The sequence below is a fragment of the Cygnus olor genome, chromosome 4 (assembly GCF_009769625.2).
Source record: "Cygnus olor isolate bCygOlo1 chromosome 4, bCygOlo1.pri.v2, whole genome shotgun sequence".
In the NCBI taxonomy this organism is placed as follows: domain Eukaryota; kingdom Metazoa; phylum Chordata; class Aves; order Anseriformes; family Anatidae; genus Cygnus; species Cygnus olor.
The window spans coordinates 7,403,701-7,461,080 of record NC_049172.1 but is presented as its reverse complement, the minus strand read 5'-3'; the positions used below and the strand labels follow the sequence as shown (position 1 = coordinate 7,461,080).

The window sequence follows — 57,380 nt, the reverse complement described above, 5'->3', positions numbered from 1 at the left end:
GCATGGGGGGCTGTGCCACTTGCTGGGAAATGTGGCAGTAACAGGTTGGGGTTAACGGAGGACCACTGCCCTTTCCGAAATGTTGTTGCCACCATCTTGTTGCACAGGAACGCCAGGCATGGGATGAGGAGGGGGCTGGAGGCCAGGGCACACGAGGGGAGGCAGAGGGCAGTCACAGTGCCCAAGGGGCAGCCCGTCTCTCTGGCAAGCAAAATGGCCTGGGAGAGACACCCCCAGGAAAGGGGCCCCCAGCCCCCCTGACCATCCTCCTCCTTGCACACGAGGGCCTCTTTCAGGCCGCAGAAGCCCCCTCCCAACACGGCCATGTTGGGTCTGGGGCGTGGCGCGCCATCACGGCGGCCATCACAGAAGCCTCCTGATGTCACAGTGGCATCTGCGCCCCCCCACTTTGTTCTGAGGCCTATAAAAGCCCCTGCGCCTGGCCCACCACTCGCTGATCTCCCAAGATCTCTAGCGACTGCCAACGATGGTTGGACTTAAGAGGTCTTGGGGTGACAGCTGCCCACCTCTTTGTGGGTCCAAGTGGTTCATGGAACCAGAGAGGAAGTGCAGGCGGAGGAGCGCCAGCGGAGACGGAGCGGCCGTGGCGGTTGGTGTGGCGCCCATGGAGGCGGATCCACCCGTGGAGGAGGAAGAGCTGATGGAGGTGGATCCACCGCCAGCCCATCTGATGTGGCACAACACCATCGTGCCAGGGCTCCCACCAGCGAGACCATACCATCGTCATCGCAGAACCGCCCAGACCGCTCCGTACTCCCGGCCCTGCCTCTGCCTCCGCAAGTAGGGGGAAGAGGCCATCCCTTAACCATCACGCAGGATTGCCTGCACGATGGCCTCTTCTCCCACCCCCTGTTCCCCCTCTTCCCGTCCCCCCTCCCCACCTCTCCTGTAGAGGTGTCACCTCTTCTGCACGGAGTCCCAAGCGCTGGGCAAGAGCGCACTCGGCTTCCTCTGGGCTGCTGTACCAGGCGACAGGAGAAGCCCTCCGAAGGCCACGCCTGGCATGGGGTGTCTCGGTCTGAGGACAAGAAGGCTGCCAAGAGGTGCTTGAAGATGAACCCGCGCCCTGCATGGCGGTGCACAGAGAACAGCAGCAGATCCCTCGAAACAGGCATGCAGACAGCTGTTCCTCTGCAGAAGCAGAAGCCTTCAGGCCTGCCAGGAAGAAGCGTGGGAGTGCAGCGTAAAGACCCTTCAAGGCGCTTGGTTACCAGCTCTTCCCAGGAAGGGGGAACAAACTGATAAAATAATCATAATAAAAATAATAAATAAATACATTACAACAACAACCACAAAAACAATAATAAAAACCAGTAAATCCGCTTTTCTCTCTGATTTTTGGTGTCATTTTTGCGACTGTACTTGGACTCCGGGATCCCTTTCTGGTCTCCCCCACACAGGAAAGATACTGATGGGTGTGGAGTGGGCCCAGCCCAGGGCACATGAGGGAGTGAGGGGCCGGGGCACACGGCATACAAGGGCAGGCTGAGGGAACTCTTTTGGTCAGCACGAAGGAGAGAAGGCTCAGGGGTGGACCTGACAGCTGCCTGCAGCTGCCTGCTGGAAGGGAGTAGAGAAGATGAAGCCTGCGTCTTCTCTGAGGGGCTCTGTGGCAGAAACGTGAGCAGCACCAGGCCCACACTTGCAGGTGGAGACAGCCCAGGCAGCAAAAAGGAAACGATTGTCCCCACAGGGGTGCTCAGACAGCTCCGGTGTCCAGAAAGGCTGCAGAGTCTCTGTCCTGGTGGGTAGCTGACCTTGACTGCACAAGGCTTCCACTAGACCACAGTTCCCAAAGCCCCGTCCAAACTGGCCTTAAGCACTTCCAGGACGAGGCATCCTCTAGAGGATGGTGAAGATTTGTGCTCCTTCTCCAATCGCTTTGTCAATGCCCCCTTCCCTAGAGAGGGATCCCAGCTGCCTGGCTTCCCTGCCATCTAATACCGGGCTATTGGCTCCACTGTCCCAGCACCGGAGCAGCCAGGCGACAAGGTGCTCACCTGGACAATGACTGAAATCTTTCTGCATATCTTGTAGCTCATCCTGGGATAGGCATTGGGTAGCTATGAATGCTTTTATGATATCTTCCTCTTTGTCTTCCTGTTCCTCTGATGGCCCAGCCACTTTGTAGTAGCCTGCCTGGTTTTCTTCTTCCTCCCCAGTCTGAGTAGGAGTTCCTCCGCTTTCTGAAATACCTGACTTTTTCATCCATTGTTTCATCTTGGATACAAGGCAACTGACACTGGCACAGTTTGGTTCCCTGGCCCAGCTTTGGGGCCTGTCACAGGGACTGGAATGGCTGCAGGGTCCGTTGCAGGGGTTGGAACTGCTGCAGGGCCCGTTGCAGGGGTTGAACTGCTGTTTCTTAGCTTTGCAAAGGCAGAACCTGTCTATTTCATTGGATCCAGCAAGCGGAAGCGCACACTGAGGTGTGGGGCTTGGTCAACAGCAGGAGTTCAGATCAGAATGATTTCAGAGTTTATTGTTCCAGACCCCAACCAGTAAACCCGTAAAGATGCTACTAGCAGATGTTTACCATGTTTGGAAATAGGGAATAGAAATGGACTTTGCACGCTCTCAAACAGGACAGAGGCAAGGAGGTTTGTTGTACCGTATTCCCTAGCTCAGTTTTTGTTTTGCTTTTTTTTCATCTTCCACTCTGGATCCTGTTATTGTATTTTCTAAACTTCAAGAAATAGGGAATGCCGCAGATACACCATGTGTCTTGCACAGGGGGGATAATTTACCTCTCTGTACTTTCTAGCCCCACAAGCTAAGTATAAACAAACCTTCTTTGTCTTCTGTTTAGAGCATGAGTTAGATGTCTCTTAGCTGATACAGTAAATTAGTTTTGGCCCCACAGAAAATGTTTTCTGTGTTACCCTGAGAACTGAGACACTCTTGTTTCTACCGAATCCATGTTAGTCCAGATGAGATCAGTTAAAGTAGAACTAAAACCCCTCTCCCTCTTTTTCGAATGTTTCAGTGATCCAGTTCATGCTGCTGTTTCACACGTAGCCTGCCCTGGAAGAGATAATTCTTTAGCTGAACTGCACCTAAAAAGAATTATTTTATGGTCCACAAAAAAACCTTCAGACCTGACTGCACAGGTAACCACACAGAAACAAATGATTGGAATTTGGGTCTTAATTGCAATGTAAACTGAGTTTATGATACGCACACATATTTAAGCAGTTCTTTTTGTTAAGGTCTAATCTCTTGGCAAACCTGTCTTCAAATCATTAACCTTGCTGGGCTGCTCAAGGCCCCTTTTTGCTGACACAAACAGCTAAGTCATCATTAGCACACTGTCCTCTTCTATCACAGACTCTTTTACCCAGCTACCATGCAAGCTCCGATTAGTGCTGTAAGAGGCTATCATCTCTTTTAAAAGATAAGTCAATATTGACCATGTTTTCCAAGATAGAAATAGCTTCTGTTCATGTTTCCATATTACAGATGCAGAAAGCATTATGATTCTTTCTTTGATCTCTAGCACACTGCTACCTGTCTCCTGTTTCTTCTTCTGTCTTCACACTTAAAGGTCTGGCACCCTTCCCTCTGTTTAATGGAAACAAATAATAATTGATGCACATTCATATATTTATTCTCAGTTTTCCAATCATCAGACACACCTATGTAGATTGGCAACAGATCTAAAACAACTGAAAAGGTACACAATTTAAAAAACAAAATATAACACAACCATTCTTCATAAAATGCTTGGAAGTATTAATTTGGTAAAATATTCATCGGTGAGCGATTCTCTAGTACATCAGTTTATGATTTACTGAAATCGTTATTTCAAACACACGGTCACACATCACCCAGAAATCCTAATCTCTGCCGTATTTTCCTTGCTTATCAGGTAATGGAATAAGAGGATGCTAAAATCATTCAGGATGGATACTTAGTTCCAACCTAGAGTTTTACTGAGCAGTACTTTAATTTCCTGGTGGGTGAGCTGTTAAACTTGCAGCTTTATTAAGATCCAAAGAAACGGCTTGCTTTTTTTTTTTTCTTTTATTAAAAGATTGCCTGTTAAAAGCTGTTTAAATAAAGCCAAACCTTTCACAACACCTGTGACAGAAGCAAGTATGGTAGTATCATTGGCTATTAAAAGAAAATTGCTGCACAATACAGAGATTTTTCCTGATTCCTGCTTTGAAGTAGAAGGAAAGATTATTTTCTTTCTAAATGCTGTGCTTGAAGTCTGGATGTTGAGCTTGATCCTTTTATTCAAGGGTGGTGGTGGCAGATCATTCAGAAATGTCTTATTTCACAATTTGTATCCGTTGTATTGGAGGATAATGAAGTTTGTGCTGCTGCTAAGCCATCTGCTGTTTATCATTTGGGAATCCTAAAACGTCAGGACACTGCGAATACTGCAATATAAAATGACAAGTTAGTGACTGTAGAAAACCCCTGTGACAACATCAGCACAATACTGCTGTCTCCTCTGAAAATCTAGGTTATTACTGTTAACCAGGGTACTCCTCACCTCCCCTGCCTCAGCTTGTAGGAAAGTGATGGAGCAAGGTCCAGCAAGCTGAATATACTTGGTATCAAATGAGGAAAGAAAGGGGGTAGGTGAGCAGATCTGAAGGCTGCCAGGAGGGTAGTGGAAACTTCAGCATTGGAAAGATAAGCATTTTCTTTCCATTAGAAGGGGTTAATTTGATCTAAAACCCCCTCAAATTACAGGCTGTAAGTGGAGATACACCTGCTACAGTAAACCTAAAAAAATACCTCCAGGGTATAAGCATTCCCATTCACTTTTTGAGGCATCTTTCTTTCTTTCTTTCTTTCTTTTTCTTTCTTTCTTTCTTTCTTTCTTTCTTTCTTTCTTTCTTTCTTTCTTTCTTTCTTTCTTTCTTTCTTTTTCTGATCAGAAACAGCATGCAATAAAATAATTAACTGAGCTCTACTGTGGCTCCTTTCTCAAGCAGGATATGTTGATTTCTGGTATGGATGATGGATGAAAGGGGCCAGAAATTTCATTTTTTCAAAAGTAGGGCTTGGCTTTCATCCCCTCATCTGTTAGAGTGCAGCCGGCCTAAGGTATGGGGACAATGTGCATAGATCAGAGATAATCAGGAAAGGTGATTAATTCCCTTTCTTGCAAGTGTTTAAAAGGGCAATCTGAACTTTCTAATGGTCTTGGCTAAACAATCATAGGTACACCGCAGTGGGATTCTTACATGCTCTATGCAGAACACTGTGAACACTATTTCATTTAGTAAACACTAAAATGTTTGACTGAGTAAATGATCAGGGGCAACATGTCTCTGTCTTCAGGTTGACTGTCGGTATTTTAGCAAAACTGATGTTGTCTATGTCCTCGCCACTTCCCCTGTTTGCCACACTAAAATCCAAAACTGACATTTGCAGCACATCTAAAATAAGGACAGTCAAAAAACGGAGTAAGTGCTGCATAGTTAAAACCTGGGAACAAACCTAAAAGAAAGCATCAGGGGCAAAATTCTTCATCTGTTACATGATTTTTGTGTTTAGAGCAAGTAATGCCTAAAAAATTGCTAGCAACTGACAATGAAAAGAAAACATCAATATCATTCTCCAGACTGTGTAAGTTATAAAGAGCTAGAACCTTCAAAAAGGTAGCCCCCACATGTATTGAAATACTCAAAAGTATTTCCCACTTCTGCCAACAAGAATTTTCAATTATTGCCGTGGTGAATCCTTGTCAAACATCTCTGGCAAACAATATTTCTGATTTCAACATCCAGTGAAAACATAGTCTGAGTTGAACTCACAATATTTGAAGAATGGATGAGAGCCAGATTCTGAGTTTGCAAATACTAGTTGTGTATATACACAAAGTAGTTTCCCTTTTGAAAAGCTCTAAAGTTTAGGGCAAGCTACCCAGTGACTTTAGGACTAATTGCACTGGGACTCTGTTCCCTAACTCATAAGAAGAATGGTATTTTGCTTTTCCAGTAAATGTAGGTTATTTCTCTGTTCCTGTTCCTCATCCTAAAATGTTTCCTGGAATGTGAGGTAACTGACTTCTGGTGCTCTGCAGATTGACATTTTCAGTTTCCTTGGGTTGCTTGCTCTTTTCCAAAGCACGGTGGGCACTGATTTGCTGATCTGTGTGGGTTTTTCTCCCTCTGCCACTCAGACTCTTTGCTCAAACTAGACAGGAAACAGAATCCAAAAGTTCCTCTGGAAGGAAATAAAACATCCCTTACATTTCAAAAGCTAAGGTGTTGCTGCCTTTGTTACTACAGCTGCAGCTCATGGACACACAATATGCTGGGCAAGATTAAGGGGCACAGTGCATTGCTTTCACCATTCTCTGTCATGAAGTCAGTCATATTCTGTTACGGTACAGTTCTTATTTATACAGAATTTTTAATAAGCAGTGTTTACCTCTTCCCTGCCCTTAGCAGATCAAATCCTTCATTGATTTTACTGAAAGGAAGGGTGTGGGTTATTAATGGGTCCAGAACAAATTTTTTCTTCATGTAGTCAGCAACCAGCTTGGGGACTGAATCTTTACTCTTCCAGCCTGAAAGGAATCCACAGGCAATGTATAATGAACCATTAAATGCTTGTGAAAATGGGAAAAACAGGGACTTAAATTCTTAGATAAACTTTCTACAGCAGAATAGCATGATGAAATGTTGCAGTATATCTTTACCTTTGTAATACAGAGTGCCAGGAGGAAACATGGTGCTGTATATAAGTGCAGCTAATCCACAGTGGAGTGGAATGCATATGACAAACCCAGCAAGTGCTTTACTGATACAAGACTAAGTTTCTGAAGTTTGAATCCTGAAAGAATCCAAACTTTTTCCCACATGAAATACTGATTCAGGCTGTCTATTCATACTTCATGCCCTCAGTAACACATAATTAAAAAAAAGCCACAGTGATGACATCTATGTTGGTAGCTAGAAACTTGATTGCCTAGACAAAATAGGGCAGCAAGGTATTTATTTTTCTTAGAAGCAGTACTAAATAAAGCTCTCTCTAATAGCAGGATCCCCTTCCAGAAGAACTTAATTTGTCTTTCGTTATTTTATTCAGGTGTCTGCTGAATCTATCAGAGGAACTGGTTGCAAAAGGGAAAATCTCTTGTTGGAATTAAGCTTCCTCTGGCCTTCAGTTTTGTGTTCAGTGATCTAGGGCTTACTGAGTGTAGGAATCCTCTGGAAGAGCCCAGAAAAGAGAAGGAACTGGGAGTGATGGCAGCTTGCTGGGGCCTGACCTTCAAGGCAATCAGGTTGGTTTGACTGCCAGTGTCCTCCGGGATTCTTGACTCTCCATCTTGTTCCCCTGCTCTATCTTCTTTTTCTCTTCCTCTGTCTTTTTATCCCTCTTATTCTCCATTTGTCTTTTTCTTGGCCTTCTCTTCCTTTCTCAATACCCTCCCACACTCTTTTGCTTTTTCCTCTTTTTCACTTTTTTTTCTTCCTTTACCCCTTTCCTCTCTCTCCCCTCTTTCTGTTTTCCTCTCCCTTTCTCCATCCTTTATTCATTCCTTCTTTTTTTCTCTTTTAATACTTTTTCTCCCTTTGCCCTTTTCTCACATATCTTTCTCCTCCTCTCTCCTTTTTTCTTTACATTTTTTCCTGCCCCCTTTCTCTTTCTGTTCCCCCTTCCTTCTCTGCCCCCCTTCTCTGTCCTCCTGCCCCCTTCTCCCTGCCCCCTCTTTCCTTCTCTCTGCCTTTTTTCTCCTTTTCATTTTTCTCCTTTCTTCTCCCATTTTTTGTATTTTTTTTAATCTCTTCCCTTCTCTCTCTCTCTTCCTCTCTTCCCCTTCCTCTCTGTTTTTCTCTCTCCAGTAACCACTTCTGATAAGTGAGTCTCCTTAATGAATTCTCTTTGTGCTACTTTGTCAGCAAAATAGTTATCAGTAGTATGTCCAGCTATCGGTAGTATAATAAGACAAGCTAAGCAGTGAATTTAGATACATCTGCTTTGATTCAAGATGATTTACAAGTTCCCAAGCCAGTTAAATTGCATCTTTCCAAGTTCTTACCTCCAAAGACAGACCCTTTCCAGGTGCGACCACTGAAGAGGAGCATGGGGTCAAAAGTGATATTCTGTGCTGCAGGGGGCACTCCCACAATCACACTGACTCCATAGTTGTAGTGGCATGAGGCCAAGGCTGCAACCTGCATTTAAAACAGAGAGGGACGTGCCAGGGTCACGCAAGACCTGCCACTTGGAGCACAAACATTTGGTTCCTTCTCCTCTCAGGACTCAGCTTGCACTTCATGTTTTGTTATTGCAGTCACATCAAACAATTTCTCAAGCTCACGTCTTTTGTCTGCTGTCATGTTTTATCTTGTTCTGTTTCCTTACTTTGTCTTATTCATTAATGATACGACACAGTTGGAAAGAAGATACAGAGTTATGTGAAATTTAGCCACCCTCCTTAGGCTCCCTTTCTATCAGAATATAGAGGGACTACATTTAAGCTCCCTTTCCGAAGTTTGTGAGTGTCCTTCTGTCCTTACATCTTAGTGGCAGATAGCCAGATTTCACATGTTTAAAGTTAGCTTCACAATTTGTCAGTGGCTCTCAGCCCCTCACCCTCGGTGCTTAGCTGGTTAGAGAAGAGAGAGCTAACAAGCTAATGCCTCTTTTGACATTTTTGGTTACATACCATGGTTTCGATACGGCCAATGACCTCGAAGGAGTAGTCCACGCCATAGCCAGTCATTCCAATCAGCACTTTGTGAATGGGCTCCTTGTAATCTTTAGGGTTAATGCAGTCGGTGGCTCCCAGCTCCTTGGCCTTGGCAAACTTGTCACTATTGATATCAATGGCAATGATGCGAGAAGCTCCAGCCGCCTTGCAGCCCATGATAACAGAGAGGCCAACTCCTCCAAGGCCGAAGACAGCACAGGTAGAGCCTGCTTCCACCTATGGTAACCATATTAACACAGTATCCTGTTATCCTGTTACAGCCCAGGTAAAGTGCAATGCATGTTCTTACTGTCAACATACTCACCTAAGCCAATTCTTGTAACTTAGATATCACACGTTAAAAAGAAATTTGCATATGCATACCCTACAAGTGTAGTAGCCAACTATGCTATTATAATCCTACTTGTGACTAAGGTAATTTGTTGCTAAAATACATGTCTGAGACTAGGTCTTCATTACAGCACTCAGCTTCAGGTTTATAACCAGATTTTTTTTATGACGCTCTATATTCCAGTGGTGTTAAGATCTGTAGTGTCACTCTACTGGGGGTAGTGCCAGCTATAAAAAGTCACATACATGTACTGCTACAAATCATGAATTTTCCATGTATAGGCTCCCTGTATTCCTAGACTTAAGTTACAATAAAATAAATCATCTCATAACATTTTTCTAGGGGTAATACAGCTAGAGTTCTGAGAGAAAACCTAACAAATGGTAATAAGTTTTTTTAAATTGGATTTTGAATTGAAGATTCCTAAGTACCTTAGAGAAACGTAGGCAGGCAAAGAACTAGTATCTTCTTTCCAGCCTGACCTCTGCGAAAGGAGCCTATACATCCTGGCTGCCATGCTGAAGACCTGTTTGCAGGCCACACAATCCTGAATGGCCCAGAAACGCCCATGGTACTTACCTTTGCAGTCTGCAGAGCAGCCCCATAACCAGTTGAGAATCCACAGCCGATCAGACAAATTTTTTGTGGAGGAGCAGCAGAATCGATTTTGACTGCAGCAGTTTCATGCACTACTGTGTATTCAGTGAAGGTGCTTGTACCAATAAAATGGTGAACTGGTTTTCCCTTACAGGTAAACCTAGTGGTGCCATCAGCCATTAAGCCAGCAGCTGAACCAATGCTGTTTGAAAGATAACCAGAAATAATGGCAAATGAGATCTGTTGGATGCGGTCAGTTCTGTGTAAATTAAAATCAAATAAGGGCCACAGGTAACCCAGGAAACTCACTCATTTTTAATGCACATATTACCCTTGGAGCTTAAGCAAGCGCTGCATTCCCCACACTGTGGAATGAAGAGTGGAATGACCTTGTCTCCTAGAAAGAAAACAATGATGACAGGGGTGTTAAAGAAAGAAAAAAAGACAAAAGGCATGCAGGAAGCATGCAGGTAAAAACATAAAACAAGCATATTTTATCCATAGAAAAATGTGCACTAGTAGTGCAGTGCTGAACTTATTTCCTTCATCTGCCCTCATGCTGTTGGAAGATAAACCATCTCTCTGATGTAAACAACATAATTAATGCGCTTATGACAACTACTTTCAACATGCAATATCCCTGGTGTCTTTCATAAAACTGAGTCTTAGCTCTGATATAAAATCTTGCTAGCTGCTGCCATTCACCAAGTACTCATTCAGCAGTTTTTTGCATCTTCTACTTAAAAATAATGCTACGCAGGTGAGGAAATGGAGATAAAACTGACATCCATTAGGACAGGAGGCTGACATGCTAAGATAACAGAGCTGTAAACTGCATGTAGAAAGAATGGGAAATTATTAATTTCCCAGCCCTCTTGTGTCCCTTTCTTATTTGCAGTCCTATTACTGTTGCTTTGGAGTAAAGGCAGGTAAAATATTTTTCAGAGAAGCCCTGATACACACAAGGTAAGACATCTGTAATTCTCTAGCACAATGTGAATAGCAAAGTAGCAGCTACATCCTCAGTGCAATTTTTTACTGCTGTACATTTTCCACAACAATAAAGTATGGTAAATCCAGAACAATCCCTAGACTGATAATTCCTAATGCAGATCAATTTGTGATGTGGCAGTTTTGAAATGTGGCTAGTATTTGATGTCTTCGAAGTCAAAGGAAATCTTTGATTTTCACTAAAAAGTGGAAAATGACCTACAGAACATAAAATGTATGCACATGCATGCACACACACCACAACCCCCACTTTATTTAGAACTTTTTGTTGTAAGCTTAGTAATCATTCTGGTAAAACAGCTTTGCATGTCTTTTTTAGAAATCAGAGTTGTAAATTAAGCAACATCAGAGAAACATGATTGTGTGCGTGTTCAGACCTGCTGTTTCAGCTCACCTGGAAACACATGGCAGCTAGCATTAAACAACAGAGTGATTTATAAAGTTTTTGAACCAAAACTTAAGAGAAAAAGCAGCCAGGGCTATAATTGAATTTTGAAATACACATATTTCTTTGGAGTTAAAACAAATCAGAGATCTCAAATAAAATTTGTTCTCATCACACATACCAACCTGCTTTGGACAGACTTCATAGCTGCAGCCAGTACAAACAAAGACAGTAGAAGTACAGAGGTGTTAAAAGTGAACGACTTAGGTAGTTTAACAAACTGCCTGGATAAAATTCAGCATTTCTACACAGATTTAGCTCACTGCATATTTCTTCTTAGCCCTTGTTAGAATTTGTTAAATCCTGGAAAATTGTAGTGAAATGCTGTCAAATCTTGCAGCAGGTTAGAGGAAAATCAACACCTTTTGCTGACTTCTGTATCTACTGTCTGTGGTTCACAGAGGATGCAGTGTGAGGATTATCCTGTGGGGATGTGTGCTTAGAGCCATCCAGCGCAAGGAGAGGGCCCTTGGTGAACAGTGCTGCTGGCACTGTCTTCATTGCTCACTTCAGCACTGACGCTGAACCGAAGCAAACCTGCAGCAGAGAGGGCATCCCAGTTGTGTCCTGATACTCTTAAAATGAAATAATGAAACACGAAGACCTAAGTTCTGATCTACTAAAGTTAATAGATTATTTAGATGTTAGGAGAATGAAGGTGCTTTAACATGTTGTCTAATGCTTTTTCCCAAGGTACGACAAACTATACTTTTATTATTCTTGAGAGAGATTAGTTTTATAAACTGTGATTACAAAACCTTCAGCCAATACCTGTTTTCCTCTGACCAAGAGCAGAGAACCTACAGGAAAAGCACGATACCGGTGGAAAGCAAGGTGCAGATGTTTTTGTCAAAAGCAAATGAAATGGAATGCAAAAAATCTGAAAATAAATCGAGACTGGGAACACAGAAAGATGTGAACAAACAGTACATACTGGTTTTTAAGATATCCTTGAAAAGACTCAGAGTTGGAACACACTCAGCAATACAAGTATTCATGCACATAACAATCTTGACATAAACAGGAGTCTGAAAACTCAGCACAAGGTTTGTGTTCAGTATTATGCTGTTTCATACCTGGCTTTAACGAAGTTACTCCCTCCCCAACACTCTCCACAACACCAGCCGCCTCATGCCCAAGAATTATTGGAAAAGGCATAACCAGTCCTCCAGTTACCACGTGGTCATCGGAGCGACAGATCCCTGTGGCCAAGATCTGATTTAGAGGAATGACAAGAATGCTTCAGCATTTATCTATGTCATGTCACATACAGAAGTCAACATATGTCATATATTTGGAGCAGCCACTTGCTTCTCTCCAAAATCACATATGCACACAATAAAACTAATCTAAATTTATGCCTTTGATTATGTGACTCATGATTTTCCTCATTTGTATTGTTTCAGCCAAAAAATTTCAGCCATACGTAGTATTCTACATTGCATTTTGCCTTTTCTTACATTCAGCACAGCCGTATTTCTTTTAAAACTTTCAAGTATGCCTTTACAACTTTTATTTTGACAAGTGCAGCCATTGACACCATGTGAGGAAACCTCTCTTGAACAACGCTTGAAACTGCTCTAAAATGAAAACATCTGACTGTATCAGATGCTCAATACCCAGATAAAAAAGGAGGCACCCAGCCATGCTGAGCGATTTCCTAGCACATATTCTAAGAAAGTAAAGGAGAAATTCTTGCTTCCTGGGGATTCAGATTTTTGCCTTCTTGCATGTTGTTAAAAAACAAACAAATAAAAACCTGACCCGTGATCACAGTTAGGACTTGAAGTATGTTTCATAGTATCTCCTGAATAGTAACTACTCACCTAGTGAATATTTTCCAAGACTGGATCCTAATAATCTATAGAAATAATTGTGACTAACAGCAAGATTGAATGCAATTCATAGCACTTATTTTTAAGTACCTTAATGCGAACTTCATGTGCTTTTGGTGGGGCAACTTCCACTTCTTCGATAGAAAATGGCTTATTGGCTTCCCACAGTACTGCTGCCTTGCATTTAATAACCTGCAAAAAGAGCAAAGGAAAAGGGAATGGCACTTGCACTGGGAAGGTCACCACACCAAGACAGATTCTTACATTTCTACATGCAAAATTCCTGCTCGTTTCTTGGGTACAGGGAAAACTAGAGAGAAAAAAACAAGTGAACAAAAACCACAACCAATACCAAAGTGACTGTATATAAGCCCATGTTTTTTTTCCACCAAGATCACGCCTGACTTTGTTCATATCTCTGCTCCCACATTCAGTCCTGCTCTTTCTTTGCGGTGTCTGCTCCTCCCACAGCTTTAAAGGACTCCAGGCCATGGAATAAGGTTTTCCATGTCTCCCTTATGGGGAACAGTGACTCCATTAAATTCTACTGGCTGCAAGTGTTCAGGTGGAATCGTCTTGACAATGCAAGAAGTTCAGTGCATGCCTAAGCATCCTGCATGAGCAGGGGGGACTCTCGTGCAGTCTAGCACCACTGTGCTGAACAATTCTGGTGAAGAACAATAGCAACCTTCTCATATCAAAGCTTTTGAAGTAAAAACAGATGTCTAATTAGCAAGAACTTGTCAACCGGTAATGAAGAAGCACTAGGAAATAATAGACATATGAAATAAAATAGCACACTCTGAGCAGGCAGACACAAAGTGGGAATGAGCACAGTGTTTTGAAAAAGACACTCGAGAGACATCCGCACTAAATTTAATGCTTCACATGCCAAGTGCAAGTGTGATCAGTAAAAAATTTACAAGTAAAGCCAAAGATCAAAGGGCAACATTTAGAGGGCGAAGGAAATTTCTTTGGAAAAAAAGGGCTTTATGTTTATACTCTCTTGCACACCACACGATAATGATTACACAACTTGCAAATGCAAAGCTTAAAGAACAAAAAGTAGCCAATAACCGTGGACTGCTGAGAACAAATATCTCTCTCATTACAATTAGACATTGGTTAACTCTGCTCTGTTCTGATGGCTGATTCCCTGTGAAATTTTGTCAGCCATAACAGGATCCCACAGATGCACCAACTTGCACATTCTCACCCAACTGATCTATTACAGCAAGAACTGTCTGGAGTCACAGCATTTTCATTTTTTTTTTCTATTCCTGTTTTCCACCAGCCTGACAAGTCAGTGCAGCACAGGGAGAGTAAGTTGCAGAAACACACCCTTTTACAAAGGATAAAGATCATGCTGCATGACCAAGTAATCTGCACGGTAACTCATGTATTAACTCCAAGACAAACACGGTGAAAACAAAGTGGTTTAGGTCCTCCTCAATACTTTATTTATCTTGCTCAGTCAAAGGCTGAATGGAGGGCCAAACTTGCTGATTTTACCTCCACATGAATTAAAATTAATTTTGTACTTGCTGTATCTCAGAGTTAAAGAAAGCCTTATTTTTTTTCCTCTCTCTTGTTTTGTTCACTTTTGGAGTAGTAAAGACAACTGGCGGCACACAGTCCTGGTACTTTCTTAAGGCACATTCCAGCAAGGTTCATTCCTTCAGTCATTTTCCATGTATGGCTTCCTGTCCATTGACCATTCTGCCACATTTCAGTGTATTTTAGCATCTCTCAGGTAGCCTGAGAAGCTTGATACACTGACATCAGCAGCGGTAACAACCTCACTGTCTCTCATCACTTTCTATCAAAGATGTAAATACTCATTTCAGTCCCAGCTCAGTACTGCATTGCATGTGATACGTACTTCAGTCTTCATTAGCTTAACCCTTAAACTCATTATATACGTATTCAAACTTAATGACTGTCTTAACATAAACAAACCCTGAAATATAACACAATGTTTTCTGAAGACAAACCATTAATAAACTGATAGAAAATGTCAAGAAGCTAACAATAGTTTGAACCAGCCTTGGATCTCAGAATGGAAATCAACACAGCTGGTAAATACATTTATTTATCTGAACACTCACTACATTATATTCTATATTAGCCCATCCAATCAGAGATTAAAATTAGCTTGCTCACCCTGGGGTGACTTAATTCTCATTCTAGCACCATTAGCTTATGTTGCCTCAGTATTTAAAATAAATACATAAATAAATATTGCCTTGAAGAGTGTAATAACCATTTCCTAGGAGCGTACAGTGTTCTGCAAGGAAAGGCAGCTCTACCATACAAGCTTTCTCCGAAACTGCCATTTATGCCATACTACCAGTATTTGTGGTGTCCCTGTAAAAACTGCATTTAAAATACATTACACTTTTCTAAAAACATTTCTGCTTACTTTGCCTGCTGTGCTCATGTTGACTGGCGCGTCTGTTTCAGATCTTGCTACCACTGATTTCTTGTGCCAAAGATTGGGTCAGCTGTGAAGTGCTCAGGTTGCTGATTCCGCAGGTGCTGTCCAATACACTAGAAGCTTGTCTAGCAAAGTGCTCCTGCAAGTGCATTGCTCCGACCTTTTAGCCAAGCTGCCAAGCTCAGAGTCCCACCCCCTAAACATCCAAAGCACTAGAAAAAAAATAAGCCACCCGTCTGCTGAAATCTTGGTTTTCCCAATTCCTTCGTCAGGCTCATCCCCACCCTTTTCACATCCCATCGGTGGCTGGCCACAGCTGGAAGCTGTCCCCTCCTTCCACCTTGCCAGGAGGCTGCCCTCCGAGCCTGCTGCTCTCAGTGCAACTGTGGGAGCAAGGAGAAAGGGGGAGCGCTGCTCTTGATCTCACAGAGGCAGGGTCATGGGAACACGAAGGCTTTGTTGAATTATATTGTTGACACTCTTAAGAGCTCAGCTGATGAATTAGAACATGTTATTGTGCAAGATGCTTAAGAAATATACACTGTCAATCTGCAGCCCTAATTGCTCCTCCAATTCTTTAGTTTTACAGTCTGGCTACTTATTAATCTGTTGGACTGGCTTTCAGTGATCACTGACCAAGGCCAACGAGCTGATCATGCTGATGGGAAAACAAAAATCAGTAAGCTGGCCAGAAGCTGAGGATGCGTGTTTCTTACGACGTGCAACACTGCTGATTTCACAAGAGACCGCCTGACCTGTTGGATCTGCCAGCTCCAGCAAGCTCAGGTCCCTCTGCTCCTCAGGCACCCACGCACTTACCCTCTCCTGACACAACATCTAGGGGTTGTGCTGCCCACGGATCACGAGTGGAAAACAGAGGTGCAGGTGCATTTAAGGGCTCCGTGCTCCTTTGAATCAGGTTAAGGCTCCCATACCAATAGGCAAGGGCAGGACATCTCCTGAAAGCAGGGTTCACCATGGGCAGGCTGGGGAGCTCCTCGAGGCTTGTTTCTATTTTAATATATATAAATATATTTTTTTCCAAATACTAGATTTTTTTAAAATTATTTTATTTTATTTATTTATTTATTTTAAGATTTCTATCTTTACAACACAATGAAAGGCTGGGTGGTGGTCAGCACCACATGCCTTTGCTGTGGATTTCAAGCTTCATCTATTTTCAAATTATTTCCAACACTTTGAAATCAAGATTTTGCCTTCAGAAACAAGCAAAAAAGAAATAAAATACTGCATATAACCTAAGTAATAAGTACTAAGTACAGCAGTCTCTCAGAATTACCTGTATGATTAATTATTTCAAGAAGGTGTAGAGAAAGAGGAGCTTGGGAGAAATATGGCAGATATATGTAATGTCAGGTGAATGCTTTGGGGATGACAACAGAGTGCAAGAGGCGGAAGAGGTCCAGCCGGCTAGGGATGCAAACCATGTTTGGCCCAGGCTAGAAAAGTAGAGATCAAGAGCCCCTGCTATACTGTTTCCAAGACCCACAGATTAAAAAAGAGGAGGGTGTGACCTGAGGCTTCCTATGCAAAAAGGCTCACAGAGTCCATAGGTGGTGACCTGGCTTACCTCCAGGGAATGGCAGACCTCGGGGTACTCATCCATAGGGGCTGCTCTGCTGTTGCAGTCTCCCCGCTCCCCAGTGCTTTTACAGTATAACAGTTCTGCTTTATACAGCAGTGGTCATAATTCATCTCAATGGATGCTTCTTGAAAATAAAGAGCTACAGATGGCACAGAAATTTCATTTGCTTTCAGCAAAGTTCATAGGGAACCTAATTTCATAAATATATTGATTTCCAATAATGCTGCTGATCAGCCATGACCGCTTGCAGTATAGCAGATGCTACATGATGTGCTTACACGCTTTGTTAGCTGTGTAATCTTCGTGGCACATCTAAGGCAAAGGAAGCTCAGATAAGCCCTGCGTTGGCCAAGCTCACACATGGACACTATGACTGACCCATTATGTAACTGGAAGCAACAAATGCTTTCTCCCGTGTACTGCTTACAGCAAGGCACTGACACCAACTCACTGCCAAGACAAAGATTATGCAGATAATCACCATGTCTGAAAGAAGGGGCTGCAGCTCCTTGGTTGCTATACAAAACGGGCCAGGTTAGCTTGCGTTCTCCCTCAAGAAGGCACTTGAACATGGACTTGTAACAACCTTGCTCTGAGCTCCGCCAGCTAGCCAACAGAGACTTCATGCTACAAGTTTGACACATCAGCTGGGAAAGACTATGCACGTGGATGGCCAACTTCAAAAAGCAAAAAAGACTCATTCCTCACCCAGCTAAAGGGAAATCTGCTCCCCAGTTTGCCTGTGTACCCCACATAACCATACATCTCTGAGAGTAGGGTGATGGCTGAAGAGCCCAAAGTAGAAGGCTGGGCACCTCTAGGAAAGGGCAGGCAATACTACAGTCTTATATGTTGCCTTGTTCTGTCAAGTTGAAAATTTTTGAGGTGTGTTGCTATTAGAGAATTGGTATTGTAACACAAAATGTCAGCACAAATATAATGTGTTGAAAAAGCCTCCAAGTTCTCCCACTGAGGCCTTCAACGTAGAAGATACATCCTGTGTACTCTGCGTAGAAATAAACCCAAAACAACATGGCTTACCTCCCTGTGCTGTGATGACTTCTTTCACAAAGCCTCAGGAGGCAGGACCTAGTGACTTTACTTTAAAAAAAAAAAATTTGCAACAGAATGAAGAATTTCTAATCCAGTCTATCCCTTGACAGCTGTCTTTTTCCTTTTTTCCAAAGTTCCCAGCTATTTTTCATTATCAGTTTCTTTGTTCCCTTTGTGCTTCCTTTCCCCTCAAAACTCCCCTCATGTCCTCACCTTTTTGCATGCCAATTCCCTGAAATGTTTTTCCAGGGAATGGAGTGGAAGCCACCTGGAAACCATCTCCTTTTGCCAGACTGGATGCCTCCTGCTGGGAGCACTGGGCAGTGGATCCTGTCTGCAGGTGTAGGTGGCACAGTCTTTAGGAAAAAAGTGTCAAGAAAAAGGACTGCACATGGAACCAGTGAAACACAAGCCAACTTGCATAACCGTGTTGCAGAAACTGCTTTATCTGCATTGCTCTGCCAGATTGCTCAAGATGCTGGGAGTGGGGCTTGGGGACAAGGCATGCAGCAGCCCCAGAATGCAGGGAACCTGCAGTGCTGCCCCTTTTTGGTTTGCTCTTGCTCAATGTTTTGATTTGGCACTGCCACAAAATACTAACTGCTCCCTAGACCCCATCCTGTTCCCCTCTAGGGCAGTTAACTACACAAGTATAGTTTCTTTAAGCTTATCTACTTAATCTATTCCTCTTTATGCAATTAAAACATAAGTAATCGCTGCCAGCCTTTTATCTAATTTGTCCATCTCAACACGTTGCACTAATATTCCCTAAGTTGTGTCAACGGCTTGATGCCCAGGTGGAGGCCAGTGATGAGTGGTGTTCCTCGTGGGTTGGTATTGGGACCAGTACTGTTTAATGTCTTTCTCGGTGACATGTACAGTGGGATCGAGTGCACCCTCAGCAAGTTTGCTGATGACACCACACCGAGTGGTGCAGTCAACACACTGGAGGGAAGGGATGACATCCAGAGGGACCTGGACAGGCCTGAGAGGTGGGCCTGTGAGGACCTCATGAAGTTCGACAATGCCCTTCAAGTGCAAGGTCCTGCGTCTGGACTGAGGCAATCCCAAACACAAACACAGGCTGGACGGAGAATTGTTTGTGAGCAGCCCTGAGGAGAAGGACCTGGTGGTGTAAATTGATGAGAAGCTCAACATGAGCCGGCAATGTGCACTTGCAGCCCAGAAGGCCAACAGTATCCTCGGCTGTATCCAAAGAAGTGTGGCCAGCAGGACGATGGAGGTGATTCTCCTCTACTCAGAACCTCCTGGAGTGCTGCGTTCAGCTCTGGTGGTCCCAGCACAAGAAGGACATGGATGTACTAGAGCGAGTCCAGAGGAGGGCCATGAAACAGAACAAAGGGCTGGAGCACATCACTTGTGAAAGCAGGCTGAGGGAGTTGTGGTTTTTCAGCCTGGAGAAGAGAAGGCTCCAGGGAGACCTAATGGCCTTCCAGTACCTAAAGGGGGCCTTCAGGAAAGCTGGGGAGGGACTCTTTGTCAGGGAGTGTAGGGATAGGACAAGGGGGAATGGTTTTAAACTAAAAGAGGGTAGACTGAGATTAGGTATTAGGAAGAAATTATTTACTCTGAGGGTGGTGAAGCAGTGGAACTGGTTGCCCAGAGAAGCTGTGGATGCCCCATCCCTGGAGGTGTTCAAGGCCAGGCTGGATGGGGCTTTGTGCAATCTGGTCTGGTGGGAGGTGTCCCTGCTCATGGCAGGGGGTTGGAACAGGATGGTCTTTAAGGTCCCTTCCAACCCAAACCATTTTGTGATTCTATGGCTCCGTGACATCTTCACTTTGGGACTGTTACTTGTGCAAAGGACACAACTCTGAACGTGCTCAGCGGATGGTATCCATATCTGCAGTTTCTAACTATAGGAGCATGTAATGGGGGATGATTCTTTTTTACTCCCACTTCATAGGCATTACAGCCTGCTTTTCACTCCTCATTCCCCTCAGGGCTGAACAGCCTTGCATCACCTGCTTTCCTGAACTGGTACATGAAGTTGACTCCAGGTAAAAAGCACTAGTAATTTCTGCAACCACCTTCATTTAACATAAACAAGATTAATTTTTTTCTTGCACTGAACCTGACCTAATTTAACAGGATGAAATTATAATCACAGCTAAAGTAATTTAACTCTTCATAGAAAATGCTTTTGAGGCAAATTATGCTTTACAGTTTTTAGTGGTAACTAAACATTGTCATACAAATAACATGCATATTAACCCTAGCCAATACTTAAGCATTTTTTTACATAGGTTCCTTTTTCCCACATCTATGCTGTTGACATTATTTCTAAGCTTACTAAGGTACATTTATATTTCTTTTCAAACCATGATTTAACTGTCCACAACTAAATAAGTAAATAGTTCTGCTCTCACTGAGGTTCTTTAAGTTGAAAATTCAGTATTTCTTCTCCCTGATAGCAATTTCCAAGTTACTTTTTTACAAGTCACTTCTTACTCTTCAGAAAATGATAAACACAAAAGATTCAGCCCTAGACTCTACACGTTAAAAGTAAATAGAAAAAAAAATGCAACATTGCCAAAGCCCCATCCTGCATAGCATGGAAGCTGTGAATGCTCATCTCCTTTGTATTTCTTCCACCTACATGTTTCAGGATGTCCAAAGGATTAGGTACATGAAACACTGCAGGTGATCACTAGTATAATACTAAAATGGAATTAAAATTGAGCAGCAGGTAAGATTCAGATACCACACAGGCCAAGCCAAATCAGATCTGTTCAAAAAGCTTGGAGTGAATATCTGAAGATTACACAAATGCGGATTACAAGGCAATGGAGCTGGATTAAGCAGGCACAGAATTACAACATCTGGTTTTGTGAGAAACATAACCAAAGACTTCTGGAAATAAACAGCAGCACCTTTCAAGAACACAAAGATAATATGTAATAAGTCAACTGGGAATTGTTCGTGGGACAATGCCTTACTCCTTTTAGTAAGATGAAGAACTAAAGCCAAAGGTGGAAGCTGCAAATTAGCTAAACACCATTTATGAAAGTTTGAGGGTTTAGAGCAAGTATTAAAGTAATTTGAAGACAAAAAATAATATCTAAGGAGAGCAGTGATTCAAATACAAATGCTTTTTTTTTTTTTTTAATAATATCTTCTATCTTCCCTTTAGATCTCAAAAAAAAAAAAAAAAGAGAGAGAAATTGCAGCCTAGTTACAAAATAGATGAGAAGAATAAAGGATATCTGACACTACTTTAAAAGTAAAAATGGAGCAAAAGGGTATGAGTATGAATCAACAGTTTTATTAACTACTGCCTTTAGGAGTGCTCACAAGACATTAGATGCTGATGTTTCAGCTGAATGAGCCACCTTCTTGGAAGAGAGACAATTAAGCCATACATTTCAAAGACGAGCTAAAGTTTAGTCAGCCTTAGATTTCGCCATCATACTGAAGTTCACCTCTACCTTTCGAAATAAATTATCACAAAAAGAATGTGTGCTTACCTAAAGTTTATTTTACAATCTGGTTCTGTAAACCGATACTTTCCAACAATATGAACCAATACAAGTAACAGTGCAGTGAACGTATCAACTTCAGCGTGCTTAGCTTATTAGTTGTATACTGGACCTGCAACATAAACAGAACTTTCTATTGCTAGGGATAAGTCAAAGAAATGCTGGCACTCTTCAACCATCTCCCACCTTATCTCTATGCACGGAGGATTTTAGAAACGCCATCTTCAAGGTCTGTTTTACGAATATATCAAAAAGTAAATGCATTGTTAATACATGCAAGCCACCTAAATCTGCCCAGTGCACAGTAGAATCTCCCCCTAGAAATCCTGAGACAGCCCTTGTGCCACCTTGCTGAATCAGAACAGATTAATCTCCAGATGAGCCATTAGACCATTAGAGCTGCCTACATCTTTGTAAAGCGTGCATCAACACTGTGGGTGTACCCACGAAAAAAATGTGTGTTTACTTCATCATCTATCTATAGATTTCCAGCTACCTGTCCATTTAAATAGCAGATAACTGATCTTTCTCCAAGTTTCCAGCAAAGGAAAATCAGGTTATTGAGTCAGTTCAACAAAGTGACTGATGGCAAGAGGTAACCATATTTCAAAGGGAAGCCCAGCAGTCCTCCGCTGCACTCGGGTATTTTTTCTATTTTGGTTCCTGGGCTCTGGGTGCAAAGGGCAGGCACAGGCTGTCTCCTGGCTGCAGCTGGCAGCTGAGCTGCCCTAAGCCAAGGTGCTGACACAGGTGTTTGGAGTAACTGGTCGGTGCGGACCCTCTCAGTTGGCTGCACCCCTGTGCTGCAGGCTGGTTTGCAAGGCAAGAAATACCACCCGTGGCCATCCTGACTGAAAGCCCTCAGATGGGGTATGCAGAGAGGACCTGGGTTTAGTAGTCAAAACCAAAACATTCTCACTTTTTTCTTTCTTTTTGGAGGGTGTGTGATATGCAGCAACAGTTTTAAATGCTGTCAGTTTCTGTGTCTGACACAGAACCTAGATACTTGAAATGTGACATGCCACAGCATCTTCACTTTAGGTTGTTCTAGTTTCTCTAAAAGCTAAAACCTTCCTGTAGGTTGAACCTACTTCTCAGTTTACATTGTGCACTTTTCCAGTCAAATAATTCAGACGTCCTCCTGCAGAGTCAAGTTTAGAATTGAACAGAACTGCTCCATAAGCAAACAGAGGGTCACAATGAACTTATATGACGTGTAACAGGAGTCTATCTGGAAACTAAATCAGAGATAAATTGACCTGAATCCAAGAAAAGAACAAACAGGGGCTAGTACACTAACCTGCAGTAGTGTACTAGTGTTTGGGAAACTGCCACAGCACAGATGAACACTACTGGGGTTCCAAGCTTCAGAAATCTGGTATATCTGTCATAAAAGGAAGGGAAGGGAAGGGAAGGGAAGGGAAGGGAAGGGAAGGGAAGGGAAGGGAAGGGAAGGGAAGGGAAGGGAAGGGAAGGGAAGGGAAGGGAAGGGAAGGGAAGGGAAGGGAAGGGAAGGGAAGGGAAGGGAAGGGAAGGGAAGGGAAGGGAAGGGAAGGGTGTAAATATCTCTGGATGTTTTCTGCTGTTCAGCAGCTGCTTAGGGTTGCTAAGTAATAGTTCTGGCAGCACCTGAAATTTTACAAACCTTGTGATGAAAATCATGGCTTTCCTAAGCAGAGCAATGATGCCTGATGGTGAAACACTGATCATAGCCTTGTAGCACTTCTGTGCAGCTTTTCTTTTTAATGTTCTGTTCTCCATCACCATGGCAGACAAGTGAAGAATTGATTTAAACTGAATCAAGGACAATTCAAATTACACTTCAGAAAAAAGTTTTTTCTTGGTAAGGATGGGGGGAAAAAAAAAAGGATTACATTAGAGATGGTGAGTGGTGTGGAGCTATTATCTTGGAGATCTGTAAGACAGGGTTAGACAAGCATGCCACAGATGATCTGCCCTAGGGACAGCAGGGTGAAGCACATAACTTCTCAGCTTATTTTTCTACAGCTTTGTTAACTTTGTACAGCTGAAGCTGGATTCATAGAAGGATTTTGCTTTAATAGATGCCTGAGTAGGTATAAATGTAAGTGTATGTGTAAATGTAAATAGGAGTACAGATATTTAGTAGTCCTCTAAAACTAGTTCCTTGTCCTTTTCTATTACAAAAAAAAAGTACAGAAATTCATCTCTGCTTCCATCTCTGATTCAGTGGTCCACACCTGAAATATTCAGGTGTGTCCAAGGAAAATCTTAATACAGCCAGGTTTGTAGATTACAAACAGAAGATAAATGTGCTTTCTTAAATAATGCAAGCTACAAGCTAGAATACCAGAGTGCCAAACAGTGCTACAACTTGCATACAATATATAAATCCAAAATGAAAATAAATTTAAAAAAGTACACTTAGTAACCTCCAAAGCCAGTGGTATATGCTGCCTGTAGAGCTGTTTTGGCTTTCCTTTTCAAGCCCACCTCACCTTTTCTGTGTGCAGCACTGTGCAACTGGAAGTGGAGAAAGCTCTATGTCCACCACCAGCATATTTTTGGATAAAAACATTACAGGAGTGGTAGTGACAAAGGGTAAACATCCTCACAATGCAAGAGGTGGTGTTACAAGAGGCAAAATTATTTGTGCCTCCAAAAGTCTGTCTCTTCAAAGGACCTCGTAGCTGCTCAGACAGCTACAGCATCATGCACCCCACACCAGATCTGTTGCTGCTCAGACCCGTTCACTGCACAGCACAAGCACTCCTGGCTGCCTTTGTTTCCCTTTGTCACCTACAGCTGTACCTCTGCTGTGAGACCCCACCTTCCTCCTGGGACCAGCTGGCAAAGAAAATCCTGCAGAAAACCCAGAAGGCAGGTACAGATGAACATGGGAATCCTTATTGCAAAGTTACGTCTGAGACCTGTAACTTCCTACAGCGGTATTGCAAATTGCCCTGGAGAGAGCATGTTTTGGACACCTACATAACCAGAAACTAAATGGAGTACGTTGGCTGGGGTTGTATTTCCTCTACAAAATGGGTAAAAGGACTTTCAGTGAGAGTGAGAGTTTAGTGTAATTCACCAAGTTTACCTTGCAATACAACCATGCTACTGCCACAGTGTTCATAAATGTCATACGTTTATGTTTAATGATCCCTGTTCTGTGGGCTGTGTTAAATTGTTTTGGTCCAAATCCTCACAATTAGGACAGCTTGAGAAACAGCTTACGATCACATTCGTGAGTTATTAGTCAGACTTAGCAGCAAGTCAAATGATGTGAATTGGTTTAGAGACTGGGCCTTCTCCTAACTCCAAAAGATTGTTGCTTCAAAACACAAATGAAGAAAACAATAATTTGTCAGTTAATTCCTTCATGATAAATATGTTCAGTTCCTAGACTTTCAGTTCAGCTTTGTTCAGTTACCAGTCTCCTCATAGAAATGCAGGAGCAAAATTACAGAGATAAAGGTATTGTTTAATCTCTTGTCCACATTTATCTTATGTGAACATGAAAGGCTGCCAATAACACTGCCTTCAAATAATTTGTGGGAATTTCATAACAATATGCTTCTCTGAATAACCCAATCAAAGAAGTGTGAATGAGAGAGAACCTTACCAAGCAAAATTGCTCTTTCATCAGAAATGCTTTTCGCTGTCAAGAATGCACTGTCAATACAACTCCAAAAAATTGGTTGCCTTCATATACTTCAGAACCCAACTACTCCTTGAAAACAAGCAGCTACATACTTCAAGCATGAAATCCAGTGATAGGTGTTGAGGAAGTAATCACCTGAACTGCTGCAATGAGCCCTGGCCAGTTCAAACAAGAGATATACAATCTCTGCCTTTCTTAAAATGCAATTATTGTTATCAGATACCAGTAAGATAAATAAGTGGAAAGAAAAAGCTCAGAGAATCAAAGAGACTTACTGCTTGATTTTAGCCAGAAATTAGAACCAAGAGAGGCAATTAATTGCTAAATAAATATTCCTACTTGTTAAGTAATCATATCTGGCATTATGGAACATACTAAACTCACCCCTGGAAGGAGTGATAAGAACATGGAATTCAGCCAGAAGGGAGCAGGTTCCCTGCCCATAGTAAGAACTGATAAGACCTTCCTCGCAATGTCTTCAACTGGCAGTTCATGAAAGGATCCAGACCTTAAAATTTTATGGCAGCCCTTCCCCTCACATTCTCAAGATATTTGAACATAGAAAGATCACAGACTTTTCTCAACTTGGCTTTATCCAGCATTTCTGTTGTTTTTCTCATTATTTACTCTCAGTTGCTATTTATTGACCAAGTCTGTTCTGCTTGTAAACTTGTTTTAGCAACTGCCATGAACGTGATCTAAAACAGAGATGTTATTTCCTTTGCCTGAAGAACATCTGGCATTGAGAAAGTTATCTTAATTAACATTTGGAAAATTGGACTTAGGTTTTTCATAGCACAACAAAATACAGACCATAAGAGCTATTCCCTTAAAAATGAAAAAAAATATCTCAGCGTTTTTCTAGGACTGTAGTGGCTGAAATATAGATCAACTCTGGGGAAAGGAAAGTGTGAAAAAGCGAAGTGCCAGAATTACTGGCAGATTCTGATACCTTAATAATGCCTCGTCCTTTAACTTTCCACTGTAGTCAACAGGCTAAGCTGAACAAAGGAACTGTAGAATATCCATCTCTCCCAAGACACATAACTTTGGCAACTAACATTACTGGTCTTTACCCGACTCTTTCTTCTTTTAGGTATGTCATTGTCTCTAACATTTAACATAGTATGCATTGTTATTTTGCAGTAGTAGCTCTTGATATGCATCCTAGTCACAGAATTACACTGAATTTCAGTATACGAATTTACACTTTGCTTTGCAAAAAGAAAAGAAGTTTTCCCAAATGATCATTTTCATCAATTTACCAGACAGGGTTAAGCTCCTTGTACTGCATCTCACCAAAATGCTGTTCCAGACCCTCACTTTTTTTTGCTATGTTTGGATAAAGACAATACTGCGCTATTTGAGATCTTAACAGCAAACACCTTTTAACTAATTCAACTGGCTATTTGCTTAAGTTGCTTTTATAGCAACTACTTGTAAACCCCAAGCAATTGTCAAAAGCTGCAGTACACTGGGAAAACAAGGTTTGCATCTTGAACTCTACTCTGTAGGCAGACAGCCATGGTCCATGGGAAGCCATTTTGTTGACATAGTTTACTTGACTATCATATAGGACACTGATGGAAAATTAACTGAAGAGCAGCATGAAAGAGTCCTATTTTGCAGTGCCTTCCACATCCTTTGAATTTCTTGAATTCCTCCCTACAACAATGCCTGTTACGTGTAGCAAAGATGCAGGTATCTTCTGTTAACTCTGGTTCTCTCGTGCTCTCCCCCAACCCACAGACACAGAGGGTTCCTGAGGAAGTAGATCCACAATTTCATGCCATTCTCCTTGGCTTGATTTAAAGAGAATCTATACGAGTGCTTTCAGGAATAGAATATACATTTTAACACATGCGCTGGGGTTCTGGCAGTTTGCCTCCCCACATGTGACAGCTCAAAATCAGTCTACGCTTCATGCTACCTCTGTGCTTCCACAACAGCCTCTTTTCTACATGGGCCTTATAACAAAGCAAATGATAACAGGCCATTTTGGGCTGCAGGATCAAAAGCTAGGAGCTGCATGGACCCTTTCTCAGACAGCTTCTGCTCTCAGCCGCCTTCTTTCTTAAAGAGATTCAATTGCATCTTAGCCTGATAGCCTGTAAGTTATCCAAACATTTGTCAAAGCGATTAATACAAGAGTCACACCAGGAACTCTCCTTTTTCCCTTCCAAATGTAAACAAACAAGCAAACTTTTTTTTTTTTTTTTTTTTTTTTTAAATTCTCCCATTTATTGTGCACAATACCACATATTCCCACTCCTGGAGTCACAAAAAGGGAGAGGGGGTGTGCCGCCTTTTTCTGCTGAAGAATTTAAAGCCACAATAAGAAAGCACAACCTAATTTATTGCTGACCTCTCAGCCAAAGCTTTTATCTTCCTCTTTGTTTCCAAAATGGCTTGCAAACCAACAAAACCAAAAATTAAATGAATAGAAATCACTCGCAGGTACAATGCCCTGAAACTGAGATCACAGGATAACAGATTACTAAGGCACCCCAGTGGGACTAAACTTGTGGTCTACCTTCAAAGGGAGGGAGAAGTCCTCTCTGATAGTTGTGCCTTCTGGAATACAAGCAGTGACATAAGAGCCTAAAAGCTGAGACACACTGACAGAGACATCTCGGGTAAAAAACAGTGGCCACTTCATAATGCATCAATCCCCTTCTTAGATTTCCTTTCCAATTTCCCGTGTTGAAAATGAACAGGGAAACTATTTAGCACTGCACTTTGTACTTCAGAAAAATTCATCCCTGAAATCTTCTCCAAAAGTGTGAATTTTCATGAACACACAAAACCAAGGTCAGGTGATTTTACAGTCCTGTGTGCATCTATTTCTTCAGCACCCACATGCAGACATTACTTCTCTACATAAATTAGTTCTTTCTGGTCATTAATATTCCTCTCACATTGAAGAGGAAGAGTGATAAAAATGTAATGGATGAACCGGTGGTACAAGAGCATTTCTCTCAGCTCATGAGAGGCAAGAGCTGTGGTGGCATTGCTGCCATGGTGTCACAAGGAACCGGGGGGATTCTAGAGTCTCCATCCATCCATCACCAGGCCCCTGCCCTCTGCAGGCTGCTCAGCAGAGCAAAGAAGCCAGGCTTCCACTTGCTCAGCTGAAAACCCCTGCCCAAGGGAACACACTACTGCCTGCTACGGAGGGACGTTTACCTGCTGTAGCTAAAAAAAGAAGGCACGCCAGCCTGGCATCCTACTGAGAAGGAAGCCCTCTGCAGCACTGCTTCTCAGGTAGCTCGGCCTTTCCGTCCATTATACCACTGGGACTTCTGACACACTTTCCAGGTAAAAGTTGAGAACTGACAAATAAAGCAATAAACAGTGTAAATTACATTGTCCCTCGAGAGCCCATTAACAGAGCCGGATAACAGACTGCTCTAAGTAACTACTGTATGCATCCTCCATAAGGAAATGGGAAGCCTTTGAAGTATTTTTGAATACTGCGATGATAATCAACATTTGGGGTGTGATTTCGTCTACAGTGTGAAAACAATAGTGCTGGCTGGTAGCATAGTTCTATCAAACATCCAACTGTTCATGAAGTTACTGCATTTAATTTTACTAATTTAAATATTAACACAGCATTGTGACAAAGTAACACACCCAAAATCCCCCAAACACACTGTGCCAACAATAACTTTATACTTTCTATATATACCTTGAGGTAATACTTTGAGTTTGAGATGTAATACTTTGATGTTTCTAAATAACTAGTGGGATTTTATATGCGCATTTCACAAGCTGGTTTAGATTACCCAAGAAAATCTACTAAACAATTCAGTAAAGAAGAAAACCCTCCCACATGAATTTCAAAAAATTGAGTTAGGCATAGTTAGTCCTTTATAAGTAACCAACATAAAAGCGTAAGTAGAATTATGTAGAAAATCAGAAGCCACAGAAAGTATATTCTGCTCCTACAAGTTACCTTATACACTATTTTTTAGTAAGCATTTCATCTTAAACATAGAGACAGAATGTGTTAAGGTACTACACATTTTAGAAAAATTATAGGGCTTTGGAAAAGCTAATCTCCAAATTATTTTTTTCTTTTTTTTAATCAAAGTTATGCAAGTTATCAGATGTTACACAAATCAGCCATTTCCATTATTTTAATTATTCCATCAATCCACTACAACCAATACCAGGAGATAAGTGTTTTTGTTTTTGTTTTTAAACAGATACAGATATTTTTAAATTTCAGTATATCCTATACATCCCATCATTATAAAGAATTACTGTTTACAAAGTCTATTTTTATATTTATCTGGAAAAAAAGTCTATTTCTATATTGTTATGCTATCTTCTTTCTTTCTTTCTTCCTTCCTCCCTTCCTTCCTTCCTCCCTTCCTTCTCTTTCTTTCTTTCTCTTTCTTTCTTTCCTTCTTTCCTTCCTTCTCTCAATTAAAGTCTCCTATCAACTTTTGGTATTTTGGTATTTGATTGTGTTTAGAGTAGATGAAAGCTAGGCTGGACTACTGTGATAGCATAGACATCAGAACTTAATGGCATTCTTTTTGCAGCATTAAAAGCAGCCGTTGGATAGGCAGATGTCTGATGGTCAAAAATACCAACAAAATGTTTTGATCAACATTCATTTCATGTAGTATGACTAAATGTGGTTAAAAACAAAACAAACAAACAAAAAACAACACAACAACACAAAGTTCAGTGAACTATACAATTCAGAGTCAAAATTCTTCTTGAAAATACACAAATCATGACATCTCTTTGCAACCTTGAATTCACTGTGGTGATTAATCCATCATTCCACAGTTTTCCTGCAACCTACCATTTCTATCCACTGAAACCAAAATATTTCCTCTAAGTATTCTTACAATAACAGAGAATAACACAAACCCATCATATAACTTACTCATCACAAACAAAGATAGCGTTAATTGGTAACTGCTTCAAACCTTGCTTTACAGTTCAAAGCAGGGCTTTCCTTAGAGCTGCTATTTAAAATTAGCATTCAGGTTTATTTTTTTTCTCCAAAACCAAAACTCTGACTTCAAATTTAATTTCATTTAAATCAGGAACAAGCCAGTAGAGTTCCATTAGTACAAAACTTGGTAGTGATGTGAAAATTGACTTTATCATTCAATTTATGAACAATTAAACGTCTGAAATATCAGAGAAAATTACTGAATAACTGGTACTGAAGAGCACAGAGCATCTGGCAGGCTGCCTGGTCTTTTTAATCAAGAATAATTTCTGCAGGGCAGCAGTCTGCAGGAATAACACCAGGACACCTGCAATGTGCCAGTATTGCTGTATGGGATGAAAATGGCAACTAAAATGATTTGGTAGTTCAAATCATACGTAATCGAGTATTGGCTTTAATCACCTGCCCTTCCCTGTATTTTGTTTTGTTATTTTCAGCTTTTGTTTATTAGTCATGTTATTTCCTGTGTTATTCTATATGCTTCCAGGCATTCTCAAATTAAAAAAAAAAAAAAAAAAAAAGGAAAAAAGAAGAGATAAAAAGAGCTTGCCATTAGCTTCAAAACATTTATATAAACAGTTGCTTCCATCCTAGCACAACTGTACTGAAATGGTATGATAACAGAGGACAAACACTGACCTTTCATCAGTTGGTTTGTCAGGGCATACAATGACCTTAATGCAGGACATTCAACTCTAGAATTTGCACTTTTTGTTCTCAGATGGGCACCCATCGCATTCAGTGATCTTCTGCACATGTTGCAAAATCTGTCAGTTCACTGGAGTTTTTTTCCTGAGTCATACACAGTCATGGAATAAAAATAACCTTGCAAAACATTAAGAGTTGCTTGAAAAGAAGTCCTTTCCTTCGCCAAACCTCTTCTCTCCACATATTCCTTAAAATACTAACAACAAACACACACTGCTTCCTGACCCTAACAGGTAACTGATGAACACTTACTCCATTCTCAGCCTGTGCAGACTCTTACTGCCAGGGGACCTACAGGTTAATTTCTTGATTAACTTGATTCCAGACCATCACAAAACAGATTAGACAAACCCACTGTGTGAGATTTGCAAGATGCCTTAAATAAACCACCATTCTTAGAATGTCCCCAGTCTTCAAGGTTATGGTACTGAGTATCCTGACAAAGGTGTCAGAGGCAAAGAACAGTGTGAACATCTGTGATTTCTACTGCATGGAAGGAATAAATAATCAAGGTAACAGTAATAATGGCTACAAGTCTATTATTCAACATCTAAGAATAAAATCTAGAGCAGACACCAAGTATTAAGAAACACGGGACCTCCTCTCTGGATGCATAACCTTTAGTAAAGATGGAAATCCAAAAGGCCCAGACATTTCCTTTGCTGTCACTACTTGTCCCTGCACTTCTCTCCACAATCAGAAAGCAATCTTCTCCCTCTACTCCCATGTATCTGTTTCTACAAAAAGACATCTCAGAATACACATGGCATTGGGCAGCTGAGATCCTGAGCAGAAACAGCAAGGAAATAAAGGCAGCTCTAAAGGGACCACAAGCAGTGGTTGAGCTGATGTAACTGTTACTTGGCTGAGGTAACTACCTAGGTACGGAGCAGTGGGCAGCTTGCTTCCACCGCCCTGTGCTTACAGCTTCTCCAAAATGCTTATGGAAGAGGTAAAAATAAGAGATAAAGTGCTTAAAAGAAAAATAGAAAGAGACAGAAAAGTAGCGGAGAAGTCAATGTCAATTCCTATTCTTTACTTCACCTCCAGCATTTGGCCTCAGCTGGAGAGCAGAAGAGCCAGCCTGCCCTGCAGGAAGACACTCTGCAGGAGAATAAGGACGGTCACACGATGAATACCAACCTCAGGTTGGGGTGTGAACCCGAGTTCAACCACAACGTGCCATGGAACCACCGCCGTTACTCGGACTCCAGCTGCGCAGGGGGAAAGTACTACTTCTCCAGGAACATCCCCCACCCTCGGATGGTCTGCCACATCCCAGGTGAGAGTTGTTCGGGACCACATGGATAGTCTGCATGCCTGCCCTGGCAAGCACATAGAGAAATGCGAGTGTAATGCATTTTTATTCAAAAAACACCCTATGCTCCCGTTTCCTGTATCTAAAAGAAACATTTCACCAGCATGCACAACTCAGTAACAGATCCCACTTTCAGAACCGTGATCAATCATGGCCAAAATACTGAGACCTCAAGGGGGCAATATGGACATGCAGTGTCCCTGCGTGATAGCATGGCATTCATTGGAGAGAGCGAAGCACTAAGCTTCGTTCTGAGTGAAGCTTACTCAGAAGTAAACACTGAAAAATTCTCTTCAAACACTTTTCAGTATAAATTTGTTGCTGACAACCTACCCTAAACACTCTCTACTATGCACACGCAAAGTCATTACCTTCATTTCATTCCACTAAGCATCTTTACCCATTTTTCAGCAGCGAACAATCTCAGGCTGACAATGTAAAGGTTAGCAATGCTAAAATCTTTACAATGTACCAGTAACTATTTCACTAAGACAACTGTCTGAGATTTCGTTTCAGCTAAAATAATTTCTTTCTTTTTCCTTCTATATATGTGTATGCCAAATGCCAGAAACTCTGCTTACAGAGACATTTTCATTTTTTATTTTTTTTTAATCTATTTCACTCTCACCATATAATTGTGATACCTTTCCAGGGGCAACATATTATGCAATGTAGAATTTCATACTAATCTGGTGCTCTAAAAACACTGTGCTGCTTTATTGCATGCTAACAATGATTACTATTCCTACACCTGAAAGGAATACAGTCAAAATCAGTGTACCGTTTGCATCAGCAAAAGAAATAACACTTCTAGGGATGAGCTTCTGTTTCTAAAGCTGCACCTGTAAGTTTGTACAAAGGCATCTTTCTGTCAGTGGCTGAAATAAGATTGTTGATGCATGGCCAGATTTACATTGTAGAAGGTAAATAAAGCTCATGATGGGGAAACAATCTCTACTGAGTTCCTCGAGAACTATTAGGATGAGCAGATATTGCTACAGGATTTGTATTGCTAGTCGATGAGTCTGTGATATAACTTTTGTAATAAGGTATGAAGGGTGATCTAAACCAAACTAGCTCTGAAAAGGCTGAATTACTTTCAGCCTTCAATTCAGAATGGATACCTTTGAAGGAACAAAACAAGACTTCTTTCACATTGACCACCCAGCTTATAATGTCTAAAATTTTGTGTCTCTCTCTGTACATGTATATATAGAAATCTAGATAAATAAGAATATAAAATATACAGAAATATAGAATGTATTTCTCTCTCTCTCTCTCTCATCCTAGAACCTGGTAAAAAAGACAAGCTGACAACAGTCAGCAAAGACCATACTCTTATACTGCTCAGCCAAATGAACTTTGATTTGGTGGATAACTTTGTAGTTTCAGCAGAGTAATGTTTAGCTGTAATTATTTTCTGCTTCAGCTTGGTCTTATGTCAAATACTCAATAGAACTGAGGTTCTGAAAATCATCAGCTACTTAATAGAACTGCTTTTTCTCCATGCTAAATTCAGTTGGACCAATGATAAAACTAATGGTTGTTCTCAAAATTTGTTTTAAATGAGAAAAATATAAGGGCAATCTCGCTTGACACATGAAAAAGTACACAGCAAACTCGGCTGTTTCTGTCTCTGTAATGCTGGCTACAGGCTCATTCTCAGATGGCAGAAAGTATCCTTTTTTTTTTTTTTTTTTTTTTTTTCCATGTGCTACCAGCTCTGTTCCTATCATGCTTCTGGTCTAGCAGCAGATTGTGAGGGGCCAATCATGGACCTAACGCAGTAACGAAGTCATACTGTATTTGCAAATTTTCTTGCAGCTGAGTAGCAATTTTTCCTGCCAGGCTTTCCAGATTTCTGAAATTCCCTTTGAGTCATTCTCCAAGCCCTATATTATTATATTTATTTTTATTATTATTATTTTTTGGACAGGCTTAAATAATGTTCCAGTCTGTATTGTAAGAAACAGCTTTTTACAAGAACAAGCACATGCTGACGTAACAGCCATCCCCAAGCAAGAAGCCAATCAAGAGCGTGTGCTAAGTGGGAACGCTGCGGGGAGCTCGCTTGCCAGCAGCTACCTTCCAAGGCTCGAGGCTCTCATGCAAAGGGCGCCAGGCTCTTCACAGTTTGTGACACGTGAGTAGGGGCACCATGCTGCTGCATTACACGGCAGCAGAAGGGGAACATGAAATGCTAAAGGTGGAACCAGGTCTCAGCCAGGGCACTGTGTCATAACAGCTCGGGTCCAGGTAAAGGGAACGTAGGGCAATTAGTCCATTAGCCTAAAAAATGTCCATTAAAAAGGCAAGTATTTCTTCCCTTCTCTCTGTTAACCACCACATCTTAAAAGATTTCTCCTTGCTGACTCCATTTGTCTCTTTATAGGTTTTAAAGATCCCATGCTCATTAGACATCTAACAATTTCACAATTATCAGCAATTACATCTGTGAGCAACGTTCTGCAGTGGTTGTTACACAGCACCATAAGCATGCACCTGTGACATACAGTTTCCAGGATTTTCTCTTGTTAGGCTAATAATTGCATTAATATACCGTGTGAGGTAGTAAAAGCAAACAAAAAAAGGAAATACAGACTTCTAAAATATGGCTAGCACATTTTTGTAACTAAAAATGTCCCCCCCCCCCACCCCGCCCCCCGCCCCGGATACAACATAACGTGTACCTTATGCGTGTTATTTTTCAACTTGATAAAACACTCTGCTTGTTGATTTCCAGAAAACAGAGAAGGACTTGCAGATGTTCCTAAAAGGACTCAAAGCAACCCTACTTCACCTGAAAAGGTAAGGGAAAAAACACCGTAGTTTTTCATTTACGCGCTCTCTTTCTCACTTCTGACCATTGTAACCCAAACTGACTGTCTCAGATCACTAAGGAAGACAACACAGATCCAGAGAAGGGATATGAGGAGAGCTTGGAAGGGGTATGGTATTAAGTAGGGTGATGACTAAGCTATACCTCCATCACTTTCTGCCCTGTAACTATACTTTGCTACTAAGAAAAGTGGTCAAATGCAATGAAGATGGCAATAAAACCCACTTTGTCTTGGACTGCTGGGGAAAAAATGGTCATGTTATAAAACAAGCAAGTACAGGAAAAAGCCTGCCCTCTCAACACAAAGGATCTTTAGATTATTTACTGCCAACAGCTTTACTTTTGCTGATGCTGTTTTTGCAGAAGCAGCATGCTGGGGTTTAGATCCCGCTTTGCAGCTGTGTTCATAAATTCCAGTAAAAGATTCTCCTTGTAGTGGCTCTTTAGTCTCAAGTTGCAGGCACTTTCTCATCTCCTCTATAGCGACTGTACAATAACTGAGTGCTAAGTTACTATTCTATTATAAACAACACATCACGAGGAGGATTGCTTAAAAATGAAATGCAAATGGTGCTGTATAGGTACTGAACACCAGAGGGCACTACTGAGATGTTTTGCAGTAAAGATGCTAAAAATAAGGAATAATTTTTCTTCCTTTTTTTTTTTTTAATTTTATTTTCTATTTTATGTATTTTTATATTTTCTTTTATTTTTTTGTATTAATATTGCTCTTTTGTCCCCAATCTGAAGATAGTAAAAAACGTGCATTACTTTTACTGTTCACCTATACATTTAGATCACAGTTCTTCAAACTATTTACTGTGTTTTGGCTGCAAAATAGTAATACAATGGCCAGATACTGCCATACAGCACCACACAGTAAACAACTGTTGTTAAGAACTCTGTTGGGTGCATTTTGCTTTGTCTCTGCATTTCCCCTCTGAGCTTACAAACAAAATCTTCTGTCAAACATATTGATTCCCAGGCTTTTAATAGACTGCTTAAACTTGCACACACAGAAATGAAGAGTTGCTCAGGAGGACACTACAAATTCATGATGGAAAAGCAAACAGAACGTAGAAGTCCAGATTTAATTCCTTACTGATCTAATTTCCATTAACTGTTAACCAGCATCACTTTCATTCTCATACCAAAATCCAGATCTTTCCAAAAAAAAAAAAAAACAACCATAGCTATTCCGAAAGACATTTCAAAGCAAAGCATGATGTACAGTTCTACACATTTTCTTCAGCAATAAAGGGAAAAATCCAACGTTACATATTATGCTATGCATATCTGTTATTATTCCTGGTGACAGCGTTAAAAGCTGTAACCATCAACCTACGTATTTCCTATTTCTGGCCATATTCAGTCAAATAACAGCTTTACATGTGTTTACTGTATACCCTTGTTGGGGACCAGTGTTAGCCATATTTCAGATTGCCTTTAATTCCTGCTTAAATGGAGTCATGCCCTTTCTTTATGTGTTGTTTTCTATTTTGGAAAAGCTTTTGAAAAAGCGATGCCAAACCTCTGCACAACCTGCAGCTGTGCAGGGAGCCCACAAGTCTCTCACCCAGCCTTCCTCTCCGTTTGCCAACTTGACTCACAGTCCTTCAGTTCAGGAGAACGTGAATTTCATCCCAAGCTACCTGGATCGGGAAATAAAGGTAAGACATGAGTGCTGCGATACGTGGCCCCCTGTGATGTTATACATTTTTATTTCTCTTGAGGACAGCGTGAGATGTTATTTGATGAACTTATTTTCTCAAAGTGTGGATTCCGTTTGCTTAATTTTGTATTTAGCAATTACTCTGCTAGGCAGCTGTAAAACTCTGCACACTCAAATAGAGATAAACTAAAATACATAAAAACTATGTTGTCATTCAGCTTCTTCTCTCTCATGGTAGCTATCCCATACATCTTCCAGGTGCTGGAAAAACTGAGCAAAGTTTTACAGACAGATTCGCTTACAGAGATCCAGAAATGGCTCTTGAGGGCAAGCCTAAAAGGTAACGAACTTATGCACATGCATCCATGTTTGAAAGGAAAGTTCTCTTTTATATTTGTGTAAACCCCTGACATCCTCAGAGCTAAACTGAGTGGGACTGCTGAGCTGGAAGGACTAGGTCCCAGTGAGGTGTGCTCGGCCCAGGTGGGGCTGTTCTAAACAGAAATCTGTCAGTCAGACCTCAGCATGCTCAGATTTAGTGCAGGGTGGGAAAATGTTCTCCCAGTGGCTGCTGCGGGCTGGGGGAAGGCAGAAAGCAAACAAAACATCATCTCTAAACATCCAGATCAGCAGGTGGAAACGTAAATAAAATTTCTTCTACTTTCAAATTTCAGAGAAAGACTTAATGTCCAACCTGATTTACTCAGAACTGGCTGACAAAGACGTGCTGAATAATCAGCCCCACGCCATGAAGGAAGGCGCAGCAGAGAACACGAATATCCACTGTCTGCTAAAGCCTCACCCCCCTCCTTGGAGAGGTCCAGAAAGGGAAATGAATAACAGGTAAAATCTGCAGTGATGCTGCCAGGATTAGAGATGGGCTAAGCCTCATAACCAGCAAGTTTTGGTTTCTTCACCAGTGAATCTTGTAAAGAAAGCTACTTTGTGATTGAAATTTTATCAGGCAGAACTTGAATCAAAGACACTCCTAACTACAATCAACTCCACGCACTTTGATACAGATTTAGTTATTGCAGGAGCAGAACAAAGCTTTAGGAGCACCTGAAACCCCTTTTAAAAAAAGCCTCCTGTACATTGCAGTTCTCAGTTTATACTATTCAAGAAGTGTGACTTTATTCCTCTTTCATTCAGGCCTTCAACTAAAGAATCAGAAGCAAGTCAAAACATGAAGCATGGTAAGTAACGGAAATTGTAAACGTTAAGACACCGCGTGTCTAGGATGCTACTGAACAGCACAGGGACTGTGAATGCTCAGAAGCTCTGACTTTTGTCTTTGCAGCAAGACCAAACTTCAGTGACAATATGAGAAATTAAATTTAAAATCTGAATTTAAGTTCTCTAAGAGCTAGATATTCAAAGACCCTCTATTCTTGCAGCCACTCAATTGGTTTCTCTTGATACAACATTCACGTAAATCTTAAAGCCCACGTTTGCATCCTCTAGCCAGCCAGGGCAAACAAACAGTATTGGCACTCCAAACAGAGACTACCATCACCTCTTTGTGTCCCCTCCGAAACACAAAGAGACAACAAAAGTCAGTCACAGAGTACGTTATTGTTTTAACAAAGCCACTCAGGACAGCTCTAATGCTACCAGCATTTATTGCTGTTTGTAACCCCACTGAAGGAGTGGGGGAGTGTGACCTTATGTAAGTAAAAGAAGGACGAAGGAAAAATCTCCAAAGCAATAATTTCTCCTTTTCAAAATGTTGTGCGAGGGGGGGGGGCGGCTTCCTTGCTCAAGAGTGAATGGGCTTCTATACTCTTAGCTGAGTACATAAAACCAAATCAGTATACCAAAACCCTAAGCCTAGTCTGGGAATTTACAGCTTTCTTTTTCACAATCTTTTCCAGAAAAAGATGCAGAACGTATTATATTCTCAAGGCTGAGAAACAGATGTCCAGCACACGCAGACACATTGTCCCCAGGGAAGAACCTTGGCCAACAGAGAACTGGAAATGGAAACAGGAGAGAGTCCTGCTTTCACACCCCCCCAGACAACAGACGCCTCCCTTCCAGGGGAGTCCCACCTCCTCATAGCCACTAAAGCAGCTGCTAGTCACCTTTACATACAAAAAAGTATACTTACAGATACAAAGATTATAAGAGATGTAAAGACAGCTGTTCAGACTCTTTTAAAATAATTTTCTGCTCATTAAATTTGATCTTCATATGATTCAACCAAACCATTCTGCATAAATACATGTGAAGTGGGGTAAGTGAAAAAAAAAAAAAGACAGAGACAACACTTTTGGCACCAGATTCATCTTTTTGAATGTCTCAGCCAGGCCTGCACAAAGAGTTCTTGTGGGCAGATTTGACTCTACAGCCACAGACATATTGGGGTGAGGAGAGGGGCACACTTAAAATCTGGAGAGATGCATGTCAAGCCTCAGGCACTGTGGAAAAAAAAAAAAAAAAAAAGGAAGAAAAAAAGACCCTGGATTCTCAAAATCTGGCCTGCAGAGTGACTGCAGATGTCTGCCTCACTGCAAACAGTTATTTGCTTCCATATCTCCGTTATTAGTATAAAAGCATCACAAACTTTAGCATCCACGGTGTGGGGTTGGAAACAAACATTAAAACCACCATGTAAACAATTAAAATACAGGCCAATAATGGCAGAAAAGAATCTCAGGTCTTGTGAGTGAACTGCGAAGGCAGAAGAATTGGACTTTATCTGCTTTAAACATGCCTCTGTTCATTCTCACAAAACCAAAGCAAGTTGGTAAATCGAGCACACTTCCATTGATTTTCCAGAGAAAGATTATTCAGTGAATCCAGGCTCATTCAAAAGATCTCAAAAGTTTCTGAGTGGCCAGTGGAAAGCCACGCACTTATAGTGGTCCTTTACTCAGGTACTCTTGCCAACTCATACCACGGATGCAGAAACTCATTTGTACAAAACGATCGAAGTGGGCCTCGGTTTCTGGGATATGTAATTTCTCTAGAGCTGTGCAAAAGCATTAGCCCATAGGGCACAGTAAATGGAGGCAAAGCTTCGAATGGGAGGAGCTGGCAAACGTGATATTGCTACAAGATGCACGCCCTTCACTTTGGCAGAGCTTTGAAACTTCCCTTTCGTCTTCGGTATAAACACTACAAAATGAGATGGAAAGCAAACAGCAGCAAAACCAACAGCAGGGCTGAGTGACCATACATTGAGCTGTGGTAAATAACTTCATGTGTACTTCTGGCCATATCCATTCTGCCTTAATTCTGTATAAATCTCTGTCCTGAGCATTTCTTATCAGTTGTCTCTTAGCATCATGCTGCGTTAGCTGAGCCTGAAAACTGTAATTACATCTCGGAGGCCTTGGAGACTCATTACTGAACAGAACCAAAATGAAAGCCACCGTGTTAACACAGCCTTTCAATAGCACAGTTACATTTCCTCCACAAAGCTGACAGGCTACTGAGCAAACACGTTAGGGCCAGAAGTGGGATAGTTTGCGAGGTCAGTTGAAGTCATTGCATCTTCTCAGTACTTTATTTCCCAAAGCATCTGTTAACACTTTTGCTAGATGTCTGGAAACAAATCTCCCTCAAAGGTGCTTCACTCATCCTAGTGAAGGGAGAACAAGGTTATATTCAATGTGTGAACCTCAAGACCAGATTAAAAGCCATTTATGTTGGGAAGATAGGGGATGGCAAAAAAGATGGTGACTGGATTCTCTAACAGGAGAAGCTGAAGCAGGTTCTTACAAACACACCAGGGTGCAGCGAGGATGGAGATCCTTGTACGACTGTTCTGGTGAGGCAGCTGCATTTCTTTATTCTGTAATATAATTAGATGTCCTATCTTCTGAACTATCACTCGTCCCTGCCACTAACAGCTGGCAGTCTGCAGTCTTTTGGAACCGCCTGCTGTTACTGAGAAGGTTCGGATAGTACACTAATTTAACCGTCCATGCATCAATGTCAAGTATTTCTAAATGCTTTGTGAAGTGCTTGGGTAGCAGACCGATCTTCCTCTGCAAGTATTTAATTTCTGTCCCTTCTCAGAGAGGTGACCCTGGCACTGCAGACCTGGCCCATACAATAAGTATGCAAAATCTCTGCAACATGCAGTAAAACCAGAACTGAGTTATACACATTACCTGAACTAAACATGGGCAAGTCTTCAGGAGAAAAAGAGCTAGGTTCAGGTGGCTGTGTAGCCATTTAAAACGATTTCAGTAAGCAGTTAAGAATAAAATGCATTAGTATTCTAATGCATTTGAGTATTGTTAGCTCTACAATATTGCTTATTCACTGTAGATAAGCAAAGACACATTTTAGTTTTATCTAAAAAAAAAAAAAAAAAGAAGAAGGAAGCCAGGAGAAACACACTAACAGGTTCATTGAAAGTAACAAAACCACACGCTGAACACCTGGACTGCACGATTTAATCAGGGTTGAATTGTCTTCCCCAGCCCAACCCCCACCAGTTATATATTAAACTACAGGAAAATAAAGATAATGGGTATTCTCTTCATCAAGATAAAAATAGACTAAAAATACTGAAAAGTGGAATATGAGATACATGGCAAGACAGCAGAGTGCACAGATGCATGTCATACATGGGCTCTGCTTTCCAGCAACTGCAAGGTAAACGTAACTACAAATATAAGCTAATGTAAAGCTCTAATTTAATTTCATGGCCTTAACTACTGCAAACCTTGCTCTGTACAACTCTATTTGATTTCTGCCCCATTAAGCAGCCAAGTACATATAGCTCATGGCTCACCATTCACAGCGTTCGGCTCAGACCTAGTACCTGTCTCTTACTGGGGACTTACTTCCCTCTCACCTGGGACCCCAGCAGCAGTTTCCCATTTAACAGCTGGATCGCTGCTTCTGTTTAGGTGTCTTTCTCCAGGTGACGTGCCCAGATTTCACTGTGAGCAACTGTGCTGTCATGGCTCTTTGCTGCACAACTGGCAGATGCATGCCATGCCATGTTGCAGGACGCCCAGAGGCCCCTCACTACAAGTCAAACAGCTGGGAAGCCACTCTCAGATTCTACCACTTCTCACAAATCCAGATTTTTGGTCGCTGGATTGTTTTCTGCCCCCTGCTGCAGAGGCAGGAGGTATTACTGGGGAAGCCTATGCTCTGTTTCACAGGTACAGCCAGAGACATTTGTGGGGAAAAAAAAGAATGAAAAAGGACACAGCTAGAGCATCAGAGTGAAATACAGCATGAGACCAAGACTGCTCACTCAGGATGCTTTTCCTAGGGATGTCAATAAACGACCATCTTACCATCCTGCACTTTTTGAACTGTCACTTCTCCCTGAGGTCTTCTGCAGAGCTTATATGCTGCCTGAAAGCAAATCCTAATTTACTGTAGTACAATCATGTCCCACGCTGCTGATTCCACCAGTGAAATATCTTAAGTATTTTTTTATCTAAGTAGCTAGCACATTTAGAAAAGGGCTTCAAGTGTCGTCAGTATACGTCCAGGTCCACAGAGAACAGGCCTTTTCTAAATGGCTGCAAAACTGCAGGAGATGGGAAAGCAGAGGGTATGCCCGTTAAAACACCAGTCACACCAGTCTGCTCTCAGTCACTTCTCCATCTCACTAGTTAACGTACCCTGAGGACAGCATCCTGCAGAGACAGCTCATGACAAGATGCACAGGCTTCAGCCTAGTGTGACTGGTTAGGTTAGCATGAACAGAGAAAAAAACACAGCACTAATGGAAAACAAAGGGACCAGAGGACACGAAGGCCAAGTGATTTAAATAAGCAATGGTATGAACAGACAATGACTAGTCCTCTAGCTGCTGTGATATTGTGGAGTAACACTAGGAGCCTTCCAAAAGCAGCATGCCAGACTATCTTTTCCTTGATTTGAATTTAAATGTGTCAGAAGACAGGAAAGTGGGAGCCAAGAGACACTCCCAGTGCTACCTTGCCTTGTAACATCATGCAAATTCTACCGACTCCAGAAGTTGGTGAGAAGCACTGCCCAGGTCTCTCACGAGCCCAGCACTTCCACCTCCTTTGTGTCAGTCACAACTTGCGTGTGAGCTTTCTTTGCTCATCGGTACCACAGGCCATGATACCTGCAGACACACATGCTGCATCGACTACCGTATCAGGCCTCAAAGTTGCAGGTACTTATTCCCTCCAAATCCTTGGTAACCCCTCAGGCAGTCATCACTCAGTCTTACGATCATTCATACATCCTGCAGATTAAAGCAAAGACAAGACTACGTTCCAAATTTTTCCATAGGTAGGTAAGCTTCAAATTTGCAACAGTTTTATTTAAAAATAAATTTATTTAAAAACACACATGCATGTGTGTTTACCTAACTTTGCTGCTGCATATGCAAGACAGGCTGTGTTTTAAGCTGCAACACAATTCATTCACAGAACAAAAATGCTTTGTCAGCAGAATTCCATAAAAATGCCTCTGGACTCTTTCAGAATGTCTCCAAAGTCCCCTTTTTGTCTACTAAAATGAGGCACTCACATTAAATAGCCTTAAGAAAACCTTTGAGAGACTGAAGAGTCTTAGATCAGGTTTAATAGGTGCTGTGCACCATTAACATGCAGCACCTTAGCTGTAAAGATGTACCTCCTTGTAATTCACCACTTCACACATTTATGTGTGACATTTATGTGAGACACACATTTACATGTAACAATACGTGGTGGGTATACTTACACTGCACTTTCTGTTACAGAAATAAAACCAGAAGCGCTTGCATGAAAAAGCTGATCTAGTTTCTGGAACAAAAGAAATCACATTTTTGTGTAGCCTAACAAAACAAAACAACAATAAAAAAACTATTTGAGGGAAAAACTACAATCCATGCTTTTAACAGAAGAGACCTTTATTTGGTAATTTAAGAAGTATAGGGAGAAGTATACCATGTATAGAAATTCAAGACCAGTTTAATGCCAACCCTTTACAGACCACAGAGGCAGTGTAGGGACCCCACTTTTACTCTCAATTTGCAAGCAGTAATAACAGAGGAAGGAATAAAAACAGATACAAACTAAGCCATATTTGTATCACCCCCCTGATTCCAGCTCAGACAGTTATGACGTTTTTAAGCTGTTCAGCCAACCTACCTGAGGCTGCACTTGTTGACGATCCAACACGCCCCCTGCCGCTACCTGGCTAGCCCTACAGAAGGGATGGGGCAGGCTCACAGGTGAGAAGTGAAGCCACACCTCCAAGACATCCATTTCAGCACTTTGCAAAAGCTCTTAAATCAGATAAAAATAAATTGGATTACAGTTAAGACAAACTATGACTTTTTATTTTTTTTAAAGAAAAAGTATTTGACAGACACTCCAGTTAATACATGATCATGGGACAGAACAGGTATACTGAAGCTGAAGAGCAAGGACTTGTAACTAGGAGTTCCTGACTCCTGGTATATTCTGACACTGCAGGTTAAATTTTGCTAAGGTGATCAATAAATCATCAAAAGTGATTGCATCACCTCAACTCATCACACACCAGGTACCAAGCAAGGTGCATGATTTGCACTTGTGCAGACATCCATCCCACTCAAACTGAAGCATTAACCACTGGCTTAACCCCCAACTTGTGTTTCATCTTCTGACCCCAACTAACTAGATGCAGATGTATAAGTGAGAGCGGCCCGGCAGACAAAGGCAGCTCAGTTGCTTGTTACCATCTGTTGAGATGCTCAGGAAAATTAGAACTTTTTTTTTTTTTAACATTCATGCACACTTTGCAACAGGCACTAGTGGTACAGGTTTTGAGGTCACAGGAATATTTGTCATGCACTGCTTTTAAGAAACCTTAGAATTGATATGGAGAAGAGTACACACATTAAAATAGTAACTACTTGTTCTTTTGGGTAATACACCCAACTTTGTAAGTATAAAAAAAACAAACAAACAAACCGTAAAATGAAAATAAATAAAATAAGCTTCCTTGGGAAACGAAATAAATTCTGCATTTGCCATTCATTTATTTTTTTAAAAGCTCTTAATATGGAAGTTTCAGGGTAAGAACTGCACGTGTCTTTACCCTTTCTGTCCAGGAACAGCTCTAAGCCAACTACTGAGCATTGAGACAATTCAGTATTGCAAGGGCAGCAGATGATCTTCAGAGCTTAACTACTTCACGTCCCAGCGTCATCCCGTGAACTGCATGTCTCATCTTTCCCATCTTCTCACTCTGAAGGCTAGTTGCTGTCGGAGTCATTGTCTTCACCTTCTTTTTCAGACAGAGCATGTGTGGATGAATCGTTGGCTTCTCCCAGAGGAACAGCGCCTTTCCGCTGTGGCAAGACGCTGAAAAAGGCCTCCTTCCAGTCTCTCTTCTCCAGGTATGCAAGGATGATTTCAAACACTGCAACGTCAAGAAAGACCATCAGCTCTTTTACATGTAGGTAACTGAACTGCTGATAGGAACACACCCCCAAATTCATTTTTACAGAGGTTTACATGCATTTGGTTATTTAGAAAAATCCCAGGCTACCCAAAAAAATGTAGGTTGGGGCTCTGCAGTAGCAGGGAAGGCGGAAGGCGGCCCTATGGCTGGTAAGTAAACCAGACATGGATGACAAATCTGGGGCATAAGGGTCGTTCCTCGGGCTCAAGGCTACAGGAATAGCATTAACACCACTGGAGAATGCTGACTTCAGAGAATGCACCCAGTTCAAGTGTTCTCAATGCCAAGTGACAGAATACTAGAAAGGACCAAAGGAATTACAGAGGGGAGAAAAAAAACAGAGTTAGGCAAGCATTCAGAAAGGGAGGAGCTGCACAGCTCTCATACTCACTGAGAGTCAAGTTACAGAGAAGTGTCACATTTACGAGAGGTTTCCTGGATCCAGGCTTACTGGACAGCCAGCCAGGATCCACAGTTTACAAGACTCTGTGACACTGATATTGAAGAGCTGGCCATTTTATTAAGCGGGTTATTCACCTTAGAACTACTGTGAAGATATCTCAAAGGACTGTATTAACATCATTCTAAGTTACTGCAGAAAGCATCTGTGGCAAAAACAGTTGCTTAAGAAACAAGAAGAGTACAAGGAGCAAGTTTATCTTCTTTGCATAGGAACTTCCTTTACCTGCATAGCAAAAACAGAACTGATGGAAAGAGAGTGGCTTCAACAGAACAACAGGGGCTTTGATATGGGGCTGCAACAGCAACTAAAATATGAAGCAAGGACAGGAACAGGCAGTGCAAACAGTTAACAGACATCACTGCAGACTGGGATGGAACAATAATGGTCCGGTAACGGACACTACGAAGTATTAGGCTTGGGATAGAAAGCTGAAGATTAAAACAAATTCTCTCAGCTACACTGGCAGTTGTGTTTTGCCCTGATTTCACATCTTCCAAGTTTTAACATTCCAGATCAAGTTGGAAAGTTTCATCTCACAGTTTGTCAGTTTTCTAGCACATTTCACACACGTATGCATTCCTTGTGCCATTATAACATGGCAAGGCAGGCACTGAACTGCCTGTGGAGGTATATGGAGACGTGATCCCAAGAAAGGTTAAAAAAAATCAAAAAATAAGAAGCAGTAAGTGGATTCCACTGCTAACGATGCTGTCAATCTCCCACCACTAGAGGGCCCCATTTAATTAAAGAGCTTCAGAGACTAACAAGGCAGTTAATAATGAATTTCTTCTTCCGCAGGATTTTCCAAATTCACACCTATTAGAAGTATTTCTATACTGAGCAGGCAGGTCCCAAAGTCTCATCTGGCAAGCTCCATTCTGTGCTCTTCCAGCTTCAGCTTCTGCACCAAGAGTGGAGTGCATCCAGAAGTCGAAATAAAACAGAAACCATGTGCAATTATACGTTACACAAAGCAATGAGGTAGTCATGTTCGCAGGAAAATACAAAAATCTCAGTGCAAATAACTGAGAAAACAAAAACAAAAAGCACTGATTTGAATGCTTTAGAAGGGCTATCTCACATAATATGAGATCTCAGCAACTAAACTGCAGTGAAATCAGGTGCCTAAAAATCTGGCACAGGAAACATGTGCAAGACCGTAAAGCATATAAATGAAAGCCTCAATGTCAGCAATCCAATCTATACCCAACGCTCAAACCTGTAGGAGACAACCTCCAAAAACATTGACACTAGAGGTCAGTATAAGATTATTTCAGGAAAAATCTAGTACTCCAGTAAAACTCTACAGCTATCATAACTTCTGATGAGTAACACAAAGCCCTGCTGGTCCATATAAAGAACATTTAAATATCATGTTTTAGAAACATATAAATTATCCAATCCCTTGTATCTTTTAATTCTGGGGACATACAAGTAAAAGGAAGCTATAAGGTGTATTTTCCTCTATGTTTAAATAATCTGTAGTTTCATGTATCATGCCAACGCACATCTAATCAATCAGTGGCCTTTCAAGAAATTGAAGTTATCATCAAGCAACATGTTAAATAATAAAAGAAACTTGCAACAAAGCAAGGCAAAATAAAAGAACACAAAGAGGAAAAAAATGACTTTTACAAGTAGTTCCCACAAAGTTCTGAGATGACCCCATTTCCCCTGTATAATTCCCTGTTTAATGACAAAAAGATAATTTAATAATAGACAGAAGAACTAAAGGGGGTACATGTGTCAAGACTTGATTAAACATCATTGTATACTTCAATCCGAACCAGGAAACCTGCTAAAAACGCAGTTAGGAAAGCTCAGCAGATGGAGCACTGCTTATTCCATAGATCAGTCTCCACCTACCTAAGCAGCTACTGCTGAGCAAAGCTGTCAGAAGAGGGAAAAAAAAAAAAAACATCACATACACTCAAACCCCGAGGGGATGCAATCCATGGGATGGTTTCCAACATTTTACTCACTTACACATTAAGTCTAGAAACAAGGCTGGGATGATAAGAATGCCAATACTAATTATGGGACAAGTTAACAGAATAAGAGGTGCACTTCTAAGTGGATAGGGAACTTCCTTAGCTACACTTAATATTTCACAGTAACCAAAATATTTAGCGGTTAGGGCAATTACTGATTCCCAAAGGTAATTAGATTCAAAAAAATATCAGCACAATAAAGAATTAGGTATCTGCATTATAGTGCACATTTTGAGGGTTTAAATTCTTAATACGGCAGGTATATTCTATAATAATATAATTATCCTGTGATTTAAAACTTACCATGATTGACTGCTAACACTTTCCGACTGTTCATCTTCACAAAGTTTCCAAGGGGAAGCTGTGCGTGACCAATTCCCTGCTCTACAGCTTTTCTGTAAGTAATTCCCTGCAGGAAAGACACCAAAGCAACTGGACTGAGAATCACAATTTTGAATCAGTACATACAGATTACTACAATTATCATTTTCTTGCAAGAGTCTCGCCAACACTGCCATGCTATTACTTTACAAGATACTTAGAAACAGAAACACATCCAGGTAAGATCGTACCTGCTTCAAGGGCTACCTTTGAAAACCTTCCTACCCTGAATACGTCACACTGTGATGTATGGTCAGAAGGACTGTAAATAAAATCTGGTCATGCAGCTCTAGAACATGTCAGCCATAGCCTGTTTTAAAGGCAAGTCTGAGCTTAAATAAAAAATTACTCAGGTTACAGTAACTGGGTATTTTTTGAGAGGAAGAATAAAGGAAAAAGAATTTTCTTTTTTAAAACCAGCAAATTCTGTACCCAATATAGGGAAAAAAACACTGAAAAGTGAGTAAACAGTTTATACCACAATAAATATATAAAGGATATGCTTTAGCTCCCTCCTAGCCTTTAACTGTGGACTAACTGCTGAAGTGTCATTTGGTAAGGCTTAAGATTCATCCCTTTTTTTAGCATTACATTGAAGTATCAAACATCACCAGAAATTACATAGGAGTGTCCCTGAAGAAAAGCAGTAGCAGTGCTTTAATTTCCCAGCTGCATTCTCCATGACATTCCAGGTCCACACAGCACGATCCCACGTGCAGGTATGGAACCAGATCCCTGAGGCATGTGCATCACATAGCCAAACTCTCCTGACAAGCAAACTCATTAAAAAAGGACATTCAAGATTCAAGTGCTGTTCTTCATCTGTTTTTGGGCATGTGCACATACAAGCACACACACAATGCATGAACAGAAACCAAACCCTTCTGTCTGAAAATATGGCCCTCAGTAAGCTGAGCAGTGTTATTAATTCCATTCCTATATTTAAAACTAGAAGATAAAATCCCCAAAAGTCTCAGCATGTCTGTACTCTGGAACACAAGCCACTGCTACCACCACAAGTTTTTTTTTCCTGTTTTCCTTAAACATTTTTTGAATTAAATCTTTTTGAAGAAGTTGCCTTATTATTTATTTTTGTTAGTTTATATACGCACAGCATTTATGCCAATAAAAGAGCTCTAAAGAACCATACCCACAGTTTACCTTGTGGTGATTGTGATCCACCAGTCCCCCAATCACATATGCTTTCTTCTCATCAAGCTCGCTGAGAACATCTGGGGAATCTGAGGTAAGATATACTAGGTCTTCTTTCTTTATTAGCTCACTGTAATGCTCTGTTCTAATTTGAATATCCTAAAAAAAAAAAAAAAAAGAAAAAGGAATAGTTAAAAGAAGTTACATTCAACTGATGAATTGCTGGGCAAGATTACAGACTCAAGACAGAAGCAGGAAAAATAAGAGAGTATACAGTCATTCTATGCCTCTCATTCATGTATAAGTACATTGCACAGCGCAGACTGAGTTCTGCATAAATAATCCACAGCCTCAACTATAGCTCCCTAATGTACCAGCTTGTAAAAATCATCAGGAACCTTTCTGAAAACCCAAAAGAACTTTGTAAAACCTTAAGTTCCTGTGATTCCCTTCAGATCTTACAGTATGTCCCCTAAGGGATCCCAATCATTTTCAAGTCTACCTTTCTAAAAGGCAAGACCAGAAGTAAATGCTAAGTTAACATTATTTGTTTGGTAGGAGAGGCATATGTTATGCTTTTGCACAGCAGTTCTCACATAAAACCTGCTGAAAGTAGAACTATTTTTCATTGATGCAAATCATTCTTATTTTGACTTGTTGGAGTGCTTATTTAACAGGGAGTCAGAAGGAAAACCAGCATGAGCTTGACACTGAGTAAAACTACTTCTCTAAAGAACACTTCAATGTTGAAAGGCAATATAATAGCAAGGTGCCAGCAGGAGAGTCACATCATGATTTGACGTGGTATTTTCCCAATAAAAACACAGAGCACTGTCAAGACAGATGACTGTCTAAAATGCATAAATAAAGTAGGCTTGCCTACTCTATCAGAGAATGGTATCTGTTCAATAAGAACACGTGAAGACTGTATATGTGGAGTTTTTAAAGCAAAAACCAAATCTAGATTCAAGACTAGCACTGCTTGGTTTATTCCATTATTTTAGAACACAAAGAGCCACACTAGATTTTTTTAATATATTGCTCTGATGCCACAGAAAAAAAAAAAAGAAAAAACAACCACACAGATCCTTCACAACAAACAACCTAGCTAACAATTACAACGAAGATTTCTTTTTCCTTTCTTAACAGAAATAGTCAATTATTCACCTTCCAGTTCACCCATCCTTTGTCGTTTTCATTCATGTTGCTCTTCAGCTGTCCGCCATGGCTCGTCAAGTAAAACTTAGAAAAGAACAACGAAAAGGTACATAGTACTGAAATGTTAATATGCCAATGTTTTTCCACTCTGTACAAAACTTTTTTTCTACCCTTAAGTATTAGCTAAAACTCTTACTTACTATTTAGCTAAAAGTGGTACTAAGACCATGCTCAGACAGTTGGGGACAATTTTAAAGACAAATACATGCAGTCACTTTTTTTCCCTTCTGTATCTGTCAGACAAAAATTGACTATCAACTGTGTTTTCATAGCATGAGAATGTCACTGACATGCACATACTTTTACAAATGTGAATTTTTGTAACACGTGGGCTGAAAATTAATCAGGTACAACAGAAGTAATTTTCTTACTAAATAAAGGCAGCTTCATTTTTTTCCCCCCACTTGCGGCACAGCTGCCCTCTTAAACTTTGTACGTAGCAATACAGCCAGTTCCCAGCTTGGTTAAACATACCTGCACAGGATGGAACGCTTTGCGGTTTTCTGCGTAACATCTCTGAATTTGCTTGTGAAGCTTCTTAACATCCTGTACACAACACAATTTGTTTTTACATAGTCCTTCAGATAGACCACCACAAAATGCTTTACCATGAGCCAGTCAGAAGCTAAAGAGAGAAAAAGGAGGCTTTTAACTGGCTAAAGTGACTATGGAAAGAGAGTGGACATCAGACCCTATGAGACAAAAGAGCCCTTGTCAAAGGGATTATGCTGACATGGAAACATGCATCTTGTACAAAAGTATATTTAGACACCGCCATGCATGTGCTTGATTTGCATAGTTTGATGAAATGAAAAAAACAAAACATAAAAATCACCGAGGTTTAATTATGTATTAAAACACAACTCAGAATTCATCTGAGGAATCAAGTAGATTCACCACTCTGCAACAACACTCAGTTGGTGCTGGACATGCTCCACCCTACAGTCAACAAGAGGCAAGACAGGCTTTGCAAAACCCTGAATTCAAGTACTCTTGCAGGGTGGGGAGGTCCCTGGCAGCAGCAATATGGGAGGAGAGGGATCTGCCTCCAACACTGCCCTATTACAGGAGGCTGCAGATTAACGTGTTCCTTGTAGAGGTAAAGGTGTTTGATGACAAAACGGCAGGCCAAGCATCTTGACCAGCGGCTGCGTATCATGCTGATCTCTCTCATTTTCACCTATCCTGCGAACATCTCACACACTCTTTTATCCACTCTAAAATTTCAGACATGGGCTGAATTGTATTGTCCTGTCCCAACTGCCTATGGTGTAACTGGGAGAAAAAGCTCAGCAGACTCATGCTAAAAATTCTGAATTCAGTGGATCCTTGCTAACACTGCTGGGAGCCTCAGGTCCCTTTCAAAACAGTATTTGTGGCATTTGCAGCCCCTCTAGCAAAACCATTTTGAGGTAGAACTGCATGTATCATCAGGCTGAACACACTGCACAAATTGTTCCTGTACTCCTGTTTTTGGAACCAAGCTAACTTACCACATCTCCATGAAGGTGAACAAAATCTTTAGCCATCTTACAAAAAAGGTATAATTAAAACCCTGAAAAATTCAGCAACTGATGTGAGCAAGTCTAGAAGTCATCACAATCTGAAATATGTTAACTATCCTCTGCTACTGCATCAACACTATCACTGGAGAACCCGTCAACATTTGCATTTGGTAGGTATATTTCTTTTACCTTGAGCACCATTAAGTCATCGAAGCTGCAGTCCACAATGAGGCGAAGCGTACTGGGAACAACTTCCCTTCGCATACGCTTTCTGCCACTCCCTTCATTATTGGAGTCTAATTTTGACTGACGTTCTAATTTTCTCTTCTGGCGTTTTTCTTTTCGTTTCTGCCTAAACAAACAAACAAATTAATCTTTAAAAAGTACAGCCAAATCTCCTGAGGTACACATTACGCACATGAACACATACTTCTGTAATCAAGGTGGATGGCCCATAACTGTGGTTGTTTAAACTTCTCTCTGTTGTTTGCATTTGTGTTTTGCTAACAGTGTAATGAAACACGTACCCCAGCTTTGCTTGTGATGTTCTGGATATACCTACAGAGATAGGTATGTCACCTACATCTGTGACAAATCCAAGTGAAATCAACAGTCTCGTGGATTTAATGGTGCTCCGAACTAAGTCTCCTAACAGAAACAACCAAAAATATGCACAAAATTTCAATAAAAATGTGCAGGACAATTTACCTCCTGTTTCACTAAGCAGAATTTGTCAGAAGACTTCCAAAGCAATTGTTTCTTCCCACCCTATTCTCCCAGTGGAGCAGGCAGTTGGTAGATTTCAGACAACTTTAAGGTCTCTCTTAACAGCTGCTACCTCAGCAAGGAACACTTTTGTTGTCAGCAGGACAAGGATACACCATGATAAGCCCACTTGCAGGTATGTTTTATCTCAACAACAAAGCAACACCGAAGCCCACCATCTTCCAAAAACTTTTTAACAGATTGTTAGTCAACATAACTTATGGAAAAAATATATTGTTTTGCAAGATTCTCCAGGTCTGACAGCAACAAGGAACGGGGGACAGCCCACATGTCATTTCTCCCTTCCTACAAGCCAATAATATGCAAGTTTGAATCCCTCCTGGTATCGTCTTCAAGCTGAGGAACACCTCTAGTATGAAGGGAGGATGCTTACCTTTAAAGCTTCTTCATACTCAGATGGAGCAGCCTGTGACTACTGCTTTAAACCTAGTGTGGGAGAAAACTGGTTCAACTGCCTTGATTTGCTCAAGCAATCTACACACAGATTCTGCTGATGCACTGTTACTGTTAGAAGTCACTACTACACACAATCCTAGGAAAGACACTTTGTGAACCATACCTACGTAGATCCTTCTGTTCTTCCCACTGTTTCTGCTTCAATAGTTTCTTCCTTTGCCTCTTGGACAGGGACTCGGGACATTCTACCTCATCTGAGCCTTCCACCTGTCTGTCTGTTTGACCGTCACTAGACTTCACCTTTCCTTCCACAACAGAAATGTCAGGGGGCATGGTGTTTTCTGTTGGCACCTCTGGACTTTCTGCTGGAGTTTCTGATGACATTAGCTATTGGTTGGGTTTACTAACTTGTATCTTAAAACGTGATGGGTATTTCATAAAAAGCAAGATTTTCTTTCACCAATTCTGTAAGAAATAGAAAAGTAGATATTAGATTTATTACCAAGAAGTTCAATCAGGACAAATATCACTCTACACCTACCACAAACCTGAGTAAAGCATAAATAAGAGATGGGCCTTTTTTGTTTAAAGTAAGATTAGTGTCTTTGCAAGTGCTAATATATAAAAGACTTAGAGATAGTGACCTGTATTCTGAATGCATCTAGAATTCTGTGTATTATCAGCAGCTATTCAGCAGTTTCTAATGAAAAACTGTGAACACACAACCACACACAAGTAGGGAATCATACTGGATTGAATACAAGAGTAAAAAAAAACACAATAGCTGTACTGCTATGCATCACAAACTATTCTCAAATATACAAAGCAACAAAAAAAACGAAGAAGTATCTTGCATGGTAACCACAGCAGCACTTTAGGAAACTGTACAAGATAGAAGCTATTTGGGTAAAACAACAACGAAAAAACGTGTTGTGAACAAGCTGTACCCCTTCAAAATTATTTTTTATTTCTTCTGAAAACCAAAACCACTGACCAATCAATGACACCGACCACTGCCAGCAGACACAACACTAGAAAGGTAGGAATAAAATGAAGTGTTACTCAGCAAAATGCTCTGCATCCAAATTAACTAAAATGATAACCCTATTCTTTCCACTATCGGCTGCTGTTCTTTCATACATTACTTCAGTACCTCCCTGGTGCTCAAGAGCTGTGCAATTTCCCAAATACACCTGCTTGGCTGGCAAACACCGCACCTCCATAGCTAACAACCGCACAGCCATGAAACACACACCAGAAAACCGACAGAGCTTCGGCTAACATCAGTTTCCTTAATGGGGCACTACAAGGCCCGAAGGGCCAAGCCGTGGGTGCCCGAGGGGAAGAGAAGGGAGCCCCACTCGCAGTGTGCTGCCGGCCGCCATCTTCCTCCCCTCCCTCCCCCGAGGGGCCCCGAGCCCCCTCCATGGGGCAACGGACGCGGCGCGTGAGGGGGGGGGGGGGTTAACGTACCCGCGAGCCGCCCCACGCGCGACGTCCATAGAGGGAGGGGCGGGGGAAGGAGCGGCTGCCTCCCCCGCGCATGCGCACGCCGTCGCCCCTCGCCGCGCCTTCAAATCCCGGCGGGCAACAGGGGGCCGTGACGTAGCTGAGGGGAGTCCCTGTCGCGCCTCCCTCCTCCCCCCGGTTTCAGGTTTACTACGGTTATGTTAAAGTCACAAATAAACTGTATGTGGTCACTACAGTACGCTGCTGACCTTTAACTGTTCGTGTTGGATGTTTGCTGTCATATTTGGTTTCATTTGCGGTTGTTTCTTGCGTGACTTTAAAAATAACTCCTTAATGTGATTGACAATAAGAATGTTTGTTCATTATTTTGCTACATTAAGAAGGGAACAAAAGAAGTTGCCCAAGCAGTGGTTGAAATGCTGAGACATCCCCCAGAAAAAGGATGTCTCGGATACATGGCTGAGAGAACATTGTATAAATAGTAGATTGCTAAACCGATAACCTACTTCCCTGTCTTGAGGACTAACACAACCAAATGAGGGAGAGAGAGAAATGAGGAAGACTACTGCTACTGCCTTCATCTGTGCGACCACCAGAGGGACAGAGACGACCCCCTAGCAACAATTGACGCAGCCGCGTAGAAGAAAGCCACTTAACCCCGGAAGAGCCTGATGATAGAAGGGGACTGCGAAAGGGGGAAGTTGCGCGCCGTTTGGAGGAGCATGGGCTCCCCAGCCGCCCAGCGCTGTTTTGCTTGCTGATCGCTTACTCAATAAACTAATTGACTTAATACAAATTCTTTCTGACTAAAGAGTAATTTATAACAAATTTGGTGCTGTGACTCGGATAAAGGCAATTTGATTGGGAAACCCATCGAAGGGGGCGCCCCGCCGATTTCGGCGGCCTTCGCCGGGATTATTCCCATTCGAAACCTTTACCGACGAACCCTAAATTCGGGCAGCAAGCAAATAAAGCCGGCAAAACCCCTAGGTAATCTTTGTGCACGAAGGCCAAACAAAGACCCACGGGGTGGGTAAGTATAGGCCCGTGATCCATTTGGTTGGGGTTGGTGATCCTGGAGTGCGTCTGTGTGAGATGTCCAATTGCGGATGAAGTGAGTGCGGACCCCTCAGTAGTGCGGTTCCCACATCCCGCGAGGGACTGGGCCACGACAAGGAGGAAGCGGCTGTGTGTGTGTGTGAAGGTGCTCCGGAAGATGGGACAGAAGAAGAGTAAGCCTTCTGGTTCCATGGGTGGGGGAATGCCTAGTGTTAGGTTGCCCCCTATTCCCCCAGAAAGCCCGCTGGGGTTAATGATTAAGAATTGGAGTGATTCCCCTTCTAGGCGGGGAAAGAATAAAGTAAAAATGATTCATTATTGTGTTGAAGTTTGGGGAGGTAAGCAAATTTGAGGTGACCATCTTTATTGGCCCATATTTGGATCGTTTGAAGACTGGGTTTGCCAAGCCTTAAACGTTTATGTAAACACAAAGGAACCTTTTTGTTTAGAGGAGGGCGAATATGCGAGCTTTTGGATTGGCTTGGGGAATCGAGTTAATCTGTACCCTTTAAAAGAAAAAGGAGGGGAGGAAAAACGTAAGAAAAAGAACCGGGAATTGGAGGTCCCGACATCACCACCTCCCTATATCCTGCCCACAGCCTCTCCAGGGCCCTCTAACTCACAGTCCTCAGGGGAGTCGGACAGTGATGTTGATCCAATCATCCAGGGACCAGTAACTAGAAGCCGAACTAGAAGATAAAAATCTGAGAGTGTGGGGGGGCTTTATCCGTTGAGAGAAATATCTATGGGAGGCCCGCAACCTGAAATGGGATATGTGGCAGTCCCCATTAATTCCGGGGATGTCCGCGATTTTAAAAAAGAAATGGGGAATTTATTGGAAGACCCCCTTGGGGTGGCAGTATGAGTGGATCAATTCCTGGGGCCCAACGTGTATACTTGGGAGGAGGTGCAATCTATATTGGGGATTTTATTTACCTCGGAAGAGAGGGGAATGATTAGGAGAGCGGGGATGCGAATCTGGGATCAACAGCACCAGCAAGGTCCAGCTGCAGATATTAAATGGCCACTGCAGAGACCTAATTGGAATAATCAGGACCCCGTACACTGCGGTCATATGCAAGATTTAAGAACTATCATTATACAAGGAATTAGGGAATCAGTCCCGAGAGGTCAGAACATCAACAAGGCCTTTAGCGAACAACAAAAAAAAGGATGAAACCCTGACGGAATGGCTAGAGAGGCTGCGTAAAAGCCTGCAGCTATATTCAGGGGTGGATCCGGGGACTCCTGTGGGAGAGGCCCTGCTAAAAACTCAATTCGTAGCGAAATCCTGGATGGATATTAGGAAGAAATTAGAGAAGATAGAAGATTGGCAGGATCGGGGTTTGGATGAATTAAGAGAAGCGCAGAAGGTGTTTATTAGAAGGGAAGATGAGAAGGAGAGAAAGCAGGTGCGAATGATGGTGGCAGCGGTCAGGGAAGGACAGAAGAGAATTGAGTATAAAAAGGGGTCTGGAGTGGGTCATCGGAGGCCGGTGGGAGAAGACAGACCAGTTGACCGAAGGCCGAGGGATGTGACCTGTTTTTATTGTAATAAAAAGGGTCACATGAAAAGGGAATGCCGACAGAGGATGGAAGATGAAAGGATATTTAAGGAAGATTAGGGGCGTCAGGGGCTCTATTTGCCGGGGACCCAGAAAAAGACTGAGCCTTTAATGAAATTAAAAGTAGGTCCCCAGCGAGAGGAGGTGGAGTTTCTCATAGATACAGGTGCTGAAAAATCTACGGTCCAAGTTCTGCCTCAGGGGTGTAAAATATCAACGGAGAAGGTACAGGTAATTGGGGCAAAAGGGGAACTGTTTGGGGTCCCCGTTATAAAAGAAGTGCTAATTGAATCAAATTCGAAACTGGGAATAGGGTCTTTACTTTTGGT

General features: G+C 41.6%; 3 protein-coding genes across 7 annotated transcripts; 1 reads left to right on the top strand and 2 right to left on the bottom strand.

Moving 5' to 3' along the window:
- Nucleotides 1-3,608: 3,608 nt before the first annotated feature.
- LOC121069840 (alcohol dehydrogenase 1) lies at nucleotides 3,609-16,348 on the bottom strand. Of its 2 annotated transcripts, XM_040556342.1 has the most exons (10): nucleotides 16,180-16,348; nucleotides 15,346-15,499; nucleotides 13,014-13,115; nucleotides 12,165-12,303; nucleotides 9,942-10,029; nucleotides 9,615-9,834; nucleotides 8,660-8,920; nucleotides 8,030-8,165; nucleotides 6,415-6,553; nucleotides 3,781-4,406 (listed from the first exon to the last, which is right to left on the bottom strand). In XM_040556342.1, exons 2-10 carry the CDS (start codon nucleotides 15,361-15,363, stop codon nucleotides 4,382-4,384), a joined length of 1,128 nt encoding a protein of 375 aa, XP_040412276.1. In that variant the 5' UTR covers nucleotides 15,364-15,499; nucleotides 16,180-16,348; the 3' UTR covers nucleotides 3,781-4,381. The 2 variants fall into 2 exon arrangements, with proteins under 2 accessions (XP_040412275.1, XP_040412276.1); XM_040556341.1 differs by lacking the exon at nucleotides 16,180-16,348 and having other exon boundaries at nucleotides 3,609-4,406; nucleotides 15,346-15,817.
- Nucleotides 16,349-27,879: 11,531 nt separating this feature from the next.
- C4H4orf17 (chromosome 4 C4orf17 homolog) lies at nucleotides 27,880-38,911 on the top strand. Its single transcript, XM_040556049.1, is given in 10 exon segments — nucleotides 27,880-28,480; nucleotides 31,899-32,130; nucleotides 34,103-34,309; nucleotides 34,910-34,974; nucleotides 36,514-36,675; nucleotides 36,936-37,017; nucleotides 37,352-37,520; nucleotides 37,830-37,873; nucleotides 38,552-38,649; nucleotides 38,652-38,911. Coding segments are annotated over 9 exon segments (1,065 nt in total). The 5' UTR covers nucleotides 27,880-28,480; nucleotides 31,899-31,979; the 3' UTR covers nucleotides 38,739-38,911.
- Nucleotides 38,912-43,938: 5,027 nt separating this feature from the next.
- TRMT10A (tRNA methyltransferase 10A) lies at nucleotides 43,939-54,542 on the bottom strand. 4 transcript variants are annotated; one of them, XM_040556045.1, is made up of 8 exons: nucleotides 54,431-54,542; nucleotides 53,121-53,422; nucleotides 51,965-52,127; nucleotides 50,745-50,816; nucleotides 50,220-50,294; nucleotides 49,062-49,211; nucleotides 47,823-47,928; nucleotides 43,939-45,023 (listed from the first exon to the last, which is right to left on the bottom strand). In XM_040556045.1, exons 2-8 carry the CDS (start codon nucleotides 53,339-53,341, stop codon nucleotides 44,857-44,859), a joined length of 954 nt encoding a protein of 317 aa, XP_040411979.1. In that variant the 5' UTR covers nucleotides 53,342-53,422; nucleotides 54,431-54,542; the 3' UTR covers nucleotides 43,939-44,856. The 4 variants fall into 4 exon arrangements, with proteins under 4 accessions (XP_040411979.1, XP_040411982.1, XP_040411980.1 ...); XM_040556048.1 differs by lacking the exon at nucleotides 54,431-54,542 and adding an exon at nucleotides 54,111-54,326 and having other exon boundaries at nucleotides 50,745-50,889; nucleotides 51,963-52,127; XM_040556046.1 differs by lacking the exon at nucleotides 54,431-54,542 and adding an exon at nucleotides 54,111-54,318.
- Between the last annotated feature and the right edge of the window lie 2,838 nt (nucleotides 54,543-57,380).

Coding starts and splice junctions, on each gene's coding strand:
- TRMT10A (XM_040556048.1), bottom strand. CDS start 53,341: ATGTCATCAGAAACTCCAGCAGAAAGTCCAGAGGTGCCAACAGAAAAC. Junction 49,212..50,219: donor AAGGATGGGTGAACTGGAAG/GTGAATAATTGA, acceptor TTTTTTTTTTAG/GATATTCAAATTAGAACAGA. Junction 47,929..49,061: donor TGGATCACAATCACCACAAG/GTAAACTGTGGG, acceptor TCTTTCCTGCAG/GGAATTACTTACAGAAAAGC.
- LOC121069840 (XM_040556342.1), bottom strand. Junction 9,835..9,941: donor AATATGTGCATTAAAAATGA/GTGAGTTTCCTG, acceptor TCTTTCAAACAG/CATTGGTTCAGCTGCTGGCT. Junction 6,554..8,029: donor GAAAGGGTCTGTCTTTGGAG/GTAAGAACTTGG, acceptor GATTCCTTTCAG/GCTGGAAGAGTAAAGATTCA.